This window comes from Chiloscyllium plagiosum, unplaced genomic scaffold, assembly GCF_037043375.1.
Source record: "Chiloscyllium plagiosum isolate Xiang-an unplaced genomic scaffold, Cpla_swu_hap1 HiC_scaffold_32, whole genome shotgun sequence".
In the NCBI taxonomy this organism is placed as follows: domain Eukaryota; kingdom Metazoa; phylum Chordata; class Chondrichthyes; order Orectolobiformes; family Hemiscylliidae; genus Chiloscyllium; species Chiloscyllium plagiosum.
The window spans coordinates 39,603,710-39,675,798 of NW_028270170.1; the positions used below are offsets into that span (position 1 = coordinate 39,603,710).

Sequence of the window (72,089 nt, forward strand, 5' to 3'; positions counted from 1 at the left end):
ATTAAATTTCCAAAAACAGAACAAAATATAAACTGTTAACATTGGACACCGTTTTAGTAATGTTTGTCATCTCATTAAACTCCAGCGCTATGAATTGATGATATCCACGCTGATTGAGAAACGGAATGAAGCAGTTTAAGAGTCTGTGGCTTTAAGTTTTCCAGGCTGTACTGCAGAGAAATCCAGTTGCTCCAAACAATTTATCCGTATCCCAATATTCTGAATACTGCTGGTGGTTTCTGAATAGTATTCACGAGACCATTGAGCCTCTCGGCGGACTATATTAGAAAACTTGTCCAATTGTCTCGCACACTCTCAACTCTGAAAGAATACACGAACGAAATTACTTCAGGGATCAAGTAACCTGATGCCTTTTGTAACTCTACAGCGTTTTCATCCAATTTACAATGTTCCAAATCAAATCTGCCCACAGCATTCCGCTCCTGCAGTATTCCCAAGAGGAGGAAATCTGTGTTTGAAGAATAAAATTTCATTGATTTAATAATCAAAATGCAATGAAATCGTGAAATGTCATAACTTGTATTTTACAATGTCGCAAATGACAACATTAATTGTATCATATGGATTGGGAGGTTAAATTAATATAACCCTGCTATGAACAAACATGTCCCATCCTCATTTTTGTTCACGGAGTCGGAGGATGATTCCTCACTGATATTCTTTGAGTCAAACCGGTTACAAATGTTCAATTATCGCGACGATCTAAATACACACAAAAGAGTGAACTATTTACCGAAACCAATCCAGCACAATTTCCGTGGTAGGTACATTCTGAACTCCTCGGTCTGTGCCTGTAACTAACTGCAGTCGCTAAGTCTAAGTTATCCCTCTAAGGCGCTGTGTCTACTCCAGGCAAACCGAATCTCTCCCGTGCAACTGGAAGGGCAAGTGATCCGTCTGATTTTGAATTCTAACCCAGCCGAGGAGATGTCCGCGATGAGATTTATCTCCGAGACCTGCATAGGGTTAGGATTTAATTTGGTCCCATCTTGTTGGGTCCTTGCTCTCTCTGAGTTTAATTAATACCCTCACCTTTTTATTTCCAATATTGGTGAAAGGTTAACGGCTCTCAGTGACTTCAAACCGAGTTCATTTTTGCACAGCCCTCTCGCTGAGTTAGAATTTAAATTGGAACATGTATCGATCCTTGTAAAGAATAAAGATTTAGTATCGATTAACAATCTTCAGTTAATATCACAATCTCCGATCATTCCACGTTGAATGTATTTTATACAAAGGGGCACTGATTACCACATGTTCAGAAGATAATTTAACACCCTGAGTTTGTTTTAAATTTTGGCGGTTACTTTCCTCCATTGAATGAGTGATTGGAATTGCTAACGAATGCTCCTGGAACAGTGGCGGTTCGGAAACGTGTGATATAACCTGGTTATTTCGATATCAGCCTCACACTGGCTTTCAAAACATTGCAAATAAAACGAAGAATTGCAGGTGCCAGAGATCGGAAACAAAAAAGCTGGAGAAATTCGACATTTCAAAAAGATTCTCATGAAAGCGAAAGGCGGCGGATTCCGCTCAGGTCAGGATAGACAGGACACACCGTTCTGTTAAAATAGAACTTTGTGCAAGGTCCCAGACAATAAGAAAGTGGTTTCGTTTCTCCTCCCAAGGAATATCGAATTTGGGGTGATTTATATTTCATTTCCAGTTTGAAAACGACCAGTTAATATTCTCACATCGCTCCTTTTTTTCCATCTGATTGGGTAAAGTCTGGGCTGTGTGATCTGAAGGAATTAATTGGGCAAATATGTTTCTAAGGTTCAATTGCGTTTCAGTTGAATCGTTGGAAGGTGCTGGGGTCTGTACAACGGATTTAAGATTGTCTTCAAATCCCTGACAGAGGACACACTCAGAAATGGCATTTTAATTCAATTCTGATACAATTCTGTTGTCATGCTTCCATTAACATTCCGATCTTTTGTTACAGTACCCGTTGTTTAACCCGCTTAGTTAAACGAGTACGAGAGAGAGAAACAACGAATTTGCTGAAAAAAAAACTCAGCACCTCTGGCAGCATTTGTGAAAAGAAAGCAGAGTTGACGTTTCGGGTTTAGTGACTCTTCAGAACAGGTTCTGATCCTGTTCTGGAATTTTTCCAGCAATCTCACCTTTTGTTTCTGAGTTCCAGCATTCACAGTTCTTTCAGGGTTTTTTTTTCAGATTGAGCCTTTCTAAATAGGGGTAACTGGACTCGAAAGGTCTCTCTCTCTCTGTCTCTGTCTCCATCTCTCCACACAGGCTGCTAGACCTACTGAGGTTTTGTTTCAGATCTCCAGCATCCCCAGTTTTATGTTAAAGAAGAGAAAGAGAGAGAGAGATAGGGAGCTGCGTGTAACTCAGTGGAGTGGTTCAATTTCACGGTGTTGTTCATTTACCTGCAATGTCTCAATCTGTTATAGAGGTTTATAAAATCATGAGGGGCATGGATAGGGTGAATAGTCAAGGTCTTTTCCCCAGGGTAAGGGAGTCCAAAACTAGAGGGGATAGGTTTAAGGTGAGTGGGGGTGGGGGTGGGGTGGGGAATTAAAATGGACCTAGGGCCAACGTTTTCAGCAGAGGGTGGTATGTGTATAGAATGAGCTGCCAGAGGAAGTGGCGGATGCTGGTGCAACTGCAACATTTAATAGGCATTTGGTGGGTAAATGAATAGGAAGGGTTTGGAGGGATATGGGCCAAGTGCTGGCTAGATTAATTGAGGATACCTGCACCGAAGGGTCTGTTTCCATGCTGTACACATCTGTGACTCCATTTCGATAGTACCCATGGATCCATTGGATTGCTCCCAACCCCTGAGTGACCCGGGTATACCCGGGTACCTGGTTAGTGCATTCAAAGCCCACTTGAAGTGATTCGGGCTGACACTTGAAGGGCTGGCTGGGAGTGAGGAGGTGATGTTACAGTGAGGGCGGAGGGGGTGATGTAATATCCGACTACCCCACCATGTAAAACATTAAATCGAGCCCCACAGGGAGAGTGGACTGGTGTCCTCTTGATATCCGGGTCAACATTCAAACCAAACCCAAACCCTGGGATCTTTGCATGTACTTTGCAAACGCTCCTGCCCACGCCCATCCCAAGCAGTGACTGGGAAAATAACACGCCGCCGTGAAGCTTTGCGCGATGTTAGATTTTGATTTCAAACCAGATTTTAGATGTTTAGGCATTTATGACACGCGAAGAGCCGCTCAGGCCGGTCGGTAAGAGATCAGAATGACATGGGCAGCTCGATGACCCAGCTCTCCCCGTGGTCTAACTCCAAGGTTGCTCGGACGTCCAATCATTAAATGTTGAGAGTCCAGTTTAAAACCGGCGAGTTTGTTTTGCATTTACCTAGCAACTTATTATCAATTCCAAACGCCTTCGACGTTATGCTACTTTGAAATTCTACGCCCCTGAAGGCGGCGGGGTCGCGGTCGGTTTTGTGACAATGTGGCTGGGTTCTTGCTCGGTTGGGGAATCAAATGGGAATAAAACGAGGTAAAAACAATGACTGCAGATGCTGGAAACCAGATTCTGGATCAGTGGTGCTGGAATTGCTGTGCTCTTTCAGAATCAAATGGGAATATCGAGTTCGAAACGCAAACAAATTGTGTCACTTAAAGCAGCCAGGGCAGGATGGATTGCCTTGTTCGGCTGCACTGTGGGATGTTGGGTTTCTTCAGGTTGGGCCCCCTGCGTTACTCTGGCTGTATTGTAAAGGCAAACCTGACAACGGATTGGATCCCGGAGACTTGCGGCAGCACTGTCAGGTTCAAAGGCTTGTTCTGGTACATCAGGGGTACAGAGAGCATGAGAATCGGACCTTCTGACCCAGGGGTGAGGACACTTCCTCCGCATCACAACAGCCAGTTACAAATAGTCTGAATCTGTACAGATACGTTATCACACACCGCCAAGATAGATGGGATTTGGACCCCGACCTTCAGCACCAGAGGCAGGGACACGACCACTGCAACATAAGGTCATGGGGGAGCTCCAAATTAACCGTGAACTGGCTTTGTGAGTGAGTGAGGGAAGAGGTACCAGTCTGCACTGGGACCAGGTACCTGACAGCTCAATACTAGGGTGCCTGAGACCACTATACCCGGGTACTTGACAGCAATATACCTGGGTACCTGAGAGCACTATACCCGGGTACCTGAGAACACTATACCCGGGTACCTGAGACCACTATATCCGGGTACCTGAGAGCTCTATACCAGGGTACCTGAGAGCACTATATCCGGGTACCTGAGAGCTCTATACCAGGGTACCTGAGAGCTCTAAACGTGGGTGTCAGAGAGCACTATGCCTGGGTACTTGACAGCAATATACCTGGGTACCTGAGAACACTATACCCGGGTACCTGAGACCACTATATCCGGGTACCTGAGAGCTCTATACCCGGGTACTTGACAGCAATATACCTGGGTACCTGAGAACACTATACCCGGGTACCTGAGACCACTATATCCGGGTACCTGAGACCACTATACCCGGGTACTTGACAGCAATATACCTGGGTACCTGAGAGCACTATATCCGGGTACCTGAGAGCTCTATACCCGGGTACCTGAGACCACTATATCCGGGTACCTGAGAGCTCTATACCAGGGTACCTGAGAGCTCTAAACGTGGGTGTCAGAGAGCACTATACCCGGGTACCTGAGAACACTATACCTGGGTACCTGAGAACACTATACCCGGGTACCTGAGAACACTATACCTGGGTACCTGAGAACACTATACCCGGGTACCTGAGAGCACTATACCAGGGTACCAGAGAACTCTAAACCTGGGTACCTGAGAGCACTATACCAGTGTACCTGAGAACACTATACCTGGGTACCTGAGAGCACTATACCAGTGTACCTGAGAACACTATACCTGGGTACCTGAGAGCACTATACCAGTGTACCTGAGAACACTATACCCGGGTACCTGAGAGCACTATACCAGGGCACCTGAGAGTACAGTACTCGGGTGCCTGAGAGCACTATACCCGGGTACCTGAGAGCACTATATCCGGGTACCTGAGAGCTCTAAACCTGGGTGTCTGAGAGCACTATACCCTGGTACCTGAGAACACTACACCCGGGTACCTGAGAGCACTATACCCAGGTACCTGAGAGCTCTATATTCGGGTACCTGAGAGCACTATACCCAGGTACCTGAGAGCACTATATCCGGGTACCTGAGAGCTCTAAACCTGGGTGCCTGAGAGCACTATACCCAGGTACCTGAGAACACTATACCCAGGCACCTGAGAGCTCTAAACCTGGGTGCCTGAGAGCACTATACCCGGGTACCTGAGAGCACTATACCTGGGTGTCTGAGAACACTATACCTGGGTGTCTGAGAGCACTATACCCGGGTACCTGAGAGCACTATACCTGGGTGTCTGAGAACACTATACCCGCGTACCTGAGAACACTATACCCGGGTACCTGAGAGCACTATAGCTGGGTACCTGAGAACACTATACCTGGGTGTCTGAGAACACTATACCCGGGTACCTGAGAGCACTATACCTGGGTGTCTGAGAACACTATACCCGGGTACCTGAGAGCACTATACCCGGGTACCTGAAAACACTATACCTGGGTACCTGAGAACACTATACCTGGGTACCTGAGAGCACTATACCAGGGTACCTGAGAGCACTATAGCTGGGTACCTGAGACCACTATACCCGGTTACCTGAGAGTACTATACCCTGGTACCTGAGAGCTCTAAACCTGGTTGTCTGAGAGCACTATACCAGGGTACCTGAGAGCACTATACCCTGGTACCTGAGAGCTCTATATCCAGGTAACTGAGTGCTCTAAACCTGGGTGTCTGAGAGCACTATACCCGGGTATCTGAGAGCACTATACCCAGGTACCTGAGAGTCCTAAACCTGGGTGTCTGAGAGCACTATACCCAGGTACCTGAGAGCACTATACCCAGGTATCTGAGAGCTCTATACCCGGGTACCTGAGAACACTATACCCGGGTACCTGAGAGCTCTAAACCTGAGTGTCTGAGAGCTCTAAACCTGGGTGTCTGAGAGCACTATACCTGGGTACCTGAGTGCACTATACCCCGGTACCTGAGACCACTATACCCGGGTACCTGATAGCTCTATACCCGGGTATGTGAGAGCACTATACCCTGGGTACCTGAGAGCTCAATACCCGGTACCTAAGAGCTCTATACCAGGGTACCTGAGAGCTCTATACCAGGGTACCTGAGATCTCTATACCCGGGTACCTGAGAGCTCTATACCCGGGTGCTTGAGAGCACTATACCCGGGTACCTCAGAGCACTATACCCAGGTACCTCAGAGCACTATACCAGGGAACCTGACAGCTCTATACCTGGGTACCTGAGAGTTCTATACCCAGGTATCTGTCAGGTCTATACCCGGCTGCTTGACAGCTGTATACCTGAGTACCTGACAACTCTGTACCTGAGTACCTGACAGCTCTATGCCTGAGTACCTGACATCTCTATTAGATTAGATTACAGTGTGGAAACAGGCCCTTCGGCCCAACAAGTCCACACCGACCCGCCGAAGCGAAACCCACCCATACCCCTACATTCACCCCTTACCTAACACTACGGGCAATTTAGTATGGCCAATTCACCTAACCTGCACATCTTTGGACTGTGGGAGGAAACCGGAGCACCCGGAGGAAACCCACGCAGACACGGGGAGAACGTGCAAACTCCACACAGTCAGTCGCCTGAGTCGGGAATTGAACCCGGGTCTCTGGCGCTGCGAGGCAGCAGTGCTAACCACTGTGCCACCGTGCCGCCCACAATGCATGAGTACCTGACAACTCTGTACCTGAGTACCTGACAGCTCTATGCCGGAGTACCTGACAACTCTGTACCTGAGTACCTGACAGCTCTTTACTCGGATTACTGAAAGCTCTATGCCCAGGTATATTACAGGTCTATACCCGGGTATCTTACAGGTCTATATCCTGGTGCCTGACAGCTGTAAAGCCGTGTATCTGACTGCCCTTGGGACCAGCCACCCCTCCAGGTGCTCCAGAGCCACAGGCACCTGAGCCAGAATCCCCGCCTCCCCACTTCCCTTTCCAGCCAATCAGACCGTTGAGTGGGCAGGAGGCGAGCCAATAGGCTGAGACCTGGATACGGTGGCTGGGCTGTGCCCGGGTTTGGTGGAGGTGGTGGGAGGGGGGAACCTTTAGCGGAGCGCTCAGGCGAGCGGCTGAACAGAGGCAGCTCCGGCAGAGCCGGACGAGATGAGGAGCTGCAGAGAGCGGACAAGATGCGCTGCCGGCTGCCGAGCCCCGGCTGTCTGATCACCCTGCTGACGGCGGCGAGCATCCTACCCCCGGGAGAGCCTTACTTCGGGTCGGTTCCTGGCTCCTCAATGTAGCATCCATCCTCACAATAACTCTTAACGGGATAAAGCCTCCTGTTTCAAGCTGTAACAATGTTGCTCCGGAATAGTAATTGGGGATAGAGTTTGAAATATTCCAGCCAGACATTGAAAGCTGGTGAACTCAAAGAGAAAACCACTGCTGTCTCTGTAAAGTTGCACATTAGTTGTCCCTGTGCCTCACTCTATTTGCGTCAGTTAGTCTGACAGGTACCTGTCCTTTCCATCCCCCCCCCCCCCCCCACTACCCATCCTTCCCCCTCCTGAATCATTCTCTTCCTTTCTCTTGGAGCAGATTGACCGGGAAGGAGCCGCTCTCCGTGCTATCGAGCCCGGTCCTGGAGGACTCGGGGCCCGGGAAGGTTCACCTCAAACAGTGCGACAGCTTGAAGCTGTTCCGCCGCCAGAAGCGGCTGTGCCGGAGAGAGCCCGGTCTGGCGGAGGGGCTGAGGGACGCGATCCGCCTCAGCGCACTCGAGTGCCGCTACCAATTCAGGACGGAGCGTTGGAACTGCAGCCTGGAGGGCAGGGCTAATCTCCTCAAACGGGGTGAGTAGGGCGAGGGGGTTAGTTTGTATCGGTCCCTCAGAGTAAGCTTTGAATAGCATCACTGATAATGAACGATGTTATATTGGGACATCCCTAATTAGGTGAATAATCTGCTTTAGCTCCGGGAACTCTGTTCATTTTCACATGAGCAACAATGTATAGCAGATGGAGATCTGTGTCTCTGAGTGTGTTACGCAATGTGTTATGTGTCTCTGCGCGTGTATATCCGTGTATATTGTTGTCTGTCTCTCCTTGCTGTTTGTATGTATATCCATGTTTGATTAGACCTCTAGATGTGCTGTCTCTCTCCTTGCTGTTTGTATGTATATCTGTGCTTGATTAGACCTCTAGATGTGTTGTCTCTATGTTTGAATATACCTGTGGTTAACTGTGTCCCTCTCGCTTTGCTCGTCTGCGTCTCACTGTGTGCCTCGCTGTTTTTGACTATATCTATCTCTCTCTCTCTGTGTCTCTGTCTTTGACTATATCTGTATATCCCTCTGTGTCCCCGTCTGATTATGTCGGTCACCCTGTCTCTGTTTTTAACCATATCTGTGTGTCTGTATCTCCGACTTTGACTGTGTGTCTTTTTGTGTTTATCTCTGGACATTTATCACTTCTCCGTCTGTTTGATTTTCCAGTCTAAGGACTGGACACTTTAATTTCCGGGATTACATACACATTCGAAACCTCTTTCACCCCAACTGTAACCGCTCCGACCAGTCTCAGTGGCTCGCCATCTCTCTCCGCCAGAGATGGGCGTATTGGACGCAACTCCCACTTGCTCTAATTCGTAAACACCTCTGAAATGATCCGGCCTGAGTTGGGGAGGTGGGGGTCGATACTCGCGCTCAGTGTTTTCAAATCGCGTTCAACAAGTTCGCCAAAACAAATTACTTTCTGGAAGCGCACCTCTAAAGACACAAAGTGCCGGAGAAGCTCAGCCGGAACTGTGGAGAGAGAAACGCAGCAGAACGTTTCGAGACCAGTGACTCTTCAGCCTCTAGAGCGACTTGAGTCTGAAGGAGGCAGGCTGTGAGGTGGAAGGTAGTGTTCTCTGAGTAGGAGGAAGCGGGGGAAGGAGGTAAACGAACCCCCGATACCAGTGTGCGGTTCCTGGTAGGAACAGGGACCTTTCACTCGGTGGTGGGGAACTATCTTAGAGATCCACTGCTTGCCATTTTCTATAGAGTATCAGACAGTATTTCAGGCATAATCTTGTTGTGCAGTGTAGAATACCAAGATAACATTACACCCTATCATTGCCCATGTGATATTACCATGTTCTGAGGAATCCTGGTGAGTTACAATAGAGCAATTCGCATTACCGCGAGATTCTCATGACCCTGCGGTATATTGAGCAATGCAAAATGTCATTCGTTACAGCATGTGCTCTGCTCCGGGCAACCAACATATCGGAATATATTGAATTTGGCAGAGCATTACTGTATTCGGCAATATTTGAGGAGATTACAGCGGATTATAGAATATCATAGATTAGATTAATATCAAAGGAGGTGAAATAGGATATCTCGGTCCACAGTTAAATATTGCAAATAAAATGTGACCTGGGAAATCATTGCAACGTATGCGGTGTTATTTGGAAGTGGGTGCAGTGGTCACTGAATAGTTTAGTTGCACACTGCAGTGAGGATATCATTGGATTGTGTCGGGTGTTATTGTAAACAGGGTTGGAACACAGTGAGATTCACCGATAGGTTTTTAGATGGTTCGTGCCAGATCCACACTGTTTGGCACCAATCTGAAAAGAGGGTGTGTGAAATAATATCGGGGGCTGTTTAATGACAGCGGGCTCGGGTTGAAACGCTGATTGGGAGGTCTCCTGGTCTGAGTGCAAGGCGTATGCCCCCTGTCGGAAACGGACTACAGCGACTCGACAGGGAGACTCCCAAGATACGAGTTTTACCCCATTCAGGGGGTATGCTTCCGCTGGAGTGAAGGTTCTGCCAAGCAATCCATCCCGTTTCAAGATTACCCATCCCCACCCCCCACCCCCACCCCCGTCAACCTCCACCTCCCTAAGAATTTGCAGTTGAGTCCTGGGAAGAAATTGCAGGTTTCTTTTTGGACTGAGCTGCGGAGTTGTGGTTAGGCGGGCTGGCCCAACAGCTTTCTCTGTGCATTAAGCTTCATTGCCCAGGGTTCTTTAACTTGCTTCTTCAAACAGTATCCTCACCGGGGATAGAAGTCAACCGCTCCCTTCCAATCCGCGCCGAATAGCTTTCCCCCTTTCAGCCTGGTCCAGTCAGTGTGGGCGAGTCACTCAGCCCCTGAGCTGGAATCTGCACCCTGCCACCACCCACACATACCCTTTGTGGCTCTTCAGGGGTGAATCGTGTCCCGGGGTCAGTCACCAAGTAAAACGCAGTTATTACTGTTTCTAGAATTTGCGGAACATAACCGCTTCTGGCTTTGGGAAAGGACCTGCGTGTGTGAGAGAACATTACCCTCCCGTAACCTGGCTGTGAGCGGGGTTGAGGTATTGTGTGATGGAGTTTTGTTTTGTGTTTTCTCCACGTGCGCCTGTTATTATGTAGTTACGTATTTCGAAGCAAAACGTTTGGATTCAGGCAATGCTCATCCAGGGAGAGCTTTTCGAACCGTGCCTAAGTAACACTGCACTTGGGAGAACACACACATTCACAGACCCGCACTCTCCCCTTCTCATACACACACACACTCTCATTCACACACATTCACACTCAGACTCACTGTCTCCCCCACACATGCGTTCACACTCATAAACTTTCTCTCACCCACACATCACATTCACACACTCTCCCTTTCTCACACACTCACTCACTCTCTTCCCCCTCACACATTCACACTCAGATTCGCTGTGTCAACTTCACACATATCCACACTCATAAGCCGGCACTTTCTCTCACCCACACATCACACTCACAGATTCACTTTGTCCCTAACACACATTCACAGATTCACTCTCCCACACACACACATTCACACTCAGACTCACTGTCTTCCCCTCACATAAACGTTCACACTCATAAACCTGCACTTTCTCTCACCCACTGATTCACATTCACAGACTCACACTCTCCCCACTCACATACATTTACACAGATAAAACCGCACTTTCTCTCACACACACTCACAGACCCACACACTGTCTCACGCATTCATGCATACTCACAGACCCGCACTCTCTCTCTCACACTCACAGACCACAAATTCTTCCCCACCCCCCGCACACATTCACATTCGCAGACCCACACATCGTCCCTCTCTCACACACATTTACTGTCACCCTCTCTCACACACATACTCATGCACAGACTCTCGCAAATTCGTATTCACAGACCTACACACTCTCCCCTTCTCTCAAACACACACACATTACTCCCTCTGTCACACAGATAATCGTTCTTGCGGACGCACACAATTTACTCATTCACATTTACACTGACACACACGTGTTGAGACTTGCTGTACTGTTAAAAAAAAGTCCTTTAATAACCAATTGATGTGCACGATTAATCATTACTAAAAAGTCAACACGGATCATTCTCGGAAGCATTAGCTATTAAACTGTGGCTCTGCCAGTCCAGGGGTTGAAGGGTCACCGAGCTGCTGCACTGGGTGGGAAGCGCTCGGAGCTACCTGAAGATCCCTTTCAGCACCAAGTTCTGGCGGCTCCTTCTTATTTGCGAAGGAGGAAGGTCTAGGAGGATGATAGAAGGGAGGACCTTTCCACCGGGCCATTGCTGAGATCGTTAAGGGGATGGGGAGTTACTGTTTACGAGCTAATTTCACTTTCAACAACCCGTGGCTCGATATGCAGCCTCTGTCCAGACTGGGATTTCACATTTTACCCAGTGACGTCAGAGATACCTCAGGTTAACCAAGGTCTACATGGGTCTTCAGATACAGATCAAAGTGCTCCATTTGTGCCGCCAACTGCTGTTTTCAATGTCCCCATCACGGTTTAGTGAGAAGGTGCACAAGAAGCTGGGATAATCCCGGGACAGAGGGACAGAGGCAGCAGCAGCAGCGAGAAACCGGGTCGATATCTGCCCCCCCTCTCTCTCACACACACACTGCATCGCCCGCTCATCCGCCGGCAATCTCGCTAATTGCCGCGATATTTTTAGATCGGAAAGGCGTTCGTTCGTTCCCAGAGGAAAAGGGCGTTCGGATGGATGTCAGCTCAGGCACGCAACGAGCGCCTTTCATCTGGGCGACATTTCAGTCAAAATAACACGAGCGGGCTGTGGGGTGGGGGCCCGGTATCGATTCAGCAACATCATTTCATCCCCGGCTACCAGTGTGAGCCCGGTCCAGGAACAGAGAGTGAAACCACTCGCACGGAACCAACACAGAGCTCCTAACCTGTCACCGGAGCATTTAACCGGCTCTCAGAGAGAGAGGCAGGCAGGCAGACAGAGAGAGAGAGGGACAGGTAGGCAGGGAGAGACAGAGAGAGAGCGAAACAGAAAAAGACAGAGAAAGAAACAGAAAGAGATAGGCAGAGAGTGAGACAGGCAGAGAGAGAAAAACAGACATAGTCAGAGAGTGAGACAGAAGAAGACTGAAGACAAAGGGATACACAGAGAGACAGACAGAGTCAGACAAAGACACAGAGAGAGAATCAGAGAGATCGATAGAGAGGCAGAGGGACAGAGACAGATAGACAGAGAGACAGACAAAGATCGATATATAGAGAGAGAGATACTCAGACGGAGAGACAGAGAGAAGGTGAAGAATGCTCTCCGGTGATACTCAGACAGTTGTATACAATGCAATTGATAAATCAACACGATTCTGGTTTTATTTTGGTCTCTTGGTTTAGTTGTTACATTTATTACTAAGCTACCCTAGGACAATAATAGGAACACTGAATGGCTACAGTGAGGGAGGCCATTCGTAGCCTGTCTCTTTGCCCGCCTTCTGCAAATGGAACTCTGCTAATCCCAGGTTCCCCGCTCTCTCCTCATTGTCCCGCCAATGTATTTTCCTTTCGGTCTTTATCCGATTCTCCACTGATAGCTCTGATTCAGCCTGCATCAACCTCACTGTCGAGGGGTAGAGCATTTGGTTCTTTTGCTAATCACCTTAAATCTGGCTCCTCTGCCTCTCGCACATGAGTCAATTGGGACTGTTTTTCCATGTTTACTCTGTTCATGGCCCTCAGTAATCTGAAAGCTTCTTTCAAATCTCCTGTCAATTTCCTCCAAGGGGAACAGCCCCAGCTTCGCCAATTAATTTTTCTTTCCGTTCAAGAGATGTGGGAATTACTGGAAGGGCCAGCAGTTATTGTCTATCACTTTGGCAAAGATGGTGGTGGGTCATATTTCTGAACTGCTATTGTGTGTGTGTGTGTGTGTGGGGGGGGGGGGGGGGGGGGGGGGGAAGCTGGGGGAACACCCACTGGGCCATTAGGGAGGGAATTCCAGGATCCTGACCCAGCAACAGTGAAGGAATGGTGATATAGTTCCATGTCAGGATGATGTGTGACTTAGAGGGGAACTTGCAGGTGATGGTGTTATCATGCATCTTTATCCATTTAGATAAAAAAATGATTTAGAGTTTAGAAAGTGCTACTGAAAGAACTTTGGTGAATTTCTGCAATGCATCTTGTAGATGGTACATGCTGCTACTACTGTGTATCAGTGGTGGAAGGAGTGAATGTGGTGCCAGTCAAGTGAATTAGCTTTTCCTGGATGCTGTTGAGCTTCTTGGAAGTTGTTGGAGCTGCACACAAGCAGGTGAAAAATATTCCATCACGTTTATACTTTGTAGCTGGTGGACAGGCTTAAAAAATCAGGAGGCGAGTTACTCACTGCAAAATTCTGAGTCTCTCAACTGCTCTTGTAGCCACAGTATTTACTTTGCTGGTATAATTCAGTTTCTGGTCAATGGTGACCCTTAGGATGTTGATAATGGGGGATTCAGTGAAGGTAATGCTATTGAATTTCAAGGGCTGATGGTTAGATTCTCTCTCAGTGATGATGATGATTTTCTGGTCATGCACTGTCCCTTACCCCTAGAATAATTTTCATAACCCCCCCTGCCTCATCTCCAAAACCCTTATCTCCTTTTAAAGTCAGGTGGTTAGATTCTCACTCATTGATGATGATGATAATTTTCTGGTCATGCACTATCCCTTACCCCTAGAATAATTTTCATTATCCCCCCTACATCATCTCCAAAATCCTTATCTTTTAAAGTCAGGTGCCTAGTTATCAGAATTCTATCAAAGAATACTCCAATTGTGAGTGGTGCAGAGTTTTATAAAACAGTTCCATTTAAGCTTCCTTGTTGTTATACTCCATACTGCTATTTATAAAGGCCAAGATTCTGTAAGCATTTTAAATCAGTTTCTCAATCTGCCCTGTCACCTTCAATGATTTGTACACAATTGTTCCCAGTCTCCTTGCTTCTGCACTTTCTTTCAATTTGTGCCCATTTGTTTTTTTTTGTGTGCACATTCTTCCTAATTAGAATCACTTCACTCTTCTGTACATTAAATTTCATCTGCCACCTACCTGCCCCTTCCAACAGTCTGTTTGCATCTCTTCAAACCTGTCCAAACCCCCTCTCCATTCAGCATACCTACAAAATTTGTGTCACCTGCACCCTATACACCCAAGTCCAAGCCATTAACCAAATCAAAATGTGCAGTTAAAAAACCCCTGAAAGAAGCCCGCATTCTCCACTTACTTTGTGGGCGGCACGGTGGCACAGTGGTTAGCACTGCTGCCTCACAGCGCCAGAGACCCGGGTTCAATTCCCGACTCAGGCGACTGACTGTGTGGAGTTTGCACATTCTCCCCGTGTCTGCGTGGGTTTTCTCCGGGTGCTCCGGTTTCCTCCCACAGTCACAAAGATGTGCGGGTCAGGTGAATTGGCCATGCTAAATTGCCCGTAGTGTTAGGTTAAAGGGGTAAATGTAGGGGTATGGGTGGGTTGCGCTTCGCCGGGTCGGTGTGGACTTGTTGGGCCGAAGGGCCTGTTTCCACACTGTAAGTAATCTAATCTAATCTAATCTAATTGTGAATACTGGACATCAGAAACAAAAACATGAATAATTGGAAAATGTCAATAAGTCTGGCGGCATCTGTGGAAAGAAATTAGAGTTAACATTTCGGGTCCGGTAATCCTCCTTCAGAACTGAAGAAGTTCAGTTCTGAAGAAGGGTCACTGGACCAGAAATGTTAACTCTGATTTCTTTCCACAGATGCTGCCAGACCTGCTGAGAGTTAATGGACCTGAAACGTGAACCCTGATTTCTTTCTATAGATATTGCCAGACCTACTGAGATTTTCCAGCAATTTCTATTTTTGCATGGTTAAAAAGCTTGGAACTGTAGGTAAATTTAAAAATAAAAGACAAAAAGAAGAACTGTTTAAACTCAGCAGATTAGGTAGTGTCAGTGAATGGAGTGACATGAAATTCTGATGATAGATCATTGCCCTGAAAGGTTAACTTTTGTTTCTATCTGCAGATGATGCTCAGACCTGCTGAGTATTTCCAGATTTTCTGATTTTTCCATATTTCAGAATTCTGGCATCTGCAGTATTTTGCTTTTGTGTTGGAACTGTTTGTGTGGTGTATCAGTTAATGGCCATTAGTATCAGATCTTAGATAGAATTATCTGGAATGTACAGAAAAAGTGCATTCCGTCCATCTGTCTCTGCTGGTGTTTATCTTGTACATGAACCGCCTCCATTCTATCTAGATCATTTCAATCTATCAGCACTAACACACATTAACATTGTGCCTTTATGGCCGAAAGAGTGTCATGAAACAAAACATGAAACCAAGATCCAGAGAAGATAAGTGAACAAAGTTTGATCAAAGAAGTTAGTTTTAAGGAGACTGTTAAAGGAAGTGTACAAAGTTTATTTGGAAACACTAGCTTTTGGAGCACTACTCCTTCATCAGGTGGTTGTGTGATAACCACCTGATGAAGGAGCAGTGCTCCGAAAGCTAGTGCTTCCAAATAAACTGTTGGATTATAACTTGGTGTTGCGTGATTTTTAACTTTGTATACTCCAGTCCAACACCAGCATCTCCAAATCACGTTAAAGGAGGTGAATTAGTTAAACATGTCTTGAAGTCCAATGGGAGAATTCCAGAACTTAAGGCTGAGGCAGCTTAATTTATCCCTTATTATCCCCTCTCCCTCATGTATCTGTTTCTGTGAGGCCTTTTTGTGCAGTGGTAGCTTCCTCAGCACCAGGGGATTTGAGTTCACATCCCATCTCCAGATATGATGGCCACACTGAGGTGTCTCTACATTTCCATGCATGTCCATTGATTTTTTTTTCCCTACAGTTCCTTGAATAAAGTCAGAAAATGTTTGAAAAACATATTCCAGCAGGTAGAGAGAGGAAGGGAGATGAGTGCTGGCCAAATTGTAATTTTAAGTGAATCATTTTAGTTAATATCTAAATTCTTTTTCCAGGTTTGGAAAGCACTAGGCAAGTGACAGCTTCCAAAAATCCAACCTGTGCAGTCCAGTGGGTAACTAACTTGCCGATTTGCCGAAGCCTGTCCACTATCTACAAGGCACAAGTCAGGAGTATAATGGAATACTTCTCACTGGCTTGGATGGGGGCAGCAAAAACAACACTCATGAAGCTGGACAAAGCAGCCCAGTTGATTAGCACAACATCCACAAGCATCCACTCCCTCCACCACCCATAGTTGGTAGCAGCAATATGTACTATATACAAGATGCCCTGCAGAAATTCACCAAAGTTCCTCAGACAGAACCTTCCAGAACTTTCATGTAGAAGGACAAGGGCAGCAGATATGTGGGAACATCACCACCTTCAAGTTCCCCTCCAAGCCACTCACCATCCTGACTTGGAAATATATCCCTTCACTGTTGCTGGGTCAAAATTCTAGAATTCCCTCCCTAAGGGCATTGTGGGCGGCATGGTGGCACAGTGGTTAGCACTGCTGCCTCACAGCGCCAGAGACCCGGGTTCAATTCCCGCCTCAGGTGACTGTGTGGAGTTTGCACGTTCTCCCCGTGTCTGCGTGGGTTTCCTCCGGGTGCTCCGGTTTCCTCCCACCATCCAAAGATGTGCAGGGTCAGGTGAATTGGCCATACTAAATTGCCCGTAGTGTTAGGTAAGGGGTAAATGTAGGGGTATGGGTGGGTTTCGCTTCGGCGGGGCGGTGTGGACTTGTTGGGCCGAAGGGCCTGTTTCCACACTATAATCTAATCTAACCCACAGCACGTGAACTGCGGTTCTTTAACAAAGTAGCTCACTACCACCTTCTCAGGGACAACTAGGGACGGGCAATAAATGCTGGCCAGCCAGTGACGCCCACGTCCTATCAATGAATTGAAAGAAGTCACACAGTATTTATTTGCAGGGCGTTCACATTTGGAGGGTCACTGGATTCGAAAGGTTAAATTTCTTTCCAGAGATGCTGCCAGACCTGCGGAGTTTTTCCAGCAATTTCTATTTTTATTTCTGATTTCCAGCATCTGCAATTCTTTGGGATTTATTTTTGCAGAAGCGCCTTTTGTCAGAACTAACATCCGCAGTTAGGTTGGATTTGTTGCTGTTTCCTATACTCACTGATCTTGTATAACTTTTCCTTGGCCTATTATTATCTCCTGGGCAAGTCGATCATCAGGTAGGTTTTTGGGGGAGTTGTCACTTGCTCCCACATTAGGGCGGGGTGGGATTTATTCGAAATGACAATTTAAGTGGGACTGACCTCCCTCCTGCGCTCTCACTATTTTAAAGGATTTTACTGCAACGAAGGAGCTGTGTTGCACAGCCCCAAAACGAACCAATGATAATTGAGCCCTGGCATTTTCCATTGACATTCTCACGTTTTTACATTCTACAAATGGTTGTTCGCAATTCTTACGTTCTTCATCCTTTTCTATCAACAAAGCATTTGGTATTGTTGAAAATAAAATGAAATGGTGGGGGGGGTGGTTAGTCAGAGTTGACTCTTCAAAGTGTGTCTGGTTGATCCCAGAAATATTCATAGGATTTGAGCAGGATTTCTCCCTCTGTTCATCCAGTTCCCTCTCCATTCCCCAATTCCTGCTCCAATTCACAATACCGAGCTTCCGTTTTCCGATCCTTGTTTAGAGCTACAGTCCACTGATGAGTTAGAGCACAATTTGCGCAATGATTGCTAATTCTGGAGCTTGTACCATTCCGCTCCGTGCGCCACTTTGAGGCAGTTGTGATCCGGTTTCTTTTAACTGGGTTAATCCTGCACAGACCAGCGCCTGAAGCAATTAGGATGCCTTTACATCCGTTTTCTTAATTGTAACTCCCTACTCTTTGCATCGGTTTCAATTCTCCACTTGATTCCTATCTAGTCCTGAGCTAATTCCTGCTAGTCTTTTTCAGTTCAGCTCTTGAAAACCTGTTGTCAGCTGCTAACATTGACATTAAAGTAGTGTAGGAATACTATACAGGACGAGGTGGCGTGATACCCTGGTTGAACCTTGACTGTTTCACATTTAATTTCACGTTATGAAACGTCATAAAGCGCCGAGTGCATCTTATAATCGCTGCTGGTACGTTGCACGTCTTTGACCCGAGCCCTATATCTAAGCAGATCATTCCCAGGCGAAAACGCACACACCCACAAGCATAACGGCAACGAAAACGTTTATGTTTAAAACAAAATCATCAGAAATAAATATAAAACCAGCATAGCTCCAGTCTCTCATGAGAGAAAGAGGACTGGTGGTGGTTTAACCTGAAGGTCACCATGTCTCAGGTTCGAGTGTGAAAAGCAGGGATCTTCATAATCCCTTCAGTTTGCCTGAGAATTGAACTCTTGCTATTAGCATCACTTTACATTGTAAACCAACCATCCAGCTAACAGAACCAGAAATGCAGAGAAAGAATAAGCGAACAATTCATTTCAGAATCCTATTAATAATGCAACTCATTCCAGCACTTTTAATTTTAATAATTTACCTTCTGCCCCATTGTATTTTCTCATACACAATTCCAACATTTTTAAGTGCCAAGAATCAGTCTCGGCCATAGTTCCTAATGCAGCAGGACCATTATTAGGGTCAGAATTAATAATCTCATGATGGCGGACTTTCCAAGTTTGAAAAGGGCTACATCACATTTGCAGTGAGTAAGTCGATTACTGAATCAGCAGCACTCATGTACAGCTTTAGAAAGTAACCATGCATATCCTTACCTGCCTGTCATCTTGCCAGCAATTATGATAAAGACCATGATAAAGAACCTGGCAAAAAGATGATAGCTGACAGTTATTGATGGCAATGTCTATCCTGGACAGAGATTGAAAGTGTTTTCGCATTTGATTTTCCCTGCAATTTGCTTCTCTTTGGTAACGCCAGTCAAATGCCCCAGGAAGTTGGACTAAACATGGGGCTGTCAAATCAGTATCATATTGTCCAATATACAATTGTACATTTACCCATCTGGCCATCAAGGAAATAAAAGCAAGGTACTTAAGATACACTAGATCTGAAATAAAACCAGGAAGTTCTGGAGAAACTCAGGTCTGGCAACATCTGTGGACAGAAAAACAGAGTTAATATTTTAAGACCAAGTTAGCTCTTCATTGGTCATCAAAAGAGTGATTTAAAGTATCATAGTCCTTGAATAGTGGGCAATAATTGAGTTATGCAGCAAAACTTATCTCTTTGAATTTAATAAGACTGATAGAAATTCATTGCCAGCAACAGAACAGAACAGGCTATAATGTTGGTTGTCTTCAGTGACTGCTATTTAATTGATTTCAATGAAATTTAATATTTCCTGCTATGATGGACAGTCAATCCCATAATCTCTGTTCTTCACAACTACAGAAAATGAATTCCTATCTGTTCAAAAGATTAAGAAGATCATAAGTAATGAGATCATGGCCATTTGGCCCATCAAGCCTGCTTCAACATTGATAATATACAAGGATGACAAAATTCTGCCGTATTACAACATTCTACAGTCTCTCTTGACTTAAATAATATTTTGCTTTTGCATTCTTCCTGTCAAAGAGGACAACCTCACAGTTCCTACATTTTGCACCATCTACCAATCTTTTTTGACCAAGTGCTTAAACTATTTATATCTCTTTGCAGACTCTTTCTAACCTCACAACTTGACTTTTTACCTATCTTTGTATCATCGGCAAACTTGGATACAATATAGCCTATCCCTCAATCCAAATCACTAATATAGATTATAAATGATTGAAATCCTAGCACTGATCTCTGTGAGACTTCGCTAGTTGCAGTTTGTCAACTTAAAAATCACCCATTTACCCAAACTCTGTTTCCTGTTAGTTAGCCAATCCTTTACCAATGCCAATATATTAAGTCAATGCCATGAGTTCTTCTCCTATGTTACAACCATCCTTAGAGGAGACTGGCAGGTGACAATAGTCATTCAACAAGTCAGTGCTGGTACGATGGGCCAAATTAGGTCCTTTTGCCCAATAACAATTCTGTAATTTTGTGATGTAATACATTTTTAAAGCCTTTTGGAAAACCTAGTTCATTACCTCTAGTGGTTCCCCAATATCTATCCAATGCATTACATCCTCAAATAATTTGTCAAACATGATTTCCCTTTCACAAAGCTGTGTTGATTCTTTCTGTCTATTTTACAAGATTCTAAACAATCTGCACAACTTCCTTAATAATGAATTTTACAATGTTTTCAATGATAGACCGAGTTTCCTGCTTTCTGACTCCCCTTTTCTTGAAGAGTGACATTATATTTATGGTTTTTCAATCTGCTGGGACCTTTTCAGAATCTAGGAGATTTTGGAATATTATAAATAATGCGTCTCTGTGGCCACTTCTTTCAAGATGCTAGAATACAGGCCATCTGATCCTGAGGATTGGTCAGGCATTGAATTTCAAGAAAATGTCTTGGGTCAAGGTGGGTGTCAACGTGAGGTGATTAAGGATCAGTACAATTGATTGGAGAGGTTAGTGAAAATGATTGGGGAATCAATTTTACACTTAACCAGGAATTAGAGCAGACTTTAATCCCTCCTACATTTCCTTGTTAGTTATTCAGGTAATAAGTCAGAACCCTCCAAAGTCTTTGACTGTAATTCAGATCTGGTGACTTTTTTGAAGGGTTCCAGACAGGTTCCAGTTGCCACAGTTGAGGTCAAAGAGCACTTCACAGAACAGCAATTGGCCAAGATCTTCCAATACAATGGAAGATCTTATCTCAACTGGACCCTGCTGACCTGCCATTTTGTTTGAGCTGTTTGGATATACATGCTGCTACATAATAACCAGTTAACTGTGGGCTAACAGCACTGCCTCTTGCTATGGTACAGTTCTGAATGCTCCTTTTTGCTCAATATTACATTTTAATTTTGTGCCTTGCACTGTTTCATCATGTTTCTGAATTTAATTTGTATGTGAATATTCTCAAGCACTTTTTGTAGGTTTTTCGTCCTATTCATATGGCAGCTGTACATGTAACCATTAAATGTAATAACAATGTAGACTTAAAAGGTGCCTCACATAGCAGCACATCCAATACCCATCCATCAATTCAATTGTCTGCAATGCACCATGGGGATCGAATGGCACAATCTGAAGTCAAAAGAAATCTTACCACACCGTGTCAAATTTCTACTAATTGTTAACACCACCATATCCAAGGTAGGAGTGACAATGCAGGTTTAGGATATAAGCAGTGTTCTCCTGTTCCCTGGATGCTGCCTGACCTGCTGCGCTTTTCCAGCAACACATTTCCAGCTCTGATCTCCAGCATCTGCAGACCTCACTTTCTCCTCAAAGATATAAGCAGTGTGCCTAACCGTGCACACCATGTCGTTAAGAGTGACCATGTTGTTTTATTCTTTCATCTTTGATTTCTTTCTTAATAAAGGAGACATTTTAGACACTACACTAAAATTTGCTGGAGCATGATATCGCATTTGATAGGCTTTTCCCATTCTCCTCTGCTCAAAATATTTCTTAAACAGGATGATTTGTACGTTCATAATGGTGAACACTACTAAATTCACTGTACATTACAAGAAATTATACATCATATTGTATGTTGACTGATTTTCATGCTAGCTCATTTGTTTGGTATCTGCACTTTTTATAATTGCTGGTTTCTTTCTGTTTTGAACTGGTGATGGTTCCCACCATGGTGAAATTCTAATGCAATCTTCAATTGTGAAGAAACCTGAGTCAACCTGACCAGTAAGGTTCAAACTGCAGATATGCTGATCCTGTTCCAAGCAATGGTACGACCACTGTGAAGTGCAGTAGCCAGGCATGGCTATGTGTCTAAATAATACAATCTCACACTTGAGGAATGATCAGACAATAAAGTCATAATATTCAAAGTTATGTGCCTGCTGGGAATGTGGGACTAGTGTAGTTGGTGATGTATTTTTGGCAGTACAGACTCAATGGGCTGAAGGACCTCTTCTGTACTGTCTGATTCTATGAAGGCACAGGGCAAGTCTGAAGTACTGTGCTTTTATTTCCTTGATAGCCAGAGGAGTAAATGTACAATTGTATGTTGGACAATATGATACTGATTTGACAGTCCCATGTTTAGCTTTTAGTGCACATGTAACAGGGAGGTAATTATTAGAATTTTGCAGTTGGTTTAGTAACCTTGGAATAGCAAGTCTGGTGGATGAGACAGGTGAAGCCCTGCTCTGCTGGTCACTATTGAATGGTACCTTTTTAAAGGCACTTTAGCACAGATAATTGGCAAGCGTAAGATTGGCTTTGGCTGTGATGAGTTACTTGATCCAACAAGAAGTTGACAATAGGTTAACACAGGAGAGTGGACCATTGAATGAGGTACTATTGGGCAGTATCTGTCAGTGAAATAGTATCCCAATGGTTGTCAAGAGGTGAACAATAATAATTTAGAGGAAAAGCTGAAGAGAAATCAATGTTTGGAACATTTGAATTTGTAATGGTTGCCTGGAACCATGTTGTTTGCAAACAAGGACAGTTCCAACAAGACAACAGATAGAATATAATGTTGGGAAGTGTAAAATTATGCACTTTGTTCATAATTCGAAATCAGAATATTTTTAGGAGTATGAAAATTGCACATTTTGATGTTCGGAGAGACCTGGCTATGCTCATAAATCAACATAGAGAGCATACGGCAAGTTATTTAAATGGGAACTGACACGTTGGCATTTATTGAACATTATACTATAGGAATAAAGAAGTTGTACTGCAATTTTCAAGGCTTTAGTGAGACCATAGCTGGAAAACTGTGCAGTTTTGTCTCTATATTTAAGGAATGATATATCTGCATTGGAAGTCACTAATTTTGTTCCTGGGATGAGGAGTTTGGCCTGATTTACTTTGACAACATTGGATCTATAGAATATAGTTTCTATTGGGCATGTAGTCTCTGGAGTTCAGAAGACTGAGAGGTGATCCCATTTAAAAAAAAAACATTAATACAGTAAATATGAAGAGATCATTTCTGATGGTTGGCAAAACCTAAAACAGGGGCCCACATTGTCAGGATAAAGGGCCAACATTCAGGACTGAGATGAGGAGAAATTACTTCACTCAAAGGATTGTGAATCTTTGGAACTAACTATCCAAGTGGATTGTGGATGCTCCACTGTTGAATACATTTAAGGTTTGGATGGGCAGATCAAGAGGTATGGGAACAGGCAGAAAAATACTTGACAATAGTGATTATTCATGATCATACTGAATGGTAGACTGCACTCAAATGACTATTTGCTCTATTCCTGCTCCCATTCCTTGTGTTCATCAGTTTCAAGTCCTGACTTGGAGCATTTTCAAACTGCAAAAGAGTTTGGATGAAAATTATTTGTAGGAAAGTACATTTTGTGAATGTTGTTGGTTTAGTTAGCATTAAAAAACTTATTATTACTCATGTGAAAGACTTTTTCCTGGGAATCATTCATTACCCATGATGAACTGATGGTTGAGCATTCTTTTTTTAAGACCTTTACCAACACAGCTATGAATCTGACTGATGTGGTTGGTAGAAAGTGAGGACTGCAGATGCTGGAGATCGGAGCTGAAAATGTGTTGCTGGAAAAGCGCAGCAGGTCAGGCAGCATCCAAGGAGAAGGAGAATCGACGTTTCAGACATGGGCTCATGCCCGAAATATCGATTCTCCTGCTCCTTGGATGCTGCCTGACCTGCTGCGCTTTTCCAGCAACACATTTTCAGCTCTGATCTCCAGCATCTGGAGTCCTCACTTTCTCCCAGAAGATTTTAACCTACTGTGAATCCTCTTACAAGGATGCCTTCCTTGAAGAAGCTCTCTTCCTGAAGGGCTCATGCCCGAAACGTCGATTCTCCTGCTCCTTGGATGCTGCCTGACCTGCTGCATTTTTCCAGCCACACATTTTCAGCTCTGATGTGGTTGGTAGTCTGGAAGGGCTGATATCTCCAAACACCCTCCCTGTGGCTGAGGTCTCACCCTCAATCAATGGAGAGGTGAACATTTGATTCTATGAGAACTCCTCCACCTCTCCCCTGCTCAGCTGTAACACAGAATCATCATTTCTATCTTGGCGAGCTTCCATGAGTTCACATAGTTACCTTAACTGGGGTAAAGTGAACCCACGTACCTTGTTCTTGACTACAAGCAATAAAGCAGGATTAAGATACCACAGTGACACTGGCAAGGGGACATGCCATGAAAGGTGAATTGGTATTTAACTCCTCCTGCACTGTTAGCTTGAAACAGCTTGTTAATCACTCGAGCAGTGAGCTGAATCTGTACACGGTCCACCTGCTATGTTGGAGTTAAGTATCTGTTATTAATTGTATCCCACTCATCTCAGAAAGGCAACAGTCCCTGCAGGGTTACAGGTCTACTGCAGCTGACAGCTTTATGGCCCCAACTTGCTGCAATAATACTCTCCTGATATAATTCTTGTCAGAAAGCCTCCACAATTTGTGGAGTGGAGGGGACTTGCCCCCTTCATTCCTTGAGCTTTGGGGGTAGGTGGGCATGGTTGCTAATGAATGGAACCAAGAATCTGAGGTGAATTCTGACCGCTTGAGAGATTGGATTACACTTCCCAGTTTGGATTGGCTCGTATGAGATCTGAATTTTTTTTTCAAAAAGAAAAATTGCTTCAGTCCTTTTTGGCCTCAGGGGCACTTCACGCCACCTTAAAAGGGCATGTAGCTTTTGAACAAGAATGACCATTGCTGATGTGACCTTGCAGGTATTGGCAGACAGGTAACTATGGAAACTGACCCAGATTTGGAATGGGTTGTCTGGCCTTGATCAATGGGAGGATAGGGATTTCACTTGTGACAGCAATTCCTGGGGATGAATGTCTGCAGGCTATTTGGACCATGAGCATCACCGAGCCAGCAAATTCTTCCACAGGTGTGCTTTCCACCAGGGGCAGGGGTCACTGGATAGCGATCAGGTTCAGGAGCCCTGCAGGGTTTACTGCTCACTGCGCGGCCTGGGAACATTGAGGTCAACTCTTCCATTCCCACACACCTGGCTGAGATCATCCGTCTCTTCTGCACTGAAGGCTGCAATTCAAGCCTTCAGAGCTGCAATACATTCACAGAAATTAAAACAAGATCCCAAAACTCACCAAGTCTCCAGTAAAGACAAGTCATTACAGTGAAATGATCAGTGCTCTGTTATATTGGCACATTAGGCGGAGGTGTACATTGTTACCTATCTGTAGCCTCCATTCTTCGGACACTGAAACTGAAAGTTCCTTAAAGGGACATTACCTTCCTGAACAAAAGAACAATTTGCCTTCTTTCTCATGGTGACCTCAGGAACAAGTGATTCATTAAAATGACTGATGTGACAAGAAGCAAATCAGAAAAACGTATTGAACAATTTTAGTTGAATATGGTGCCCTTTTAAGATACAGAAAAGTAATATTCAGCAGTGACCTTCAAGTTTCCAGTTATATGAAAAATAACACAAGCCCAATATGAAGACAGCATGGTGGCTCAGTGGTTACCACTGCTGCCTCACAACACCAGGGACTCAGGTTTGATTCTACCCTTGGACAACTGTCCGTGTGGAATTTGTACATTCTCCCTGTGTCTGTTCGGTTTCCTTTGGGTGCTCTGGTTTCCTCCCACTGTCCAAAGATGTGCAGGTTAGGTGGATTAGCTAAAGGGAAATGCCTATGTTATCCAAGGATGTGTAGGTTAGGTGGATTAGCCATGGGAAATGTTGGGTCACAGGGATAGAGTGGTGAGGTTGGGGGTTGGCGGGGGTGGGGGGTTATGGGTGGATGCTCTTTGGAGAGCCGGTGTGAACTCGATGGGTCAAATTTAGTATTAATTGTGACTCAGTTAGCAGCACTTATGCATTTAATTGAGAAGGCTCTTGGTTTAAGTAAAAACATGCAAGAGTTCAGGGCAGTACTGAGGAAATGCTATGCTAAGGAGGTATTTTTGAAGGAAACTGAGGGACCCTATCTGTCCTTTCAGTTGGAGTAAAATACCCAATTGCAGAAGTGTAGGGGAATCATCCTGGCTAATAATTGTGCTATATTAGGTTCAACCAGTCTGAAAGATTGGTCTTGAAATGTTAACTGTTTCTCTCTCACAAATGTTGTCAGATCTGCTGAATCTTGCCAGCAATTTAAGTTTTTGTTTCAGATCTCCTGCATCCTCAATTCTTTGTTTTATTCTGGCTAATTATTATGCCTTACTTAACATTACAAATGCAGATTGTTTGGTCATTATCACATTACAGTTTGTGCAATGCTGCATGCAAATTAGCTGCCGTCAATGATTACACTTCAATTGTGCAAATATTTTATTGGCTGTAAAATGCTTTGAGACATTCAATAGTAGCGAGACGTGCTAAATAAATGCAAGTCTTGGATTATTGTGATTGTAATGAGGTCATCCAGGTGGAGCTCATAGAATATGAGTTTCCTGTTTGGGGCTGTTAATCTAGTCCAATCAGGGAGCCTGGCTGACAGAGATAAACAGGAGGGTCAGACATCCTGACACTTAAGACCTGGCTCAGAAGGAGCTGGATCAGTGGCAAGGATTCTCCATCTGTAAATAAATGGTGACTTGGTGACGGGGTACCAGCCTCTGTGGAGTTACTTCAGTGGTGATGAGAGAAAAGCACACTGCTGATGAAATTCACTCACAACAGTCATCTTTCAGTTAGGTCAAGCATTTCTGGCATCATGCTGTTATTTGGGAAGTTTGACTTGTTTGCTCCTACCATCAAAGACTGGACAAATGACATTGGGCAGATGAAAAGCAATGAGTAATTCTCCTGACAGCCTGTGGACTCACAATGTTTTTGGTTATTAGGAGCCTTAGCTTCCCTGAGGTACCAGGTACTGAAACCTTTCAAGAGTTGCAGGGTTTAATCAATGAATATTACAACTCTAAGCCTCCTCAAATTCTGAGATGCTATTAGGCAATTTGAGAACCAGGGTAATCCGTATCAGGATTTTTGATTAGGTTAAGATGATTAGCAGAAGAATGTGACTTTAGTTTAGCCTTTAATGAAATGCTGGAAGACCATTTGGTATGTGGGATTAATGGTGTAACCATGCAAATGCACCGGCTAGCTGAAGCCCAACAGGTCTTTAAACAGGCACTACACTTGGCTTTATCATTGGAAAATATGGCAAGTTATTCCAATGGAAATGAACACCCACGCCAGTCCAGCTGAGCTTGGGGGACATCACTTGAGTGCAGGCAATTGCATAGCCTCAGTCAGGGCATAGCCTGAACAGAGGGACTCCAGGTCAACCCACAGCAAAACCCTAAATTGAAGCCAAGCTTTGGCTAAATGTTTAAAAATTTCTTCAGGATCTGGTGCAGCAAGCCATTGGAGTTGTTGCTCGAATGCGAAGTCGAGACTAGACCTAAATGCAGTAAGAGAATTTATAGGCCAATATCCAGGGGAGTGCACACCATGAGAAATCCACCCACATCTGGTTTGGAACTGTTAAATTTCTTTGCAACATCCAAGTTGGAATCAATCAATGAAATGGTCACCTGGTTCTAATGGAGGTTGATACCGGTCTGGCTGTTTCAGTGAGAACAAAACCAATCTTTAACAAAATTTGCTCTGGACTCCAAACCTTAATTTTGTACAGCACCTCAGATGAACTGAGGACCTATAATGGGGAAATTTATCAGATTAATGGTACAACTTCGGTTCTGGTCTCTTATGAGAAGCAGCTGATTCAGTTACCATTGATAGCAGTAAAATGTTTGGGCCCAAGCTTGATGGGACAAAATTGGATGAGGAAGATTCACCAAGATCGGCTCAACATTTTTTAGGTGGAAGTGAGTGAAGTCCTAATTAAGTACGTGGACGTTTTTCAGGAAGCACTATCAAAGGAGCCAAGGCCATCTTGTATGTTGGCCAGGAAGCAATTGTTTGGCTCTGCAAGGCACACCCAGTGCCATTCGCCTACATGCAAAAGTAGATGGAGAAATCAAAAGGCTGGAAAGTGCTGGAATCATCAAACCAGTTTACAGAATGGGCAGCACCAGTTGGTACCGATTGTGAAGCCTGATGGGTCGGCTCGCCTTAACGTGAATTTTAAATAAATGGTAAATCACTTTTTGCAGCTGGATAATACCCAATCATGGAGGATTTATATGCCAAGCTGACAGGGGGCATCTGCCCTTCCCAAAGCTCAACATGTGCCATGCATACTTGTAATTGTGATTAGATGAGGATTCCCAGAAGTATGCTCCAATTAAGTAAATGTTTGTACCAATATGTGAGACTGCCTTTTAGGGTATTGTCAGCCTGTGCAATTATTCTACGAATGATGGAGAACAGTTTACAAGGTCTGTCCCAGATTGCCATTTATCTAAATGACATGCTAACAACAGGGAAGGAAAATAAGGTGTACTTAAAGAACTTGGACATAGTCCTTAGACATTTCTCCCAGGTGGGCATGTGTCTTGGAAGGGAAAAATGTTGTCCAAGGCACTCCAATAGATCTACTTGGGCTAAAGAGTTGACAAGACCAGGTTACACCCATTAGAAGATAAAGTGAGGACAAACATTTAGGTCTTTCAATGAGCTGGTGAACTATTATGGAAAGTTCATATATAACTTGGTGTCCATTCTTGCACCTTTTCATAAAATCTTTAAAAAGAGTCAGCCTTGGAAATGGTCACAAAGCCAAGCCATTTTTCCAGGGAAGTGAAGAAACAGCTGTCATCCTTTAAGGTGTTGGTACACTATGATCCCAAGCGAGATTTGGTATTGACATGCAATGCCTCCGCATACAGCATCAGGGTAATATTAGCTCATGGTGACTCAATGGAGAGGAACATCCAATAGCATATATACCCAGGACTTTGGCTAATACTGAGCGCATAATGCTCAGGTAGCGAAGGAAGGTTTGGCAGTCATATTTGGAATCAGGAAGTTCCACTAATACCTTCACAGATGTAAATTTGTAATAATAACAGGCCATAAACCCCTGCTAGGTCTATTTAAAGAGAACAAGCCAGTGCAGCCCATTGCTTCAGGCTGAATTCTGTGGTGGGCTCTAATAAATACATATAATTACAAGTTGGAACACTGTGCAGGGAACCTGATAGCAAATGCGGATGCATTGAGTCTCCTCCAGCTGGCAGATATACACCCCCTCCACTGGAAGAGGCAGTAATGGTTTTAAATTTTCTGGACACACGTCCAGTCATAGTTGACAATATCAGACTTTGGACACAGGACAATCCAGTCTTGGCAAAACTGAAAAAGTTGGTGGTGATGGGAGAAATCAAAGTTACAACCAGAACTAAAACCTTTTTGGATCCAGAAAGACCAGATCACTGTCAAGGGCACATATAATTATGGTGAGCAAAAATGTGTCCCGAGCAGAGATTGCTGCCATGTACTATATCAACTCCACCAAAGTCATCTAGGGGTTTTCAAAATTAAGATGTTGGTGAAAAGTTATGCCCGATGGCCAGGATTGGATGCAGACATAGCCACATTGGTTGGGCAGTACCCAGAGTGTCAAAATAGACAAAAATTACCACCAGCAGCTCCCCCACATTCATGGGAATGACTGGGTAAACTCTGGTCTCGGTTACACGCTGATATTCTGGTTCTTTGATGGGCTCAGTGTTCTTTGTCATTGTAGATGCCCACTCAAGGTGGCTGGACGTGCATAAATTCATTTGTCAAACACGGGCATGGCAATAGAAAAACTGCGCGCATCTTTTGCAAAACACGGACTCTCAGAAGTGTTGGTCACAGACAACAAACCAACATTTACCAATAGGGATTTTGGGTATTTTCAAAAGTTGAGTGGCTTTTGGCATACAAATCAGCTCTATATTATCAATCTTGTAATGGTCTGGTGGAAAGACCAGTCCAAACTTTGAAGGCAGGGTTAAAGAAGCTGTCGGCAGCTTCACTCACTACCAACTGTCCCAGCTCCTATTTGATTATAGGACCACCCTTCATACAACTACAGGGATAGCTCCAGCACAATACTAATGAGGAGAAGACTCTGCACCAGGTTATATCTGATCTTCCTGGATGGGGGAGTGGGAGAAGTGGCATCAGGATTGCTAGTGCTGGACACAAGACTCCACTAAGCCAGGGAGGAGATTGCAGATACTTTAGCTTTGATCTTTATGTTGTCATTGTCCACAGGAAAATTGCCAGAAGACTGGAGGATAGCAAATATTGTCCCCTTGTTCAAGAAGGGGAGTAGAGACAACCCTGGTAATTACAGACCAGTGAGCCTTACTTCGGTTATGGGTAAAGTGCTGGAAAAGGTTATAACAGATAGGATTTATAATCATCGAGAAAGAAATAAGTTGATTATGGATAGTCAGTATGGTTTTGTGAAGCGTAGGTCGCGCCTCACAAACCTTATTGAGTTCTTTGAGAAGGTGACCAAACAAGTGGATGAGGGTAAAGCAGCTGATGTGGTGTATTTGAATTTCAGTAAGGCGTTTGATGAGGTTCCCCTTGGTAGGTTACTGCACAAGATACAGATTGGGGTGATTTAGCTGCTTGGATCAGAAATTGGCTAGCTGAAAGAAAACAGAGAATAGTGATTGATGGAAGATATTCATTGTGGAGTTCCATTACTTGTGGGGTACTGCAAGGATCTGTTTTGGGGTCACTGTTATAAATGACCTGGATGAGGGCGTGGAAGGATGGGTTAGTAAACTTGTGGATGACACTAAAGTTGGTGCAGTTATGGATAGTGCCAAAGGATGTTGCAGGTTACAGAGGGACATGGATAAGCTGAGAGCTGGGCTGAGAGGTGGCAAATGGTGTTTAATGTGGGAAAAGTGTGAAGTGATTCACTTTGGAAGGAGCAACAGGAATACAGAGTAATCAGTTAATGGTAAGATTCTTGGTAGTGTAGATGAGCAGACAGTTCTTAGTGTTAATTTGCATAGATTCCTGAACGTTGCCACCCAGGTTAATGGAGTTGTTAAGAAGGCATATGGTGTATTGGCTTTTATTGGTATTGGGATTGAGTTTCGGAGCCATGAGGATATGTTAGAGCTGTATAAAATTGTGGTGTGGCCGCACTGTGGGTATTGTGTGCAGTTCTGATCACCACATTATAGAAAGGATATGAAAGCTTTGGAAAGGGTTTAGAGGAGATTTGCTAGGATGTTGCCTGGTATGGAGAGAAGGTCTTATGAGGAGAGGCTGAGGGATTTGAGACTGTTTTCATTAGAAGAAGGTTGAGAGGTGACTTAATTGAGACTTTAAGATAATCACAGGGTTAGACAGTGACAGCCTTTTTCCTCGGATGGTGATAGCCAGCACGAGGGGACATGGCTTTAAATTGGGGGGTGATAGATATCAGACAGATATCAGAGGTAGGTTCTTTACTCAGATAATAGTAGGTGCGTGGAATGCCTTGCTTGCAACAGTAGTAGACTCGTCACCCTTAAGGACATTTAAATGGTCATTGGATAAACGTATGGATGAAAATGAAGTAGTTTAGTTTGGATGGGCTTCAGAATTATTTTACAAGTTGGCGCAACATCGAGGGCTAAAGGGCCTGTAATGTGCTGTAATGTTCTATGCTGTAAGTGAGAGAGACAGTTTATTTCAGGGGGTGAAGTTTAGTGCAGGGATTAGGGGAATACCCCTGCTTGGTTAAGAGGCATGGTAAAAACAAGGTCAGGCCCAGTGACATATAAAGTTTGTCCTAAGCAACCATGTGGACCATATGAAAGCTGCAAACTGTCAAACGATCTGGGAGCAAAATGTGCCCAGCTCCTCAACACTCTTACTGACAGTTCCGGAACCCATGGGTTCTCCCTTTCCATCAAGTGTTAAAGATACCTCAGAATTTGAGATGAACATGGTGGATGTTGCCGCCTCAATATCTTTGCCACCTGAAGAAGAGAGTGAGTTTCTTCCAAGACACTCTGGGTGGAAGAGGCAAGCTGCTGTGTGTTACATGCCACCTGTAATAGAGGTAGAGTTGGAGGAACCTGACCCAGTGATAAGACTCAGGAGGAGCTTTCAAAAAAGATCTAGCCTGTGTCCTTGGACTCAGAGGGGGAGGGATGTAGTGATTGTATTGAAGGCAGCCAGGTGGACCACATAGAATATGAGTTCCATGATTGGGGCTGTTAATCTGGACCAGTCAAGGAGCCTTGGCTGACAGATAAGTACAGGAGTGTCAGACATCCTGTCACTGTGAGAGCTGGCTCTGAGGGAGATGGATCAGTGTCAAGCACTCTTCATGTGTCAAGGACTTGGTGATGGGATACTGACCTCTTTGGAGTTATTTCAGTGACAATTGTATGGTATGCATAAATTTGATTATTTTATATTCATCAGATTATTATTTCAGAATAAAAGGATCTTCTAAATTTTGTCATATTTTAATTAAAAGTCCCTTAAGCCTATGCATGCAATATTGTGGTAAAGATTTAAGAATATATATATGTTCAGAATCAGTGATGCAAATGCAGTGTAATTTAGCAGCTCAATTGTTTTTCTGAGTATTATCTCACCACCTTATTATTAATAGTCTAGTTTGTTATTTTTCAAAAATTATTTCATTTTTATCCCCTGCTTTCTGGGAGGTGCTGTCTTGATGTGAGTGTAGTCCTACAGATGATAGTCATAGAGTCATAAAGACATACAGCACGGAAATAGACCTTCCAGTCCAACTTATCCATGCCGACCAGATATCCTAAATTAATCTCGTCCCATTTGCCGGCACTTGGTCCATATCCCTCTAAAGTCCTCCTATTCATAAACCTATCCAGATGTCCTTTAAATGTTGTAACTGTACCAGCATCCACCACTTCCTCTACAGCTCATTCCATACACGCACCACCCTCTCTGTAAAAATGTTGGCCCTTATGTCCCTTTTGAATCTTTCCCCTCTCACCTTAAACCTATGCCCTCTAGTTCTGGACTCTCCCACCTCAGGGAAAAGACCTTATCTATTTACCCTATCCATGCCCCTCATGGTTTTTTAAACAACTATAAGGTCACCCCTCAGCCTCGATGCTTCAGGGAAAACAGCCCCAGCCTGTTCAGCCTCTCCCTATAGGTCAAACCCTCTAACACTGGCAAAATCTTTGTCAATCTTTTCTGAATCCTTTCAAATTTCACAACATACTTCCCGTAGGAGGGAGATGAGAATTGCACACAATATTCCAAAAGTGGCCTTACCAATGTCCTGTACAGCTGGAGCATGACCTCCCAACTCCTACACTTAGTGCTGTGACCAATAAAGGAAAGTATACCAAGGACCTTCTTCACTAACCAATCTACCAGCAACACCACTTTCAAGGAGCTACGAACCTGCATACCAAGGTTGCTTTGTTCGGGAATACTCCCCAGGACTTTACCTGGGGAGTACCTCACCTGTATAAGTCCTGATTATAGTTATATACTTGATCAGTATTCATGTTTAAGAACCTCAGTCCAGCTCTGCTGCATTTCCTGCTTATGCATATTTTGAATAAAATATAACAAAGAATTGTGGATGTTGGAGATCGAAAACAAAATTAGAAATTGCAGGTGGAACTCAGTAGTTCTGGTAGCATCTATGCGAAGAAAGCCGAGTTAACGTTTTGAGTCTAGTGAATCACTGGACTTGAGAAATGTTCCCTGTATGTTTCTTCCTACAGATTCTACCCAACCTGTGACTTTCACCAGCAATTTTTGCATATTTTTGAACTGTACCTAGAAACAGAGGCACTGGCTGATTTTTTTTCCTTTGCTGTAAACTCCTAGAGCTGGCAGGACTGTTGTAACATCACCAACTCCTGTCATGCCTGAAATCATCTTCCTCCACACAGACCAGGAATTTTACTTAGTACAATTGTGCTGAAGTGGCATCCTTTTATCAACTGGGCACTGGAAGGTGAAAGTGAAGGTGGTGACAAATAACATTAGTCAGAAAAATGTGACTATAATGGAGAAATGCTTTTGTTCTCTTTTAAAATCTACATTAACCTGATGAAGCTGTTGATCTTTTTAAGGGGGCTGCTGAGCTGGGCAATGTGAATCAAATTGCACATTTTTGGAAACAAAAATAGAAACTGCTGGAAAAAGTGAACAGGTCCGGCAGCATCCGTGGAGAGAAATCACAGTTAACGTTTTGGGTCCAGTGACCCTTCTTCAGAATGGCTTTGCACATTTTTGAAGCTGAGATTAAGAACAACTGCATGCCTTCAGAAAATACACTTTGCAACACCATTTGAGAAAAATATGAAGTAGGATTTGCAAAAGAAATCTAGTGCTACAATAGTTAAAATAAGTTGCATATTAATTCATTGATTAGAAATGGTGGAAAATGATTTATAGTCAGATTACGCAGTGTAAGATTTATGTTGTAATGCATTGAAGGTGATCTCAGGTATTTCACAGAAGACATAATGAATATCCACTAGTAATTACAAAATAATCAAGGGGATCTTTGGGCTAATATTTAGAATAATTAACACACGGAAGGCAGCTATTAGTTATCTCCAATATAACACCATGACTAAGAAACTCCAGAGTAAGATTTAAAATTTACAAGGCTCAGATGTTTTTCTGGGAAAGGAACAACTAAATGTGTGAAAACATTTAATAGAGAATATATTTCCATTTTTTGCAGAGCCAGGGCATATACAGGTAAGAATGTCAATAATAAATTTAGTAAGAGTGTCAGGAGAAATCTCTTCAGAGAGTATGACAATGTAGAACTTGTTCTGACATGGAGTGGTTGAGATGATGAGCCTAGATGCATAGCCTATCTACTAATATTCATTATAAGCCCATTGTCTCTCTCAGCTACCTTGACCTACACTTCACATCCTGTGTTCTGTAAGGATTCGATTTCAGTCTTTCAGTTTCGCTGTTACATCTGCAACTTTCCAACACATTGCTCCTAAAAGACTATTCTTTATACTGGTTGATTGTGACCTCAACCACATCAAACCCATTCTACTCTCATCCTTTCCCTCCCTTGAAGAACCATGATAAGGCTCCCCTTTCACCGCACCAGCCTCTACATTAAATTTCTGCCAACTCCAGCAGCATGCCATCACCAAACATATCATCTCTCCTTTCAGTGTCTTGTGAGGAATTTTCCCTCCACATCATTCTACTCCAGTGCTCTAAGAGCTCTCAAGGCTTTGCCCCCAGTTTATGGTATTTTCCCATGCAACTTCAGAAGATGCAGCACCTGACGTTTTACCTCCAGTCTCCTTACTGTCCAGAGCCACAAACTCATCACAAAATGAAGCAGCAATTTACGAGTTTTTTTTTCAATCTAGTCTGTATATTTGTTGCTCATAATGTGACCGCTCGAGATAAAAGAGAGCCAACACAGATTGGGTGACTGCTTTGCAGAATGTCTCTGCTCAATCCACAATCATGACCTGGAGCTCCCAGCTAATGCCATTTTAATTCCCCACCTTACTCTCCTGCTCTCATTTCAGTCCTTGTCCGGCTGTTATATTCCAAGATGGCTCAATGTGAGCTCAGGATTCATCTTTCAAGGAAGAACTTTTCAGCCTTCTGGATTCAACATTGCCTTTGACAATTTCAGCTCTGTCCCAGTTTTGATTCTTTTTTCTTTGCTTTCAGACAGAGCTGTTCATTATTCTGTCATTCACACTTTGATACCTGACATCTCTGTCATTTAATCTCTTCCCTTATCCTTTATCTTACCTATCGCCTTTCCTTCTCATCCCTACTTTCAATAGCACAAAACCCACCACATATCCACTTTCCCTCAGTTTGAATAAGAGTCATTTTGGACTTGAACCATTAACTGTTTCTCTTTCTCCATAAATGCTGGCAGACCTGCTGAGATCTTCCTGCAACTTTCTGGGTTTTTTTTAAGCATAAATGAGTAAAGCAAAGCTAGACGCATGCATGAGGAAGAAAGGGACAGATAAGTGTGGAGATAGGATGAGATGATATAAGGTGGGGAGGGATTCATATGGAATACAAGTGTCTGCACAAAAATGCTATAGTGAAAGGCATTTTTAATAGTATAAATTCAATACTGTTTTAAATATCCAGCAACTTTTGGTGGATTGCTGCGTCTAAACATTCTCTTGCATCATTAGAAAGCTTAGTCTGTTCTGAGGGCTGGATATAATTACCTGGGAGCCACTGAAACATCTGCAAAATGAAATATCCAAACATAGCAAAAAACAGAAAATACTGCAAATACACAACTCAGGTAGCCTCTGAGAAATAGTCTTTCACATTGATGACCTTTCGTCAGAAAAAGGATGAAAAGTATTGGAAAAAGTAAAGGATGCAAGTGTTTATCTTTGTTTTGGAATGTTATACATCCAGAATAGGTCTGCTATTAAATGAACTGTGTTTGCACTTGTTTTTCTATGAACTTGCAGTTTTAATTTTTGAAATGTTATGAGTTTATCGAGTGATATTTAATAGTTCATTACTTGAAAGTAATAATATTAAGTTTTTTAACATTGTGGCTGCACTAGGCAAAAAATAAACAATAATTCAAATGCAATCACGGCAAGCTATGAAATTGAATTTGATGGATCTGCTAATTTGCACCGGAAATGATAACAAAAGCTGGTGGTTAGTAGAAAAGTCCAATTTAGTCATTATTGTCCTTTCAGGGAAGAGAACCCACTGCCCGGTTTCAATTCCCACCTCAGGCGACTGACTGTGTGGAGTTTGCACGTTCTCCCCGTGTCTGCGTGGGTTTCCTCCGGGTGCTCCGGTTTCCTCCCACAGTCCAAAGATGTGCAGGTCAGGTGAATTGGCCATGCTAAATTGCCCGTAGTGTTAGGTAAGGGGTAAATGTAAGGGTATGGGTGGGTTGCTCTTCGGCGGGTCAGTGTGGACTTGTTGGGCCGAAGGGCCTGTTTCCACGCTGTAATCTAATCTAATCTAATCTAATCTAATCAGGTCTGGCCTACGTTTGATTTTGATCTCAGATCATGTGGTTGATTCTTAATGCCCTAAAGAAAAACAATGAAGGTGAATAGTGACATTGGAATAGCAATTGATTCATTTGCAGCTTTATTTATAATTAAATAATGACTGTAGAACAAAGGTGCATAGGTACAAACATGTAAAAGGTAAGCTGGTGTATTAATTAAGGGGTATTTCTTTCTCTCAAGTTTATTGCAAGTGGAACAGTCTTTTAGGAAAGGTATTGAGGTAAAAGTTTGTTAGCAATGAAGGAAGTTCGATTTTGTACTGGGGTTAAGTTGCTGTGTCGAGATGATAGATGGCCTCATTGCTGTGTAGTTATCTGGGCAATCTTGGTTAACTGAATTTTGAATGGATGCAAAATGTTCTTCTCAAATTCTCCACCTGAGATTAAACTAAATAGTGGTCATCCTTTTAACTTTTCCCAAAGTCTTCGAAATCTTAGAGTAACCACTATCACTATTTGTGTCTATCCAAAACACTGTGTTCTTTTGTCTTTTTTTTAACTTTGTGCCTCGTTATTGAGAGCAGCCCAGTAATGAAGATTTGTTTCAATTGTATCATAAAGGCTTACTTTAAAATTTTGAATTGTAAAACATTTTCACTCTGTCATTGATTTGTGTATGGAATGGAACTTTTGACAGCTGCTTTGGGACTCAAAGACAACAACTCAAATTTCTAACATGCTTTTAAAATAGTAAAATATCCCAAGGCATTGCACAGGAGTGTTTTAACCAAAACCTGACACTGAGCCATGTCTGAGGACAGGCAACTTGGTTAAAGTGGTAAGACATTTTCAGAGTGAGAACAGCGGTCAAGGCAGACAACTTTAAGAAGGGAGTTTCTGAGCTTAGGGATTAGATGTTTGGAGGCAAGATTGCTAATGATGACACAAAAGTAGTCAGAGATAAAAGAAACAGAAACACAGATTCCTCAGAGTATTGAAGGCCTGGAGAAGGTTATGTAGGCAGGAAAGGATGAGTTGAAGAAGGGATTGGAACGCAGGATGAGAAGTTTTAAGTTGAGGCAGGACTGGATCAGGGCCCCAGTGCACAGGGGCTGACGGCTCTTCAAAAAATGCTTTGAAATTTCCTCTGATTAACTGTTTTACTTAACTACACAGTAAATATTCTCATTAAATGATGTGAAATTTGTGACAAATAGGATGATTACAGTTCCTGTTTAATCAGTTGTACAATGAGCTGAAGTATGACCCCAACCATGTGCAGCCGGCTCTAGTGCCACTTTAAAAAATTTACTTGTGTGATGTGGGCAGCATAGGCTGGCCAGCATTTATTGCCCGTCCCGAGTTGCCCTTGAGAAGGTATTTTCTTGAACCACTGAGAGCTACTTTCTTGCAGTCCACATGCTTTAGGTTGACCCACAATGCCTTTAGGGAGGGAATTCCAGGATTGTGGTCCAGTGACAGTGAAGGAATGATGACATATTTCCAAGTCAGGATGGTGGGTGGCTTGGACAGGAACTTGAACGTGGTGGTATTCCTTTGTATTTGCTGCCCTTGTTCTTCTCGATAGAAGTGGTTATGGGTTTGAAAGGAGCTGTTTAAGGATCTTTGGTGAATTTATGCAATGCATCTTGTAGGTAGTACACACTGCTGCTACTGAGCACCTGTGGTGGATGGAGTGGATGCTTGTGAATGCAGTGCCAATCAAGTGGGCTGCTTTGTCATGTATGCTGACAAGTTTGTTGAGTGTAACGCTTGTTGGAACTGCACCCATCCAGGCAAATGGGGAGTATTCCATTACCCTTCTGACTTACAATTTGTACATGGTGGACAGGCTTTGCAGAGTTTCTCCCTGCAGTTTTCCTAACCTCTGACCTGTTCTTGTAGCCACAGTGTTTATGTGGTGATTCTAGTCAGTTTCATCAATGGTAACTCCTAGGATGTTGGTAGCGGGGATTTCAGTGATGGACACACCATTAATGTGAAGAGGAAGTGGTTAGAATGTCTCTTATTCAAGATGGTCATTGCTTGGTATTTGTGTGGCTCGAATGTTATTTGTTACTTCATACAACGTTGTGCGAATAATTTTGATCCTTCACTTTCAGGTTTTAAGGAGACTGCCTTCCTGTTTGCTATCTCTTCAGCTGGACTCACACATTCATTGGCCAAGGCTTGTAGCTCAGGCCGCATGGAGCGTTGTACCTGTGATGAGTCCCCGGATCTGGAAAACAGAGAAGCATGGCAGTGGGGTGGCTGTGGGGACAATCTCAAGTACAGCATTAAATTTATCAAGCACTTCCTGGGACCGAGGAAAGCCAGCAAGGACCTGAGAGCCAGGGTCGATATGCACAATACCAATGTGGGCATCAAGGTGAGGAATTCCTCCTGTCTATGTGAGCTGTTAAGTAATTGCTTTGAGATCACTGTCCCCTTATAAGCTATGAGGTTAAAAGTGTATCACTTTCTGATCAGGAAAAATGACCTGACTGTATTATCATATATATTCCCAGACTCTTACCTCCTTTCTGAAAAGTTGGATCCAAATTTAAGTTTAACAAGTTATTAAAATGTGATTGATAAAATGTACACTTTACATTTTACTTTACAAGTGGACATTAATTGGGAACATCTGCTCTGCATCTTGCTCTGCATCTCTGCTAATATTCTGCCTCCTTATGTGATAAGACCTTAAGACATAGGAGCAGAAATGAGTCCATACAGCCCATCAAGTCTGCTGCACCACTCAATCATGGCTGATAGGTTTCTCAACTCCATTTTCCCGCTTTCTCTCCGTAACCCTTGATCCTCTTGAAACACAAAAAACTATTTTTGTCTTAAATATACTCAATGACCTGGCCTCCATAGTCGTCAGTGGCAATAAATTCCATAGATTCACCACTCTCTGGCTGAAGAAGTTCCTCCTTAACGCCATTCTAAAAGGTCTTCCCTTTACTCTAAGGCTATGCCCTCAGGTCCTAGTCTCTCCTACCAATGGAAACATCTTCCCAACATCTACTCTGTTCAGGCCATTCAGTATTCTGTATGTTTCAATTAGATACCCCTCATCTTTCTAAACTCCATCGAGTATGAACTCAGAGTGCTCAAACTTTCCTCAAATGTTAAGCTTTTCATTCCTGGGACCATTCTCATGAACCTCCTCTGAACACGCTCCAGGGCCAGTACATGCTTTCTGAGATATGGGCCCCAAAACTGTGCACAATACTCCAAATGTGGCCTAACCAGAGCCTTATAGAGCCTCAGAAATTCATTTCTGCTTTTACATTAAATCTTACTATTTTCATGCCACTTGCCTAATTCCATTGTGAGCCAAATTACAAAAGCACTACTCATGCACTTACATTTGTCATGTGATCCTTGAAGAGACTATATAACAGGACATAGGAATGTACAATACAGGAAATGACTTTTTTTTAATCCCTTTGGTCTATCTTAATGCCTAACCATTTTCCTCCTTCACTACAATTTTTTGTCTTTTATTCGCACATGGGAGGTGAACCTTGCTGACAAGGCCAGCATTTCTTGTCCATCCCTAATTTCCACTATCACCCTAATCAATGTCTTTTGATTGAATAAAATACTCCACGGCTGCAATATTTATGACCAGTTTACTCTGTATTTATTGCTGTCTCTGTAAAGACTGTCAACTCTCCTCTTCTGAACTTGTTCTTTCCCCAATTTTCCATACTCACTTGCATTCAAAATAAAATTTTAGTTTCTAGTATTTGTGATAATGTGAAACTCATCGCCCTAATCACTCATTTGAGGCATAGGCTCTCTTTGCCTTCCTCCATCTCTTTTTAAAATTTATTCTTTCGCAAGATGTGAACTTCCATGGCTAAGCAATCATTTATTGTCCCTATTTAATTGCCCTTGAGAAAGCTGCCTTCTTGAACCACTACAATCTATATCATGTCGGTACACCAGCAGAAAATGAGTTCCAGCATTTTGACTTTGCGATACTGAAGAAGCAGTGACATCTTTCCAAGTCAGGATCGTGCGTGACATGGAGGGAAACTTGGAGGTGTTGGTGTTCCCATGTATCTGCTACTCTTGTCCTTCTAGATGGTAACAGTTGCAGTTTTGGAGGGTGGTGTTGAAAGAGTTATGGTGAGTTGTTGCAGTGCATCTTGTGGTTGATACATCCTGTTGTCACTGTATGTCAATGGTGATGAATGTTGAAGGCAGTGGATTGGGGGTATTAACAAAACAGGCTGATTTGATTGTGCTCGTCATGGGCAGATCTTACAAACTTGCTGATGTGCAGCTTTGGAAATATATGGACTGAATTAAGGAGATGGCCATTTATACCAACGATCAGCATGTTCTGAAATGACTGAATGGAACAATGTTGTGAGTGTTCCTGGGATCCGAAGCTCCATTCCACGTGTGTCTATTCAGAAGACCTTCACTTCTAACTTGAGACAGGCTGTACCTTTAGGATGAAACAAAGTATAGTGTACAAACAAAAAATCTGACCAGCTTTTTGAACATGAGGAATTGCTGCTGTATAAGGAGATGATGGTTTGGGAAATTATTTTCCTGCCCTTCTTTAAAGCTGTCCATATGCGCAAAATACCTAAGCTCGGCTTGCTGTTTCCCCTGGGCTGAGGCAAGCAACTCATTTGGAGGAAAATTGCAAGTGTGAGCTTGCCTCCTTAATGCTTCGTGTCTCAACTTTACTCGACATATGGTATTAAAAAGCAAAAGTATTGAAAAAAAGTCAGTAAATCATGCTGAATTCCTAGGGTCCTGGCTCGATATTTTCTGCAGGTTGAATTATTTGTGATTGACAAGCAAAACATTCCAAGAAAGCTATTGTTTCATCAGTCACTGTAATATCACAATCAATCTAAGTTTCTACAATTTGTAACCAGTTTTCTTTTACAAAATAAAATGACAAACACCCAATTCTTCTAACTGTTGAGGGTTATCAATACTAGCTAGCAAATCTCTTACTGGGCAAAGTTATAGTCTGCTCTGTTAGTACAATATAATCCTTCGGGTTAATGTGATTATTAAATTTGCAACCATAGAAATTTTATATTGGAAAATTTTAAATTTGTATGCTAATTGTGTCTTCTAGCCGAAGCTCTTTGTACTTTAATTGCAGCTACCAGGTACCCAAGTACTAATATAGCAGGGGGTTGAGAGCAGGGGTTAGCAGGTTACCTGTCAGTCTGATAAGGAACATCGCCTGAAGAGTATTTACTGAGTGAATGCAAAGAACTGCAAATAAGGAATTAGTCAGGATAAAGCATGTTTATGCAAAGAGTGTAAAGCATTGCAATGCTTTTAGGAAACTAGAGATGGTCACTTAGGGGTTTGAAGCTCTGCTAATCCACTATTGACTGGGATAAGCTTTGCATACTGACTTATCAAAGCTATACTTGTTCAAAGTGGGTTAAGCTAAATTTAAAAGAGTAAAACTTCTGAAATCTTATGTAAATTACAACTTGCAGTCTGGACTGTATTACATTGTCACCTTCCATTTAAAGAATAACAAACACTCTCTGTACATATAATACAGAAAGATATTATGAGATATTTGCATATTAACATTCATAGAGCTTAATTTCCAGATGTGTGACATTTTCAAAGTTGCATGATTAATTTACTTGTGGATGTTCATTTTGTGCTTAACAGACTGCGTATGTTAATGTTGAAATGGAAGATTTTTGACTCCTACTGTCAGCACCCTGGTCTTTGGGATCAGATAAAGCACAGAATGTGTAGGGTAGATCACTGTGTACACTGCTCTAAGTGTACATCACACACAAAAAGATCCCGCTACTTCATTGTATATTTTTAAGAACAATTATGCGAGGATATGTGTGAATCTGATTCCACAGTTAATGTGTGAGTTCAAATTAAGAATAAGTTTGCAGTATTTTGGCATGAACTGAGTTGGCAGTGTCTTGGATTGATTTGGTTGGTGATCCTTACTGACAGAACAAGAGTAATTTCAGCTCTCCATGTGGCTAGATTCAAATAAGGGCCCCAAGCTGAAACCATAAGGAAGTGGCTGCATCAACTGAGGCAAATAATTCAGGGCTTAGTCCTACTGAATTTGCATTTTTTTGCAGAATTAATGTTTGGTGTTGTAACTAACCACAATAAAAAGAGAAAGCTGCCTCAAAAATAAAAGGAGGTCACACTTGCTTTCTTTCAGCTCTGTCTGTTCATTGTGTGGTGAAGGTTATAACATTGTGCTTAGGTTTAATTGATCAACCTATACTTGTAGTTTTTCAATCATGGGAAATAGATTGAGAGCACAAGGATCATTTGGATGAGAGACACTCCATGATTTTTCATCTTGAAAGCAAAATCTGATTAAATGGAAATGTTCCAAACATTATTTTAGTAAAATTCAAACAAAATTAAACCCTTGGTTATTTGTCTTACTGATCTGCATGATCTAGAAAAATGGCAGAAAGGACAAGGGGATCATTTTACATTCATGCAAGAGTGTGGAAGGAACAATTGTGATGCAACAGCCCATTTTATACCTCTGATGATTTTTATTTCCATTAATAGAGAGAATTGTAAAACCAGCTGCCAATTTGCTATCACACCTTCAACACCATTACCTAAATGTGACCTCCATGATGTGTGCATTTCTGAGTTGCTGTTTTACAAGATGACTAATTGTCATATTGTCATGATATTTTAGTAGGAGTTCTCAAATGATTGGAGAATGGAATTAGGGAAAAACATATGATCAAGTGAACTTACTCCTTCAAACAGCTTATGTACGATCTGTACTGACATGGACTCACCTAATTTAATCAGAGGGAGGAGAATAATTCAATTAACAATTCCCAAGACAGGAATTTGGTCCCAAAGACAGTTCCGTGATATTCCATTCTATGAATCTGACAGAAATCAATCTGATCCTGTCTGAATTCACGTGATAGCATTTGAGATGTGGAAATAAGTTTCCATTTGCGAAGGTGGCTACAGTTTTTCATTTAATATAGTTAATTGGTCAGAATGCAGTGTGGCTATTTCCAAAAGAATTCAGATTCATTTATTTTATTGCTGTGCGAGTGGAATATTTTTCACTTCATTCATAGGAAGGGCACTGTTAGAGAGGCCGGTATTTGTTGTCCCTCTCTAACTGAATTGCTTCCTAACTGGTTCAGAGGACAGCTTTGGATGGTCTCTATTGCAGGTACTAACCTTTTGTTTTATTAATACAATAAAGATCTCAGCTACTGTTATGCGACTTGAACTCCAGATCATTCATTGAGCTTTATGGATTATGAATTTAATAGTGTAGCCACAATGTTTTTGCTCCTTTAATTCTAAAGTTGAGTAGAAAGTAATGTGCTCTGAAGCTCTTTAAATAAATAAGCACAGAGATCAGAGCAGAACAGGGTTCTAATGGCTGGTGTTTAAGTTAGTGTTATATCCTTGTCTACTCACTGTATTTCTCCATCTTTCAGGCTGTGAAAAGTGGTTTGAAGACCACTTGTAAATGCCATGGTGTCTCTGGGTCCTGTGCAGTTAGAACATGCTGGAAGCAACTCGCATCCTTCCATGAAACAGGAAAACTTCTCAAGCTCAAATATGAAACTGCTGTTAGAGTTCACAGCATCACGAATGATGCCACAGGTGAAACTGAGCTCATCAGCCCCAAAAAGCACAGTTACACCATAAAGAACCACATCCCAAGGACTACAGATCTCGTTTACATCGAGGAGTCCCCAAGTTTCTGTCGACCGAGTAAATACTCTCCAGGAACTGCGGGCAGGGTCTGCTCAAAGGAGACAAATTGTGAAAGTATGTGCTGTGGCCAGGGTTATAACACCCAGAGCCTCCTGGTGCATAGACCCTGCCACTGTCAGGTGCAGTGGTGCTGCTATGTGGAGTGCCAGCAATGTTCTCAAAGAGAAGAGATTTACACTTGCAAGCACTAACAGGAAGAAAATGAGACAATGAAGAAGAGGATAACAAAATATAACCACGGTTTGTGGTCTCTTGTAATAATGAGACAAACTCGTATAAGCCCAGAAAAGACACTTGTGAAACGTTCAAGATAAATTTCATTGACTCCATTATTGAAAATGCAAGCTTTTGGAATTTAAAGAACCTTACTTCAGAAGATATTTATACAATTCATTTCATTTGGGAAATCCAGATCTATCCAATTGTCAGAACAGTCCAAAATGTGTGCTGGGATTTCGTGTTGGCTGGTATAATTGGCCAAATTGATAGAAGCCACACAAGATGGTTTTAGAATACTCTCCTTCATTTCATTTCAGTTAAAGAGTGACCAGTAAATAAATAATGACCCACAAAGGTATTCTGACTGCTTAAACATGTTCTCTTTGAAATTGTGGGTGCAGTGCTGGGGAATGGGTGAAACTGTTTGTTATCTTTGGACCAATCCTATAAAGAGTACAAACAAAACCTCCTATGATACAGGGTGTGAGAGGGACTGCAACTTCCTCTACCCATCATTGTTCAAAGGAGCCTTCATCTCGTAGTCAGATTGATGGAGGCTGTTATTTAACCTCTGCTCAAGTTTTGAACCAACATGCCCCCAGGACAGTATTAACCTTTATCTAGGTTTGTCCCTGTGTTCTTTCAGCTGTTCTGCTACTCAGTCACCTGCATAGCATGTTGTGAATGAAATGCATGCACAATGAATAACGTTCGCTGAGGCTACAGATTCCTGGTTAGTGATCACGTGTGATGACTGCATAAGAGAGACTCTCACAGTCTTTCAAAAATAATCAATAGTTACAAAATGTAGAACAAGATAGTATAACTTTTAGCAAAAGAAAATACACATCTTAAACATAAAATCTGTTTATAAAACTTGTTTGATCTAAATCCTGTTTTCATGCTGCGGTGTGTGAATGGCTAGTTCTGTTCCCAGAAGTAGGACATCAAGCCCCAGACTTTGTGGTGAACAGGGAAATGTCTGCTTTTATCTTTGATCTTAAGGAAAGCTGTCCGGATTTCACATTTCCAGGCATTCATTTGATCCTGGCATCTACTCCAGTGGATCTTTTGCATTTAGTAATAGTGGTTGTCAGCAAACAAACTAAGTGGCCTATGACATTAAACTTTTCTCACAGACAGCTAAACAGGAAGTAAAATGCACTGAATGTGCATCACTTTTTAACCATTTTACAGACAGTGAAATAAAAATTGAGATGTACACATGGGAGCAAGATAGAAGTTGAAATACTGTAAATAAACTTTAAAACAAAAATATTTTTTATTAGCATTAAAACTTTTATCATAATGAAGAAATTTTGCATAACACAAATGATATTTGTTCATCAGGATCAGAGATGTTGCTCATAAATAATTATGATTTTGCATGTTGTTAAAAAAATTACATCTCACTCAACAAAGCTTAGTATAGTTGAAGGGTTTTAAAGTGAGATTAAATTGTAAAAACTGGAAGTTCATGTAAATTCAATGACTTCTAAAGATTTCCATCCTCAGGTATTCTTTAGGGCACTCTGAGATGGAACAGGGAATCTCTGCAGCAATGTCTAGATTTCTGCACTGAACTCTGCATACCCAGATGCTGGAACCTGCTGTCATTCTCACAGTTTTAATGACTGCAAATGTTGACAGTTTCATTGTCACTTAAACCACAACATTTGGCAAATTGTCTCAAACATAGAAAATTAGGAATGACCTAGCAAGCACAACAAGACTATCCTTTTCTTGATCACAACCCTACTAGTTAACTTCTCACCTCATTTCTAAATCCCCCATCTTAAATTGACATCTATTATGTATTTAACTTCATGGTGGCTCAGTAGTTAGCACTGCTGCGTCACAGTGTCAGACCCATGTTTGATTCCACCCTTGGTTGACCGTCTGTGTGGAGTTAGACATATACCCCTTGTGTGTACTGATTCCCTCCTACAGTCCCAAAGATATGTGGGTTATATGGATTGGCCATGTTAAACTGCCCATACTGTCCAGGGTTGTGCTGGCTAGGTGGATTAGCCATGGGAAATGTAGAGATGGAGTAGGGGGTGGTGGGATGCTTTGCAGAGGGCCAGTGTGGACTCAATGAGCTGAATGACCTGCTTCCACACTGCAGAGAATCAATGTGCATTGACTTTGGGTGAAAATATTTTGCTTGAATTTCCTCTTAATTTGCTCATTTTTACACGTCTCCTTATATTCAAGCCGATCAGTACGTTGTGCAATGCATTTGCAGATACTTCATCAATTCTTTCCCTGTCCCTAAAAATGTTTTATTTTTGTCTAAGAAACAAAGGCCAACATTGTGAATATTTCTTTTTTACTTAATAATACTCAAAATGAAAAGGGAAAGTTGTATTCACATTTAGACTCAGGTGCTGTTGAGAGTCCATCAAAGGTATAAACAAGCTGATAAAACTGGTAATGAGAATCTCGAATGGAGACATACTAGCCTTTTTGAAAATTAAGATATATTATTTAAGATATGGTAATTGGTGCATGTCTATAATGTAAATATTGATGTTTATTTTACAAGTTTTTACGGACTATTGTAAGAAGCTTAAAGTTTATTTTTTAATCTAAACTGGAATAGATGCATTTCTACTAACAGACCTAGTTAGGAAATAACTTTGCCCCAAATACTAATGGTAACATCAAAAAAAATCTGCATCAAAGTGTGTTTTTACACAAATGTGTATTTGGTATGCAGTGGAGATACATAAGATGTGAAAAATAATTCACAAGGATTTCTTCACATATCGGCGTAGTGACAAGTGCAGTATTAATTGTATTCTGCACATTCATATTGCATGTTTGGTTTCATTGCCAAACATTTAAAGATGCATTTTTGTCTGCTGGTGGAAGCAAGTTGCTGAGAAAAGTTACTGGGAGCAGCATGGCGACTTAGTGGTTAGCACTGCTGCTTCACAGAACCCAGGTTCAATTCCACCCTCAGGTGAAAGTCTGTGTGGTGCATGTATATTCTCCCTGTGACTGTGTGGCTTTCCTCCCACATACTCTGGTTTCCTCCCACAGTCCAAAGATGTGCAAGTTAGGTGGATTCGTCATGCTAAATTGCCCATTGTGTTCAGGGATGTGTAGGCTAGGTACCTTAGCCATTGGAAATGTGGAGTTACAGGGGTGGGATGATATGCTCTTCAGAGGGTTGGTGTGGACTCAATGAGCCAAATAGCCTGCTTTCACACTCTTTGTGATTTTTCAAAGTGCCTGTGATATACTGAAGAATAACTGAGTGAAGTATATTACCCAACAGACCAGCTTCGAGCCTGGCAAAGGAGATTTTGACACTTTTCTCAACAAAGCTAGTAGCAGTGTGCATGGTTTAATTTCCTCTGCATGCTTTGTTTTAGCTGGCTGCTTGATACATTTCTGTAAAATCCTTTCCCCATGAACTCACAGTAGCAGTTATGAATGCCATCAACAAGATGCATTGCAACAACTCACCTAGATTCCTTAGATAGCACTTTCCAAACCTGTGGCCTCTAGCATCTCGAAGGAAAAGGGCAGTAGATGTATAGGAACACTACCATTTGCAATGCCCCTCCAAGCCACAGACTATCCTGACTTGGTACCTGTAGTGTATCACCATGCCTTCACTGTCACTGGGATGTCACTGTCACTGTCACATGGTTCATGTTCCTCCCTAACAGCACCAAGGACTGCAGCACCAAGAAGGCAGTTCACCACCACCCCCTCAAGGGCAATCAGGGATAGACAATAAATGATGATCAAGTGCCCACATTCTGTGAATTAATTAAAAAAAAGAACTACTTGTAATATATTATATGTTTGAAATAAATTTTGGGTACAACTACTACAGCAACAAGTGCACCTTCCTAGTGCCTTAACACTTATACAATGTTCTAGGACTATGTTGCAATGATGGAAATGAGAGTTGATTGCAAACATGTTAACAAGTGCATTTGAAGCAGTGTAGTCACCCCTGATGCTTAAGAAAATTGTTGATTTATTCCCCATTGAAATAAACAGTAAATGGAATATGGCAGGTCAAAATGGCTCCCTTGCAGTGTGTCATGCTAAGCATGCTGTTGTAAAATGAGAGATTCCATGCAGTAAAATAAGAACCATAAAGGCAGGCAGTGTGATATTCTGGTGAACTTGCTGTTGGAATTCCATCGCCAAAGGCTTTTGAAATAAAAAGCGGCACAGTGGCTCAGTGGTTAGTACTGCTGCCACACAGCACCAGGGTCTCAGGTTTGATCCCAACTTCGGGTGACTGTCTGTGTGGAGTTTGCACATTCTCCCTGTGTCTGTGTGGGTTTCGTCCCACAATCCAGAGATGTGCAGTCTGGTGAATTGGCCTTGCTAAATTGCCCATAGTGTTCAGTACATCATTCGGAGGGAATGGGTCTGGGTGGGTTACTCTTTGGAGGGTCATGTGGACTTGTTGGGCTGTTTCCACACTGTAGGGAATCTAATCTAATCAGAAAACACTTCAAGATGAAGCTTATTTATGTATCCCTATGCAATTGCAGGTCTCTGAAAAGGAGTAAACTAGAAAACTACGACCTGTTTGAAATACTTCATAGATGCAACAAAAAGGCGTTCCATTAAAGATTCTGGGGCAGAACCCACTGCTTTATTAATTTATCTGTTGATGCTCTAAGGGAAAATAAAATTATTTTTCTACCTCATGTGTATAGCTTGTAGGTAAATAAAATCTTAAAATGTATTTAAGTTATTTATCAGCTTTATATAACAGAAAGAGAAAATCGTTTGGATCATTTTGGGCAGACAACAGCACATTTTTCATGTTTGTGTTCAATGTGTGTTTTTTTCTGCTTTTTCTATATTGTTATTTATATCTTGTTTCCCGATGGTTGAAAAGCAGGTTTCATACATTTATAGAACAAGTTGCACTAATGTTTCTCAGCTTCTGGTGGTATTGATATCAATAAAAATGGTGTTTGATGACTACTTTGGAAGATACTTGTTTTATTGTCCCTTAACTCTAAGTATGGATTTAATGTTAGATGGAATTAAGGGAGTGGATGAACAGTTTGTTGAAATCTTAAGATAAATTGTGTTTTTTTAAAAAATGCAATTAACATGATAAAAGTAATAGCTTTCATTTACATAGTACCTTTCATGATCTCAGGACATTCAAATTGCCTTGTAGTGTACAAAATATTTTATAGATGAAAGAGTGTGGTGCTGGAAAAGCACAGCAGGTCAGGCTGCATTCGAAGAGCAGGAGAATCAACATTTTGGGCAAGCCCTTCGTCAGGAATGAGGCTTGTGAGCCGAGGGGGTGGAGAGATAAATGGGAGTGGGATGGGGCTGGGGGCAAGGTAGCAGAGAGTGATGGAGGTGGGGGTGGGGGTAATGGCAATAAATCAGAGAGGAGTTTGTCCTAAAATATTTTATAGAGTGAATCTAATTGCTGGTGTATTTTAGGAAATGTGACAGTCAATTTTTTGCACAAAAATTTCTCACAAACCTCAATGGAATAATTTAATTGAATTAATTTTATTGTCACATGTACTCGCAGGAGTACAGTGAAAAGTTTCCAAGTCGCCACTTATGGTGCCATTCAGGTACAAAGATACCTACGTACAGATCCTGGTGTACAAATTCATAAGAAAAAAAGTAGAAAAATAAAGAAGTAATTTCTTTATTTCAGCGTTATAGATCTTCAAAAGGACAAAATCATAGAAATAAATTAGAAAAATTGGGAAATAAAAAGCTCAGAATAACACTCTTTCCACAATAATGTAATGAAAAAGAAATTGGTTTTAATTTAATGGAATTTAAGACAGTATCCACTTAGTCTACTGAGATAAATGACTAACTAATGTGTTTTGGAGTTATTGGTTGAAGGAAACATATTGACCGGGACCTTAGGGAAATCTCCTTTGTTTTAGCGTGAAATGGGATCTTTTACATCCAGCTGAGAGGGCAGAGAGAATCAAAGAGAACATTTCATACAGTGCTGTCTCGTACAGCGTCCAAGTGCAGATTATGTTCTCAAATCTCTGGAGTGGCCTCATAGGCAAGTCTGTTACCAATGGAGCCCTGGCTCAGTCTTCTGTACCAGCTCTGATAACAAGATGAATACAGCTAAAGAGACCTAACATTAATTTGTGATAGCACCCTTCAACACACAAAGTTACAGATTTCTAGTTTGCTTGTTTTACAAATTCATAACATTTGTTACTTCACAACCTAAAGAGAAAACAATGAACCAATTGCAATGAATAAAGATCAAAACACATAGAACAGTGCTAAAAATTAGAACCTATACCAGAAAACTGGAACAGGTTGGACACTAGCATTGACATTTCCAATTCCAACTCAGATCCCAGACTACTGCTCATTTTAATAACTTGAAATGACAGATGAGGGCAGTATCAATGATACAAAGACTAGAGCAGGATATCAGCTCCAGTATTGACACAGAACCATAAACCCAGTATCAATATAAGCCATGTCACTTTCTCAGCGAATCTGACCACACCATATTTTGAATATGAAACAAAAACAGAAATTGCTGGAGAAATTCAGCAGGTCTGGCAGCATCTATTGGTAAAAAGTAACCCGTCTTCAGAATTAGATCTGGAACATTGACTCTGTTTCTCTCTCTATTGATGCTGCCAGACTTATTGAGTTTCTCCAGCATTTTCTGTTTTTTTGTTTCAGATTTCCAGCATCTGCAGCGCTTTGTTTTATTTCCATTTCATGAATGTGTCCTTTTCCTTTCTGGAATCAATTTTTATAATTTGCCTTAATAGTCTTCCCCAGTAATATATTTTTATAAATCTATGTAGCTTTGCATAACTGTACCATCTGGCATTTCTTTAACCCGAAAGCTTTCTAATCTGGGACCACATATTTTTGATCACTACTGAGAAATTTGCCGAGATCATTTTTCATGGCCACTGAAAATTCATTCAAGTGGACCACTTTGAAAACCAGTAACTACATATGCAAGGTAAGTCCATTGATACCAGCACCAACGAGTCTAATATCCATGTTTCTGATATCAGTGGTATTACAGCTCTGTTAATCATGGCTCCAGGCACCAAATCATTCAAGTCCATGGTTGTTACTTGTGAGATTGAGAACCAATAAAGGTGATTGCAACTTCAGTAATACCAATGACTGCAGGGCTAATCTACGATGCGAATCACCAACATTGGTTCATGTAGGTCCAGTACACATTTCCAATGATATTGTTAGAAACTTTATGACAGGTCCAAGTGTACCTGTGATACTGCAAATCATACAGTTTCAATGCTGATATCTATGATATTAGTAGCAGTGTTAGTCCAATCATAATGCCTTGATAGCAGCATAGCTCCAATGCTAGAATTGAATAGGCCAAAACCATATCGATCTAAGAAGAGCTACTGTGGTATACATAGACATTGCAGAACAGCATGGATCACTGAACTACACAATCCTTTTAAACTATTCTATTGGATCATAGCTGATTTGTACCTTAACTCCATATATTAATTTTAGCTCAATATTCCTTGATATTCTTACCTAAGAAAATAGCCTTTCAATATTGCAGGTCTTGAATAATCTGAAGCCATTGAACCAAATATATAGGGACAAGAGTAGGCCATTCAGTCCCTATACTGCCATTTAATAAGATCATGGCTGATCTATGGCATAATGCTATATGGGCCTTTATCTCTTAATAGCTTTGCTTAACAAAAATTGCCTATCCCAGACTTAAGACTGACCACTGACCTATCAGGTCTAATCCTACTATCTAATACAGGTAGCTATAATACTAGTTCCAAAGCCATTGATGATGGTATAGGTCTTGTGTTTGAATGATCGAATGGTTAGTTAACACAACAAATTTGGTGATAGTAAGAAACCTCCATCTCAGAAATAACTAAGTGCTTTATAATAGTTGTTAACTATTAGGCCTTGGTTAATTAGAATTGTCAGTGTCCCCAGTGCTGTGATTTTTTTTCGCATGGTTAGATAGGTGGACCAACGTGGATAGCTTTGACAAGAAAAAAATCAATGAACATAGTGATAAGAATATGTTATGATATTCAACCCAAATAGATGTCCCTAACTGAAACCCAACATTGGAAAACATGCTAAGATTTTTCTGTCTGAACTTTCGCTCAATGTTAGCCCTGTTACTTCTGAATCAGAAAGGTCTGCACATGCTTTATTCTAGAGAAGTGTATGCAGTCCAAGGTAGGAGTTAAATGTATGTTTTTCTCAGGGGTCCTCTTTTGCTTTTTTCAAGGTTAAAGCTTTTGGTTTTTCATTTTCATTTTCATTTTCATGAATTCCTTCATTTGGTGATGTACTTACAGTGAATGGGGCATTTAGAACATTTCATACAAAAGTAGAATTAGAAGAATTTAATAATATCCTCAAAAACCCATTACCATTTCATTAAAATTAAAACCATGGCACATAAGGAAAAGCATAATCTCTATTCATTATTAAATTATCCAACTCAGTGTTCATTACAATAGTTAAAACTTATAAAACATCAGGTTGTAGTCCAGGTTTATTTGGAAGTACAAGCTTTCAGAGCACTGCTCCTTTGTCAGGTAGCTACTGGGGCAGGATCATAAGACACAGAATCTATAGTAAAAGATCAAAGTGTCATACAACTGATACTATGTATTGGACAAACCTTGTTTGCTATTAAGTCTTTAATCATTTAGAATGGGTTGCCAGTTTCGATTCATTAATATGTAAATCCCAGAACTTCTTTCAACTCACGTTCCCAAGGTAACTTAAGGTTTTATAAAAAACAAGGCGACAATGTATTAAAGATGTAAGGTTAGAGTCAGCCTGTATGCCAACTTTGAGTCAGACTGGTTCTGTTTCTAAAATAGTCATTTATAAAATGTCACACGGACTGACTGACTACAGATTGTGTGCTTTTTGAACAAAATAGAATGTATCTGCAAATACAAACCTTCATTACAATAATAATATTTATACAATACACTATTCCTTTGTTGAAAAATTTAAAATCACAATGGGCCTTTTGCAGCTCCTCTCTCTGATTTGCAGTCTCAATTTCCTGCCTTGCAGCTCCTCTCCCTGCCTTTTGCCAGCTCTCAATCCCCAGTAGTAGACACACTTTGTCACCCCACCTCCTGGATCCACTCCCTGGGCTTCAGACTCACATTCCTCGCCTAGCCACTGCATTGCGGCTGTGCTACCTTCTGGCCTTAGTGATATCCAGCTTTTACTCAGACATTTCCTCCGGCTTCAGGGCCCTGCCTGACCTGCTGATTGCTGCCACTCATGTTTGTGCTGCTTCGCCTATCACAGGCAGCTTTCTCTCCCAAGTTCACAGCTGATGGGTTTACAGTCACCAGGTCAGGTAGCATCTGTGAAGAGAGAAACAAGATTGGTGTCTCAGATGTTGACTTGATGGAAGTATAAAATGGTTACAGCTGAGAATGAAGCCAATCAGCTCTTTGTCTCTGTTATAGCTCTGTGCAAGACAGGCATAACTAATCTCACTCCCTACCCTATCACCATAGGCCTGTATTTTTAAAAGTGTTCAGATAATTATCAAATTTCCTTTGGAAGGCCATGGTTAAAATGACCTCTATCACACTCTCAGCCCGTGTATTCCAGATCCTAACCACTTGCTTTGAAAGAATTATCTTTCCTGATTTTGTCTTGGGTTCTGACGGGGCCTGGCATAGCCTCAAGTAGGACTGTAGCAGTAGAAAATTTTTAAGTTACCTTTCTTTTTTTAAATTTTAGTTTAATTAATGTGAATGGCGCTTGTGTATGGCAATGGTACACACTTTTCACTGTATTTTATATTGAATACACGTGACAAAAAATGATTTAATTCAATTATTTTCTTTTGACAACTATCCTTAATTAGCATGCTCTGTATTTTGATCCTGCCACTAGTGAGAACAGTTTGTACAAAATCCCTCATCATCTTGAGCACCTCAAACCTCGCTGCTCCAAGGAGAGCAGCCTCAGATTCCCCAATGCATTCACATAAATGAAGTCCCTCATCCCTGGATGTTCTTATAAAAACATTCTGTACTGTCTCTGAAAACCTCAGGGCTTATTAAAGTGTGGTTACAAGAACTGGATGCCTTTCTCTAGTTGAGGACCAACCAGTCTTTTATAAACGTTCACTGTGATTTCCTCATTTTTTGATTTGATTTGATTTTTTACTGACTCAAGGTAGAGTGAAAAGTTTTGTTTTACGTGCACTAAAGGCATATCATACCATATGAATTACATTATATCAATAGGACATAATGAAGAATGTTATAGCTGCAGAGAAAGCGCACAAAGAGTGAGATCAACATTTAAATTTAAAATTTAAGAGGTCTGCTCAGAAGTCTGATAACAACAGGGAAGAAGTTGCTCTTAAATCTGTTAGTACGTGACTTTAAGCTTTTGTACCTTCTGCTCAATGGAAGAGGTTGGAAGAGATTGTAACTGGAGTGGAAGGCAGCAGGATGTGTAGATAGAGTCAATCATTAGAAGGTTGGCTTGCATGATGGACTGGGCAGTATTCACAACTTTCTGTAGTTTCCTACAGTCCTGGGCATACCAAGCTGTGCTACAACCAGATAGAATGCTTTCTTTGGTGTATCTATAAAAATTGGCAAGAGTCTTTACAAACATGTTGAATTTTGCAATCCATGTCTCCCTTTATCAATCACTTTCTCAACCAGCTTCAGTGATGTGTGCACATATATCCAAGGTCCCCTCTAAAGCCTTTTGAGAATTGTATCCTTTATTTTATATTGCTTCGCCTCATTTTTCCTACCAAAATCCTTCACTTCACATCTCCTTGTACTAAACTACTTCTGCCATGTGTCCATCCATGTCACTAGCCTTTGATGTTCTTTTGAAGTCTACAGAGGAACCTCGATTATCTGGCATTTGATTATTCAAATTTCAGATTATCTGGCAAGATTGCAAGGTTCCGATGTTTGGCTAGATTATATTATCTGACATTCAATTAATCTGCGTTTGATTAACTCAACGAAATACTCCCCACTCATATCCTTCGGATAATCAAGGTTCCTCTGTATTGCACTTTGCAGTTCACAATGCTTCCAAATATTGAATCATCAGCAAGTTTCAAAATTGCATCCTACATACCCAAGTCTAGGTCATTCATACAGAGATCCTAGTAATGAGCTCTGAGTATTCCAATTTAAATCTTCCACTAAACCTTCTTCAGAAAAACACTATATCGCAAAACCAAAAACAGAAACTGAGGGAGGATCACTGGACCCAAAACATTAACTTTGATTTCTCTCCACAGATGCTGCCAGACATGCTAAGCTTTTCTAGCAATTTCTGTTTTTGTTTCTGATTTACAGCATCTGCACTTCTTTCAGATTATATACAAAATATTTTATTAATGGCTGCTGACACCTTTTTCTTTTTTTTTTGAGTCCTACAGCACGGAGACAGGCCCTTTGGCCCAAACTGGCCCATGCCAGACAAAATGTCCATCCACACTAACCCCATTTCTGTGCACTTGGCCCATATTCTTCTAAACCTTTCTTATCCAAGTATTTGTCCAAATGCCTTTTAAATGTTGTCAATGTACCCACCTCAACCACTTCCACTGGCAGCTCATTCCATATGCATACCATCCTCTGTGTAAAAACATTGCCCCCTCAGGTTCCCTTTTATTCTTCCCCTCTAACCTTAAACTGATGTTTTTTAGACATGTGCTTAGCACTGCTGCCCCACAGCAGCAGGGACCCAGGTTCGATTCCAGCCTCAGGCGACTGTCTGTGTGGAGTTTGCACATTCTCCCCGTGTCTGCATGGGTTTCCTCTGGGTGCTTTGGTTTCTTCTCACAGTCCAAAGGTGTTCAGGTCAGGTGAATTGGCCATGCTAAATTGCCCATAGTGTTAGGTGCATTAGGCATAGGGAGATGAGTCTGGGTGGGTTACTCTTCGGAGGGTTGATGTGGATTGGTTGGGCTGAAGGGCCTGTTTCCACACTGTAGAGAATCTAATTGATTCCCCAACCCTGAGAAAAAGACTGAGTGCATTTACCCTATCCATGCCTCTCATGATCTTATACACTTCTATAAGAATCCCCCCTCCGTCTCCTATGCTCTAAAGAAAAAAGTCCTAGCTTGTCCAACCTCTTCCTATAACTCAGACCATTGAGTCCTGGCAACATCCTTGTAAATTTCTTCTGCACTCTTTCTAGTTTAATAATATTATTCCTATAGGAAGGTAACCCAAACTGAACACAATACTCCTACTGTGACCTCACCAACATCCTGCACAACTGCAACATAACTTCCCAACTTCTACACTCCATGTCCTGACTGATGAAGGCCAGTGTGCCAAAAGCCTTCTTCTCTGCCCTGTCTACCTGTGATTCAACTTTCAGAGAACTATGCACCTGAACTCCAAGGTCTCTGTGTTCTACTACACTCCTTAAGGCCCTACCATTCACCATTAAACTTCTCCCTTTATTTGACTTTCCAAAATGGAAGATCTCACACTTATCTATATTAAACCCCATTTTCCATTTCTAGGCCTACTTTCCCAGCTGATCAAAATCCTGCCGCAATTTCTGATAACTTTCCTCATTGTCCAAAATATCTCCTATTTTAGTGTTATCTGCAAACTTACTAATCATGCCTTATACATTCTTATCCAAAGCATTGATGTAGATAACAAACAGCAATGGGCCCAGCACTGACCCCGAGGCACTCCACTCATCACAGGCCTCCAGTCAGACAAGCATCCTTCCACTATTACCCTCTGCTTCCTACCATCAAGCCAATTGTGTATCCAATTTGCCAGATTCACCTGGATTCCATGCGATCTAACTTTCCAGAGCAGCCTACTATGTGGAACCTTATCAAAGACCTTTCTGAAATCCATATAGACTACGTCTACTGCCTTGCCCTCGTCAACCTTCCTGGTCACTTCATCAAAGAACTCTAACAAATTTGTGAGGCATCATCTCCCACACACAAAGCTATGCTGACTGTTCCTAATCAAATCCTGTCTTTCCAAATGCATGTATACCTTATCCCTCAGAATCTTCTTCAGTAACTTACCTGCCACAGATGTTAGGCTTACAGGTCTATAGACTCCAGGTTTTTCTTTGTAGCCCTTCTTGAATAAGGACACAACATTCGCTATCCTCCAGTCTTCCAGGACCTCATGGATGGCTAATGATGATGCAAAAATATCAGCCACGGCCCCCGCAATTTCTTCTTTTTTTGCGAATATATTTATTAGCAAATTTTTTTAACTTTACAAACATATAAAATGATTGAAGAATACAATCGATAACAATATAATAAAAAGAAAAAAACCCACAAATTACAATGCAACTACTGTCTACTAACTACTAACCTACCCTCTAATACAAAACAAACCTTAACACTGTGAAGCAACACCAATAAATAAGTAAATAACTAATAGATCAAAAAAAAGCAAAACAAAACCAAAAAAGTACACAGAATACAGAACAGCTATGCTCGGCGCAAAGCTCCCAAACAAAGGAACAGGAGCATTGTATATATAACTGCATTAACTCAGGAGACCCCCTCCAGGGCCCAGGGCTCGACAAACCTAACCATCCTGGTTAAACAAATGTCCTAGTTAAGATAGCTAACAAATCTATATCCAAATAACTTAAGTAGGGCTGCCATGTCTTATAAAAATGGTCTGTTGTGTGGTGCACAATGTTTGTAAAAACGTCCAAGGGAGTGTGCTCCATAATTAATTTCTACCATCCCAGCAAGCCTGGCGGGTTTTCAGACACCCAATTCATCAGAATATTCTTCTGTGCACAGTATGCAAGAATATTAAATAGTTTCTCCCCATGTCCGTCTAAAGATGGTAAATTCGGTAGACCAAAGAGGAGAGATATCGGATCTACTTTGACTTTGGTCCTCAATACCCTCCCTATCTCTCCCGCTACAGCGCTCCAATAAACATGGAGCCTGTGGCATGTCCAGATGCAATGGGTAAGAGTACCTACACTTACTTTACATTTTGGGCATACTGAAGATGCCCCTTTTTTAAGCAACAACCTCTCTGTATCGGATTATAGGGCTTGGTGAGAAGCATAGTCTTTTTCTGGATGAAATCCTAACCTGAAAAAACAGAAAAGATCTCTGCTGGGAAACCTGTATTTGCGGCTCAGTTGTTCAAAAGACATCATAACCTCTCCCTCAAACAAGTCTCCCAAACTAGAAACTCCTCTCGCTGCCCATAGTTTGAACCCTGAGTCCATCATCCCTGGTTGAAATCCTGGCATGCCAACTATAAGCACAAGTGGCAAAGCCTTGGATAAGAACTTTTACACTGACGCATCGCCCTCCATACCTTGACTGTACTAATGACAATGGGTTTCCGGCAGTGGCCCATAACTGTCCTCATCTTATCCATGAACAACAGGTTAATAAGACAAGCACTTTGCCTGGGAGGCCTCAATATCCAGCCATATTGAGTTTGGATCGTTACCTACCCAATCGCAGACAAAGGACAGCAGGGAACTCAATTGATACCTCCTAATGTCTGGGAAATCAACTCCTCCTCCTCCTTGAGGCAACTGCAATTTAGTAAGTTAGATGATTGGCCACCCATGATGCCAGACAAAGGAACCAAACCATCCCATAAGCTTCTGCAGCGTTGACCTGGGAAACATTATAGGGAACATATGCATGGGATAAAGCAAAGGAGGAAGAACATTCAACTTAATGAGAGATATTCGGCCCAGCCTTGAAAGTGGAAGAGCCTCTCATCTCTGGAGCTCTCACCGAATATTGATGAGCAAGTGAGCAAAGTTAGTCTGAAATAACAGATCAAACTTAGGGATAATAAAAATGCCTAGGTATTGGAACCCTACCCGTGACCACTAAAAAGGGAATTTAAGGCCCCCTTTAACTTTTGGCACATCCTTGAGGTTCCCCAAAGGCATAGCCTCCGAATATTGCGAAGTTAATCTTATATCATGAAATAACCCCAAATGAATTGATATATTGTATCAAATGGGGATGGAGATCATCGGGTTTGATAAAAACAGAAGGACATCATCTGCAAACAGTGTAATCTTGTGCGCCCTCGATCCCACTTCCGGAGCAATTATGTGGATGTTCTGACAAATGGCCTCTGCCAGTGGCTCTATCACCAACGTAAACAACAACGGTGAGATGGGGCAGCCCTGCCGACTACCCCTACAAATCCTAAAACTCCCAGATTTCACCTTTTGGTGATGACTGTGGCCAAAGGGTGGTGATATAAAACCTCCACCCACCTCGCAAAGACCCCACCCAACCCAAACTGTTCTAAGACATAAAAAAGATATGGCCATTCCACCTGGTCAAATGCTTTCTCTGCATCTAAGGAAATCGCCAACGCCTGAATCAATTGTTGCTGACAAACTTGGACTATATTCAGCAACCTTCTAATAATATTATATAAATTATTAGAATTTATATAATAAATATACAAATTTGGTTCAGTAGAGCAATATCAACCCTTTCCCTCATTCGATTCGAATTGAAACGTCGATTCTCCTGTTCCTTGGATGCTGCCTGACCTGCTGCGTTTTTCCAGCAACACATTTTCAGCCCTTTCCCTCTTAAGGCTAGAAAGCACTTTTTTCTTTTAACAGGTGAATGCCTTACCTTGATGTTCCAGGTCCACAATTTAATAAGACACTTAGCCATATCCCCTTTCAGAGGGGAACCCTGCTTACAAAGCACCGAGCACAAGTAAATAAAGACTCATAGAGTTGAAGAATTATGTATTCAAAAACTACTCTATCATAACTACGAACAACTATTACTACCAAAAAACTACAAAGAAAACCAACTATAAAACCCTGAATGGAAGACTCTTCCCTCTTCCCATAGGGGGCACTCACCCTACCCACCCCCTCCTTCACAGTTTCTTCAAACCCAGACAGTACCCCAGCCTTAGGCCAGAAAAAAAAACAAGGAGATGATCCTTAAATCAACAGAAAAAAGACAAAGTCAGGATGAGCACTCCACCCATCCCTGGCTTCATGTCACCCCGACTTGTGACTAAAAGGGAAACAGAACAAACAAAAAAAAGGGGAGATAACAAAGAACATCCACAAAATCTCCCATTATAAAATCCAGTTATTAAAAAAAGGAACAACTTATTCCAAGTTCTTTTTCCCCCTTTCCAAAAAAGAAATTATTAGGGAGAAAGAAAGGAATAAAAAAAGGGAAGGAAAACATGGGGAAAGACAGAAAAGAGAATGAACATTAACTGTATTCTTCAGGCCAGTCCATCTATTTTAAACAGTCTACAAAGTTTTTAGCTTCATCCGCTGAGTCAAACTGAGTCCTCGTGGCTGAAACGGAGCACTGTGGGGTATCTCATGGAGTATTGGATGCCCAGGTTCCTCAGCCTCTTTTTAACTTCATTGAAAGACTTCCTCTTTTGAATTAAAGCTGCCAAGAAATCCTGGAGGAACATGAGTTTTTGACCCCTCGTACAGCAGTGTCTGCGGATCATTTCCCAGTAGTCTAGAGGCTTCTATTACCTTTTACTTGTCCTTATATGAGTGGAAATGCACTAGGACCGGGCGAGGGCGCTGCACCGGCCCTGACCTGTGCACTGTAAACCGATAAGCCCTTTCAATCTGAAGCTTGCTGGAACCGAAGTGAAGGCCCAAAAACTTCAGCAGCCAGCTTTCAAAGAAGCTGATTGGCTGCTCACCTTCCTCACATTCAGGGAGCCCGACAATTCAAAGATTTATCCTCTGACCTTGATTTTCGAGGTCGTCGATATGGCCTCGCAAGGCCCGCACCTCTCGCTCCAGCACCTGGATCCAACTGGATGAGGACTCCATTGCAGCTTCCGAGGCCTTAGTTCGACCCTCCACCTCCTCCAGCCGCTCCCCGAGGCTCTGGATCTCCTGCTCATGCTTCTGCAGCATGGATGCGATAGGTTGGACCTGAGTACTAATCTCCCCACGGAGCTCCTCAATCTCAGCCCCAACCTTCAAGGTAAGTCTCTTTATCGCTGCAGCCAATTCCTGTGAGTCTGCCAGGTCCCCGGGGGGTTCAGGAGAGGCTGCTGTTGCTGCTGTCTCTGGTATGCCTGGTGCTGCAGGCGAGTGTCCTCCCTGCTGCTGTTTGCTCACTCCTTTTCCCTTCGGCATTCTTCCCACTCCCAAATATTAATAAATATGTGTTCTGTAAAGTTTTAAACTAATAATTCCATCACATAAGTTGGCCAGGGATGGCAAAAAACACCAGTATACCTTGGCTGTTAGGCAGAGCTGTCGACAGCAGTTCTACAGAATCGCCACCATCTTGCCGAGACCCCCTGCAATGTCTTCTCTAGTCTCTTGCAGTGCTCGTGGATATATCTGGTCAGGACCAAGAGATTTCTCCACCTTCATGCATTCAAATACATCCAATACCTCCTCTACTGTGATATGGACTGCCCCCAAGATATTACCACTAACTTCCTCAAGTTCCAAAGTCTTCATGTCTTTCTCCATGGTAAACACAGAGGAGAAATAGTCATTGAGGATCTTGCCCATCTCCTGTGGTTCTACATGTTCAAGTCCACTTTGGTCCTCGAGGGGTCCTATTCTCTTTCCAGTTATTCTTTTTCATTTAATATACTTAAAGAACCTCTTTGGATTCACCCAACCTTCTCAGCCAAGGTTATTTGTTTCATTGGATGATTCTTCAGTTATTTCATCTCTGATTACTGTAGTGATACTCACCTTAATCAAAAATCCCCTCCCTCCTTTCCACCATCACTGTCCCAGCTAAAGCACCTGAACCCTGGTACATTAAGAGTATGAACCCCAGCTTAGCTTTTGTAGTTACTTTCCTATTTATTTGTCTCCGTACACAACTAACATCATTAAAATTCCATTAAAACTGATGAACTTTGAAGAGAGGTAGATGAGTAAATCCACACGAAGCTATCAAAAAGGAACATGGTTGTACACTTGGATGCTTGGAGATTGTTAATGTCAGTGAAACGAAACATTCAATTTTTCACCATTGTTACTGCTCACCTGTGCAAAATAATTACTTTTCACTAAATAAGTAATGAAAATTTAAAATAATTGTAATTATCTGCAATAACTCCAGCTAATATGTAAGAGGCAATGAATGCTGTGCCTGTTACAATTAGACTGTCTTCCTGATATACGTTATAGTGAATGATCCTTTGACCAGTCATTGACCTCCTTCCCTTTTTCTGGTGATTAACTAATGATGAAGACAGCATACTGCAGTTAATTGCGTTTGCAATGTGGTTGCTATGGCAAGTAACAGAAGTGTACATTTAAAGAGAAGTCAACCATCTCTAGCTGTCGGTGACCAATTTACTTCAAACACCAGGCAGACAGCTGATGCTGAAAAGCAGAGACTGAATAACTAACTGTACCACACATCAAAAGGTCCAGTTAATGCCTCCAGGTCACTATATATTAAATAAATCAATTAAGATGAGAACTATTTAAAACTGAATGGCAACACAATAATTTACAGGATGAGGTGCGCAAGAGAATATAGCAAATTGGATGTGTTTCATTGACTTTAGTGAATATAAAAATTGTGAGAGATGGATAAGTGGCAGCTGATCCAATAATGCTCATGGTATACCATAGTATGAAATCAAAAGGACTACCTTAGATTGCAGTATGAAGACCCAAGGATCCTCAGCTGCCCCTTCCTTAGTGCCTATACCAGTGAAGCATGTGGTGATAAACCTTCAGTAGTTATATTTGATAATAGCGTATCACCTTCTCACAGACAATAGAGAGAGGAGATGATGGTATTTTTACATTTTGCATATTACAGGTGGTTGGAATGTCTCAGTTCTCTGCCATCTGCTCATTGGTCTGTTTCAAAGTCTGAGGCTGTTTTGCATTGAATTAATTTGGAGATGCCGGTGTTGGACTGTGGTGTACAAAGTTAAAAATCACACAACACCAGGTTATAGTCCAACAGGTTTAATTGGAAGCACACTAGCTTTCGGAGCGCCGCTCCTTCATCAGACAACCACCTGATGAAGGAGCATCGCTCCGAAAGCTAGTGTGCTTCAAATTAAACCCATTGGACTATAACCTGGTGTTGTATGATTTTTAACTTTGCATTGAATTGTTGAGCTGCATATACTCTACATGAGAACCAGTTCATTTCTGAATTTCCCCAATGGCAAGCTTTGTTCAAGCTTCAATAAAACTTGTCATTGGGGAAATTGTTGTCTTTCATGTGAAACTGCTGGACAATTTGGACCACTTTTCACCATAGAATCAGAGAAATGTACAGCACGGAAACAGATCTTTCGGTCCAACTCGTCCATGCCGACCAGATATCCTAAATTCATCTAGTCCATTTGCCAGCGTTTAACCCATATTCTTCCTCCAGATCCCTTTTAAATGTTGCCATTTTACCAGCCTCCACTACTTCCTTTGGCAGCTCATTCAATACATGCATCATCCTCTGCAAAAGAATTGCCCTAGATTGACATAATCAGACTAATCAACCTGACTGATTGTTAAAAGGGCAAATTTATGCAAATTCTCTTGAGTATAGAATATTAAGGGTTGAGCTAACTATTGTTTAAATGGTTAAATAATTTGATAGGATAGATAGAGACTATTCTCTTTGGTTCAGAAATATAGAATCGATGGGCAAACTCTGAAAATTAGAGTCTTGTTGTTCAGGTTTGATGTCCAGGAACATTTCTTTACACAAAGGGCAGTGGAAAGTGGGAATTCCCTACCCCAAAAAAGATATTAAAGCTAGTCCAATTAAAATTCAACAACAGTGATTAATAGGATTTATTTCAGAGTGCAAAGAGTTAGAACCTAAGTCCAGGAACAACAGCAAATTATTCAACTCTTTGAGTCTGCTCCACAATTCAAAAAGATCATGGGAGAACCACCTCAGTTACACCTTACAGCCCTGAAACCTATTAAATGAATGAGCATCCTCAATTCTCTGTAGTAAAGAGTTCTAGCAGTTTACCAACCTTTCAATGAAAGTCATAATTTCACCGTTGGAGAGCAGTAGTTTTGAACACATGCCCCAGAAAGACTAACCTCTTAAATCAGTAACTTAAACCACTGCCACCCATGCCAAACCAAGATGGCTAAATTAAGGTAAAATACAAATCAACTGTAGTCTAATTCAATATAAGGAAGGACTGGAATGATGGAATAACCTACTGCTATTTCTATGTTCCAAGATGCTCCTTTGGATTTAGGCTGGAGGATGTTAGTTGGATTGTCAGTAGAAGGAATGCATATTTTGCAATGTCTCTAATTAGTCTCATGATTGCTACATCTATTGCTTTTTACTATCTTTACCAGAATTGAGTCTTGTACATGAATGAATCCATCGTCTCACAATCTCAATTAAAAAGCATAAGTTTTTGCTCACTGGTCTCCATAGATTTTGGATGCAGCTCATTCCCCATTGCACATGTTGAGAAGCATTACTTCGTCTATTGGTTATTATACTGGTCTTTCAATCTACAAATCAGGATCCCAGAAAAAGAAATTATAAAATTAAGCCATCATTGAAACTTACAGGCATATGTAAATGCCCGGTTGGGTTAATAATGTCAGACCTACATCTCACACTCATTCACAAATGTTTTCCCTATACTTCCCCAATTCACTCTTTTTTATTCAATTTTAGGAGGTGGGCACCACTGGCTGGAGCTGCATTTATTGCCTATTTCTAATTGCCTTGACAATGGTGGTGGTAAGCTATCTTTTTGAATCTTGCAGACCTTGAGGTATGGGAATTTCGATAGTGCTGTTGGGAAGGAAATTTCAGGGTCTGGATCCAGTGAAAGTGAAGGAACAGCGATATATTTTCACGTTCCTAGAGTGTATTTTTTGGAAGGGAGCTTGCAAGGGGTGCTGTTTCCACATCTCTGCTGGCCTTACCCTTCAAGGTGTTTGATATTGTGGGTTTGGGTGGTGCTATTGAAAACACCTGGCTGAGTTGCCAGCAAGCATCCTATTGTTGCCACTGTGCATTACTGATGAAGGAAGTGAAATTAATGCAATGCCAATCAAGTCAGCTGCTTCCCCCCGGATGATTTACAGCACCTTGAGTGTTATTGGAGCTACCCATATTCAGCCAAATGGAGACCAATCCATTGCACTTATAGAGGTTGACAAGCACTGGGGAGTCAGTAGGTGAGCCACATCACAAAATATTTAACCTTTGACCTGCTCTTGTAGTCGCTGTTTTTAGGTGGCTTGTCCAGTTCAGCTTGTAGGCAATAGAATGCCCCAGGATGTTTATAGCGGGGGTTTCAACAATGGTAATTCCATTGAACATGAAGGAGAAATGGTTTGTGGTAGTCAATAACTGGTACTTATATGGTACAAAGGTTACTTGCAATTTAATAAGACCATACCTATTTCATTCCCAATTTGGAGGTGCTGGTGTTGGACTGGGGTGTACAAAGTTAAAAATCACACAACACCGGTTATAATCCAACAGGTTTATATGGAAGACTAGTGCTTTTGCTTCCAAATAAACCTGTTGGACTGTGATCTGATGTTGCATGATTTTTAACTTCATTTCATTACCACAATAGCGTCGCATCTACTGCAAGACTGTGCTGAATACTTCAGTCAGGTTTTGCGATTGGCATGTGTTTGTGAATGGGAATTGTGAGTGACTGTGTGAGTATGTCCCTAAGTGTGCATGAGTGACATATGGTTATTTAGTTTGCAGTGTTAATGAATTGACACCTGCTATAGACTGCACTTCATTTTCCTTTGTGCGATTTGAATGCATGACCTCCTATCTTAATACTCAGTGATGTAGCACTCTCATTTCTGAATCAGTAAGTTCCAACTAGACATATGAGCACAAAATCTAGGCTATCAGTGCAGTACAGAGGGAAAGCTACACTGTTGGAGATGCTATCTCCAGATAGGATGTTAATAGGGAGATGATGGAGCAGATGGCTGCCAAAGACCCTATGGTGCTTCTCATGGAGCAGCAGAGGTAGTTTACCGGGCAATACCTATCCCTCAAAATACATAACAAAGAAGAGATGATCTGATTGACATTTCATTGCCGTACTGGGGGACGAGAATCAATAAAGCGTGGAGCTGGAAAAAGCACAGCAGGTCAGGCAGCATCTGAGGAGCAAGAGAATCGACGTTTCGGGTTTAACCTTTCATCATGCAGGCGAGGGGGAAGGGGGCTGAGAAATAAATAGGGGAATGGATGGGGCTAGGGGAAAGATAGTTGGGATGGCAATAGTTGGGCAAAGGTAGGCGGTGATTCTGATAGGTCGGGGTGGGGGGGGGTGAAGTGTGGAGTGGATATGTGGGAAGGAAAATGGACAGGTAGGTCAGGTCAAGAGGGTGGAGCCGAGTCAGAAGGTTGTATCTGGAATGGGGTGGGGATCTGGAAACTGGTGAATTCAATGTTGAGGCCATATTGTTGTAGGCTCCTGAGGCAGAAGATGAGGTGTTCCTCCTCCAGTTTGTGGGTAGCCTTGTGTAGGTGGTGGAGGAGGTCCAGAATAGACATGTCATGATGGGAGTGGGAGGGGGAGTTGAAATGGATGGCTACAGGAAGGTGGCATTTGTTGGTGTGTACAGGTCAGAGATATTCCCTGAATTGTTCCATGAGTTTGCACTTGGACTTTCCGATGTAGAGGAGGGCAATCGAGAACAACAGATGCAATAAATGAGGTATGAGGATGTGCAAGCAAATCTCTGCTGGATGTGGAATGATCCTTTGGGGCCTTGGATGAAGGTAAGGGGGAGGAGTATGAACTTAGGTTTTGCACCTCTTACAGCGGCAAGTGAAGGTGCCTGGTACGGAGAAGGGTTTGGTGGGGAATGTAGACCTAATGAGGGAGTCACAGAGGGAACAGTTTTTAAGAAATGCAGAAAGGGGTGGGGAGGGAAATGTATTTTTGGTGGTGGGGTCTGACTGTAGGTGACAAAAATGGTGGAGGATGGATGCTGGATTTGGAGATTAGTGGAGTAGAGTGTGAGGACCAGGAGGATTCTACCTTGTTGTGATTACGGTTGCTGTATAAATTGACTGTCATGTTTCTGATATTACAACAGAGACTGAATAGTGCCTGACATTAACTCTATATGACTGAATCTGTTTGTATAAGTTAAAACTAGGCCCTTGTTTCCAAGAGTACATAATTGACCATAAAATGTTTTAGAACATCTTGAAGTCTTAGAGGTTGGTTCATAAATGCAGATTGGGGCAAATCTCACTGGGGCGGCACAGTTAGCACTGCTGCCTCACAGCACCAGGGACCCGGGTTTGATTCCACCCTTGGGAGACTGTCTGTATGGAGTTTGGAGGTATTCACTGTGTCTGTGTGAGTTTCTACTGGGTGCTCTGGTTTCTACCCCCAGTCCAAAGATGTGCAGTTTAGATGAATTGGCTATGCTAAATTACCTATATTATCCAGGCATTGCAGGCTAGGTGGGTTAGCCATAGAAAATGGAGGGTTATGGGGTGGGATAGTCTTTGGGGTTTGCTGTGGACCTGATGGGCTGAATGGTCTGCTTCTAAGCTGTAGGGATTCTATGAGTGTTTTCTTTTTATCTTTTTACTAGTTTATCATACCTGTGTTGCTGGATACTGCATTACATATGCAAAGCTACTTTGGGTGACAGGATGATAGATAGAGAAATAGCATGGCGATTTTCATTTGAGCTTTGGCTGAAAATACATTATTAGAAGGAGACCGAGTGGATTTTAGTCATTAAACAACTAGTGCAATCTGTGAATCTGAACTGGAGTGAGGACTTTCATGTGAAAAGTGTACAAGATTCACTAGTTAACGAGAAACTGTTTATACCGAATGAGAAAATGTGTTTGAGCCCTGTTACAAGCTGCCTTCATAACCTAACAGATCATAACCTCTTGGAACTCCCCATCAGCTTTAATCCTCTATCCATTTATGTGGTCTTATTACTTAATCACATGAATGTTCAAAATATAAGACAAGGGTCATCCTTCAGATTTGACAGAGAAGAAGATATCAGGCAGGCCTGTGCTTGCTGATCAAGCATATATTTTATGTGTTCGCGAAACTCAAACGCAAAGGTCATTACCAAAGTGGGCTCAGATAAAAATGTTCTCTCCAACAGTCACCACTCTTCCCGAAACTGATCTGTGGCAACCTGTTGCTAATTTACCCAATAACTCCACCAGGATCTCCAGAGAGAATCCATGCTATTCCAACACTTACAGTCTAAGTTGACACTTGGTACAAGATCTGAATTCAAATAAATTTGTGGGAAGTGCACCCACCTCCAGAGCCATGTTAGGGAACTGGAGTTGGAGCTGGATGAACTTCAGATCATTTGGGAGGTGGAGGGGATTATTTAGAGGAGTTACAGGAAGGTAGTTACTCCACAGCCCACCGAAGAAGGTTACCGTCAGGGGTAGGAAAGGAAACTGGCCGGCAGCGAAGGATGGCCTGTGGTGGTTCCCCTTAACAACAAGTATACCATTTTGGATACTTTTGGGGGGGATGACTTACCAGGGGTAAGCAATGAGGTACTGGTCTCTGGCGCAGAGTCTGTTCCCTGGCGCAGAGTCTGTTCCTGTTGCTCAGAGGGGAAGGGAGAAGAGGAGCAGAGCTTTAGTCACTGGGGACTCCGTAGTTATGGGGACAGATAGGAAATTTTGTGGGAATGAGAGAGACTCACAATTGGTGTGTTGCCTCCCAGGTGCCAGGGTTTGTGATGTCTCTAATCGTGTTTTTCAGATCCTTGAAGTGGAAGGTAAGCAGCCACAAGTCGTGGTCCACAATGACAACAATGACATAGGTAGGAAAAAAGGTGGGGATCTAAGATAGAAATTCAGGGAGCTAGGGTGGAAGCTTAAAGCTAGGACAAACAGAGTTGTTATCTCTGATTTGTTGCCTGTGCCATGCGCTAGTGAAGCGAGGAACAGAGAGAGAGCAGAGGTGGTGCAGGAGGCAGGGTTTTGGATTCTTGGATAATTGGAGCTCTGTCTGGGGAAGGTGGGACATCTACAAACAGGATGGTCTTCACCTGAACCAGAGGGGTACCAATATCCTGGGGCGGGGTGGGGAGGGGGAACAGGGGGAAAGATTTGCTCCTGCTCTTCGGGGGTGCTTAAACTAATGCAGCAGGGAGATGGGATACTGAATTGTAGTTCCAGTGTGCAGGAGGTTGAAGGTAGTGAGGTCAGGGATAGGTTTACAAAGTTGTGAGAGGGCACCGGCAACCAGGATGTTGATTTGAAATGGATGTACTTCAATTCCAGGAGCATCCAGAATAAGGTGAATTAACTTGTAGCATTTGTTGGTACCTGGGATTTCGATGTTGTGGCCATTTCAGGGACATGTGTACAGCAGGGATTGTTGCAGATTCCAGGATTTAGATGTTTCGGCAAGAACAGAGAAGATTGTAAAAGAGGTGTTAATCAAGGGTAGTATTACAGCAGCTGAGATAATATTTGAGGACTCATCCACTGAGGTAGTTTGGGCTGAGGTTAGAAACAGAAAAGGAGAGGTCACCCTGTTGGGAATTTTCGATAGGCCTCTGAATTGTTCCAGGCATGTAGAGGAAAGGATATCAAAGATGATTCTTGATAGGAGTGAAAGTGACAGGGTAGTTGTTAAGGGGACTTTAACTTCCCCAATATTGACATGGAATACTATAGTTCAAGTAGTTTAGCTGGGTCAGTTTTTGTTCAATGTGTGCAGGAGGGTTTTCTGACACAGTATGTAGACAGGCCAACAAGGGGCAACGCCATATTAGATTTGGTACTGGGGAATGAATCCAGTCAGGTGTTAGATTTGGAAATAGGTGAGCACTTTGCCAATAGTGACCATAATTTGGCTATGTTTACAATAGCAATGGACAGGGCTAGGTATACACCGCAGGGAAAGGCAATTATGATGTGATTAGGCAAGATTTAGGATGTATAGGATAGGGAAGGAAACTGCAGGGGATGGATATTCTTGAAATGTGGAATTTATTCAAGGATCAGCTACTGCAGGTCCTTGATAAGTATATACCTATCAGGCAGGGAGGTCGTTGTCGAGAGAGGAAGGCATGTTTTATTAAAGAAGTTGAAGCTCTTGTCAAGAGGAAGAGAAAAGATTATGTGAGGATGAGATGTGAAGGCTCAGTTAGGGTGCTTGAGAGTTATAGGTTAACCAGAAAAAATATAAAGAGAGGGCTAAGAAGAGCCAGGAGGGGACAAGAGAACTTGTTGGCAGATAGGATCAAGGAAAACCCTAAGGCCTTCTATTGGTATATAAGGAATAAAAGAATGACTGGACTAAGATTAGGGCCAATCAAAGAGTAGTGGAAAGTTGTATGTGGAATCTGACGACATGGGGGAAGTGCTTAACGAATACGTTTTTTTATGTATTCACATTGGAAAAGGGGAAATGTTAATGAGAATATGGAGATATAGGCTACATGATTAGATAGAATTGAAGTTGACAAAGAGGAGATTTTAGCCATTTTGGAAGATCTGAAAATAGATAAGATCCCTCGGCTGGATGGGATTTATCCGCAGATTCTCTGGGAAGCCAGGGAGGAGATTGCAGCGCCTTTGCCTTTGATCCTCATGTCATCATTGTTGACAGGAGGAGTGCCAGAAGTCTGGAGGATAGCAAATGTTAAAGAAGGGGAGTCAGGACAACCCTGGTAATTATAGCTCAGTGAGCATTACTTCAGTTGTGGGTAAAGTGTTGGATAGGGTTATAAGAGATCGGATTTATAATCATCTGGAAAGGAATAATTTGATTAGGGATAGTCAACACA

General features: G+C 42.2%; 1 protein-coding gene across 2 annotated transcripts; it reads left to right on the plus strand.

Moving 5' to 3' along the window:
• Positions 1-7,280: 7,280 nt before the first annotated feature.
• Positions 7,281-50,249, plus strand: wnt9b (wingless-type MMTV integration site family, member 9B). Of its 2 annotated transcripts, XR_015752519.1 has the most exons (5): positions 7,281-7,389; positions 7,713-7,966; positions 39,422-39,687; positions 44,783-45,639; positions 49,814-50,249. XR_015752519.1 is itself a non-coding variant. In XM_043675305.2 (4 exons), exons 1-4 carry the CDS (start codon positions 7,304-7,306, stop codon positions 45,254-45,256), a joined length of 1,080 nt encoding a protein of 359 aa, XP_043531240.1. In that variant the 5' UTR covers positions 7,281-7,303; the 3' UTR covers positions 45,257-50,249. The 2 variants fall into 2 exon arrangements, 1 of the variants encoding a protein (XP_043531240.1); XM_043675305.2 differs by having other exon boundaries at positions 44,783-50,249.
• The last annotated feature ends 21,840 nt before the right edge of the window (positions 50,250-72,089 follow it).

Excerpts from the sequence above, each read along its gene's own strand:
- wnt9b (XM_043675305.2), top strand. The coding sequence starts at position 7,304 with ATGCGCTGCCGGCTGCCGAGCCCCGGCTGTCTGATCACCCTGCTGACG. Across the intron at positions 7,390-7,712 it reads CCGGGAGAGCCTTACTTCGG|ATTGACCGGGAAGGAGCCGC; the intron begins GTCGGTTCCTGG and ends CTCTTGGAGCAG. Across the intron at positions 7,967-39,421 it reads GGCTAATCTCCTCAAACGGG|GTTTTAAGGAGACTGCCTTC; the intron begins GTGAGTAGGGCG and ends CTTCACTTTCAG.